This window comes from Diadema antillarum, unplaced genomic scaffold (assembly GCF_040938485.1).
Source record: "Diadema antillarum isolate AM-2024a unplaced genomic scaffold, OU_Dant_1.0 seq00000069_RagTag, whole genome shotgun sequence".
Lineage (NCBI taxonomy): Eukaryota > Metazoa > Echinodermata > Echinoidea > Diadematoida > Diadematidae > Diadema > Diadema antillarum.
The window spans coordinates 1,969,851-2,041,939 of record NW_027271168.1 but is presented as its reverse complement, the minus strand read 5'-3'; the positions used below and the strand labels follow the sequence as shown (position 1 = coordinate 2,041,939).

General features: G+C 36.5%; 1 protein-coding gene and 1 long non-coding RNA gene across 3 annotated transcripts; both read right to left on the bottom strand.

The window, feature by feature from the left end:
- Positions 1-16,839: 16,839 nt before the first annotated feature.
- On the bottom strand, positions 16,840-26,086 carry LOC139725989 (uncharacterized). 2 transcript variants are annotated; one of them, XR_011710578.1, is made up of 6 exons: positions 25,966-26,086; positions 24,565-24,670; positions 23,445-23,519; positions 21,957-22,000; positions 19,026-19,935; positions 16,840-17,985 (listed from the first exon to the last, which is right to left on the bottom strand). It is a non-coding gene; the product is annotated as an uncharacterized lncRNA (long non-coding RNA). The 2 variants fall into 2 exon arrangements; XR_011710577.1 differs by having other exon boundaries at positions 16,840-19,935.
- A 23,423-nt stretch (positions 26,087-49,509) lies between these two features.
- Positions 49,510-64,462, bottom strand: LOC139725974 (uncharacterized). Its single transcript, XM_071637057.1, has 7 exons — positions 64,435-64,462; positions 61,487-61,810; positions 54,939-55,130; positions 52,837-53,172; positions 52,052-52,333; positions 50,676-50,975; positions 49,510-49,643 (listed from the first exon to the last, which is right to left on the bottom strand). The coding sequence occupies exons 1-7, from the start codon at positions 64,460-64,462 to the stop codon at positions 49,510-49,512; spliced, it is 1,596 nt and encodes a 531-aa protein (XP_071493158.1).
- Between the last annotated feature and the right edge of the window lie 7,627 nt (positions 64,463-72,089).

Below are 72,089 nucleotides of genomic sequence, written 5' to 3'. Positions count from 1 at the left end.
AACTACTTGATCGGACACCATCTTGGGTATGTAAAATAGGGTCAAAGGTCATAAATGTTTCATCTTGTGTCTTGGGGAATACATGTCCTATCTTTCCCATATTTTGCACACGCAAAGACCATATTGTGAGAATCATTTCACAAATTAACCACTTTTTCCTCAGATGCCATCTTGGGAGTGTAAAAGTGGGTCAAAGGTCATATGTATTTGTTGCTGTATCTTCGCTATCTAGTGTATACAGAATTAGTACCAAAGATGGCAGACATGACTCCCTTTTCTAAATGAGAATCCAAACATGACACGGCCAATGTCTCCAAACACAGATGAAACCTGTATGGTCTTGCCTATTGCGATCATGATTCGAATCATTGATTAAAAAAAAATCGGATCACCTTAATTTGTCAGTAATGACAAATTACAATCTCTAGTTAGGTGATCCGAGTATCCTCTCGGATCACCTTCTGTATCTGTACTGATTCTTTGTTTTCCTTCTTCTTCTTCTTCTTCTTTATTTCTGGACAAAATTTGTGTATCAGTTAGCTCAGAAAGTCCTCTTCCTATCAATGTCAAAATTATACCATATATGTATCATGTCCCAAAGACGACGGGTCAAGTAAAATCGTAGTGATCAGTCGACCATGACGTCACTATGACGTCATTATATGAAAACACATTTTCAATCATATCTCATTAATGGAATGGAATTTTTCAATGAAATTTACGTCACGTAAATTTCAATTCAAGGGAATTCTACTCATGTTTTCAAAATTCATCGCATTGTTAAAACGTGCGCGTACGCGCGCGTTGAAATATTTGTATGCTCCAATCGAACTCCAAATTATTTTGCATACGTTTCAGACCATTTGGAACATTTTTTGAAAAATTAAAAAAATTGGACGGACGCGTACGCGCGCGCACATATACGCACGCACAGCTCATATGCAATAGAAATTTCCCGTTTTTTTACACTTATCGGATGCCTGAAATGTCAACGAATATTTCTACCAAGTTTCAAGTCAATCCGACTCAATATGACGTCATACGGGCCCGTCAAAGTTGAAATTCCGCGCGCGCGTCAATCGCGAAATACAGTGCAACAATGCCAAAAAACCGCCAATTTTAAATCCGATATTACTCGTCAGGATGGACGGTGACCCTCCATTTTCTTTTTATATTCTGAAAGCTGATGAGTTGTACATATCATTTCATGGGTTGGCGATGCTGAAAAAATGATGAAAAGATATCAAATTTCTTAATAAAGTAAAAAAAGTAAATTTTCAAAATGACGTCATCAAGTTTCAAGTTCACTCGAGCGTATCGCACTAATCCTTTGCCAATTTTCACCCAGATTTCAGTATGATGTAGCTTAATAAATACTCTTTCATTAATGTAATAACAACATTTTGACTGGATGACGGCATCACCTCGTAAAATGGATTAAATGTAATTTTGTCAAATTTGACCAGTTTACGTGTAATCTCTATGGGAGTGCAGTTTTTCTGGAAATGAAAATTGACATGACTATCTTTATCGAGCACTAGCTCCCTTATGCTTCGGTGAATTTCTCCCAGATTTTAATATGTTGTAGCTGAGACTTTGGGCTATCGGTAATGTGCCCTCCATTTTTTCATTTGATGTCGGGATCACGTCCAAAAACTTGGTTGAAATTAAAGCTTATCTTCGATGTATTGAGATATTCCTTTCTTTTTCCAACTTTCTTTGCAATAACTCAAGAAAAACACGCTCTATCAGCATAATAGTTTGCACATGTTTAGTCCATGTCACGTACATTATTTCATAAGATAACAACTACTTGATCAGACACCATCTTGGGTATGTAAATTGGGGTCAAAGGTCATAAATGTTTTATCTTGTATCTTGGTGAATACATGTCCTATCTTTCCCATATTTTGCACACGCAAAGACCATGTTACAAGAATCATTTAACAAAATAACCACTTTTTGCTCAGATGCCATCTTGTCTGTGCAAAGTGGGGTCAAAGGTCATATGTACTTTTTTTCTCTATCTTCGTTATGACGTGTTATCTCTATGGGAGGGAATTTTTCCAGATGTGAAAATTGACATGGTTGTCTTTATCGAAAACTAGCTCACTTACCCTTCGGTGAATTTCTCCCAAATTTTAATATGTTGTAGCTGAGACTTTGGGCTATCGTAATGTGCAATTAGTTTCTTCATACAATGTCGGCATCATGTCAAAAAACTTGGTTGAAATTAAAGCTTATCTTCGATGTTTTATGATATTTTTTCTGAAACTTTCTTTGCAATAACTCAAGAAAAACAGCCTTTATCACCCCCATATTTTGCACATGTTTAGTTCATGTCACGTACATTATTTCATAAAATAACAACTATTTGATCGGCCACCATCTTGGGTAGGTAAATTAGGGTCAAAGGTCACAAATTGTTCATCCTGTATCTTCACCATGTCCTGTCTTTCCCATATTTTGCACACGCAAAGGGCATGTTACAATAATCACTTCACTAAATAACCACTTTTTGCTCAGATGCCATCCTGGGTGTGCAAAGTGGGGTCAAAGGTTAATACTTCATTCTGTATCTTCGTTAGTGGATACGGAATTCGGTACCAAAGATGGCAAGTCTGACTTCCTTTTCTAAATGAGAATCCAAACATCACACGGTTAATTTTTCCAGATGTGAAAATTGACATGGTTGTCTTTATCGAAAACTAGCTCACTTACCCTTCAGTGAATTTCTCCCAGATTTTAATATGTTGTAGCTGAGACTTTGGGCTATCGTAATGTGCAATTTGTTTCTTCATACAATGTCGGCATCATGTCAAAAAACTTGGTTGAAATTAAAGCTTATCTTCGATGTTTTATGGTATTTTTTCTGAAACTTTCTTTGCAATAACTCAAGAAAAACAGCTTTTATCACCCCCATATTTTGCACATGTTTAGTTCATGTCACGTACATTATTTCATAAAATAACAACTACTTGATCGGACACCATCTTGGGTAGGTAAATTAGGGTCAAAGGTCACAAATTGTTTATCCTGTATCTTTGTGAATACATGTCCTATCTTTCCCATATTTTGCATACGCAAAGACCATGTTACAAGAATCATTTCACAAAATAACCACCTTTTTGCTCAGATGCCATCTTGGGTGTGCAAAGTAAGGTCAAAGGTCAAATACACTTCATTCTGTATCTTCGTTAGTGTATATGGAATTCAGTGCTAAAGATGGAATATCTGACACCCTTTTCTAAATGAGAATCCAAACATCAAAAGCCCAATGTCCCCTCAACTGAACCCTTTAACATTAGTAACAACTTCATTCGTAGATTTTTTTTTTACCCAGTATATTTCATTCAGAAGCAAGTCTACTTTTGTAATTTGGTCTTAATTAAAATCATGTTTAGCTGTGGATGGTACATGGAACACACACACACGCACACACACACACAAACTGTTTGAAAAACATAAACAGCTTTATCCAGAAGTATAAAACCCTTCATACTGGTGGATTTTTTTCATTGTTCATCGTCTCATCATCAAGTGTTGACATTGGTAAAGTGAGTTGATGTGTGCAGCATATCAATGTCAGAATGCATTCTATTCACTGCACACAGAACCTCAATTATGATCAGAGACTGCTTCTTACTCCTACTCATTTGGTGTCACCAAAGAAAGCAAAATGTCTGTACATGTATAGCAATGTGTTCCATTTGTGTGTCATTTTGAGTATATTTTGTATAAACAAAAGTTCACCACTTTGTGTAGCCAACATTTGATAATCATTAGATATCGTACATGTACTTGCTGTCACAAAAATGAGGCAAAAGCAGTCATTTGCTTTAGGTCACTGGTTACATAGAATTTATTCCTCTTTGTTTAGATACATACAAATTTGAAGACCTCTGGTCTAAGGGTGCACACTAACAGCAGGGGCAAATCCAGGAATTCCATAATTTCGAAAACAAAATGGGGAATGTTAACTTTTTTTTGGTTTTATCAACAAGTAATAACCTTCCCTTGAGAATGGCGAGAACATGCTTGTCAAAACGTCGAGATTGGGTAGGCCCTTTTCAGGGCCACACACTTACCCTGGAAAGAATACCTAGCGGACTGCGAAACCTTCTACCACCCAACGTTCTACCACCATGGAAGCCTTCAAAGATTTCATCAAATAATAAAGAGGGATCTTTCATCAAATAATAAAGAGGGATCACATGCCTGATGCACTTGTTGGAAGGTAGGCATCGTGACGTGTTATATGTGACAAGATGCTTCTATCGTTATGTAATTGGATTGCGCACCACACTGTCATCACATACATTGTACAGCATATTCCAATTTCCTGAGCTATGACTCCACTTGATTTTACTAATAACAGTCGTTGACAACTGAATATTACGTTCAATTATGAATATGCACTTTTTATTGTTGTGTACATTATGTATTTTAATACACGCAGGTGCTAATTATGGGGTGCTTTCAACACAATTATTGATTAATCAGTGAGTTGACTATACAACTCTCAATGAGAATATAACAGCATCACCTGTATCTGCTCAAACAAAGGTTTTAAGCTTGAGGGGACATAATAGTGAAGGTGCGGCAATTACAAATAGGTGTACAAGGTACGAGCCATTGCGACAGTCCGAGTAGAATCCCAGGTCGCTTTGGTGAAATACATTGGCCACGTCACTCTCCAAAGAGGTCTCGATCGTAATCGTGAACTGCGGTTAATGATGGGAAAAAGGGACTATGTAGCAAGTATTATGGGGTAAGCCTACGTGTACCTTTTTACTTCACCGTGGTCAAAGAACTGGTCAGCAAAAATTACCTCTTTTGTTTCTTTTTGCCATCGGGGGAGCATCCAGTGTACACATCTTACTACCTGCCAAAAAACAATATCAATGCATGTACATAATTGAGTATGCAGGTTGTAAAAAGCAAATAAAACTGATTGTAAAGTACACTTCAGGTTGATCTGACTGAACTGTGTGTTGGTTCAACGGCTTCAAGCAAAAACCATGCATTATATAGCATAAACTTGATATAACACAGCAAATAAACATCTGTAATGAAAGGTACAAACAAAGCATATCTGCAAAGTATGACACAAAAATTGCATGTCTTGTTGCTTATGTGGTTCTGCGATGGCAGCCTCTAAGCGTTATACATATTGCATAAAGCATATAGTCATATTCCATAGAAATATGGGCACTTTACTTATCTGGTTGCTGTGAATACCTTCATGGTAAGTTTTTTTCTACAGAGGTAACATCATGACAATGCAAAAGAAATTAAGATTATAACAAATTATCACACACACACACACACACAAAAACTGTACTAGCCAAGGCATATACATGATAACAATACATTCTGAATACCTATGACATTCATATAGTACATACATTAATTAACTTGTCGTTGTCTTGAAATCTACATCAAAGCCTTGACATTGTCAAGAGTAATGAAGACGCCATGTAACTTAATGTTTTCTGAAATAACGATATTGTACCACATAACGCGCTGGCCATCTGAAGTGGCACGTCAATCTAGATTGTCGGACTAGTGGATCCAACTTTGCAGCGGGCGGATTAGTCGCTACTTCAAACTAACAAAGTATGTGCTCCTACACTCCCTGTACGCCCCCCCCCCCCCCTCCTCCTTCTGGACCTGTCACTGAACAGGTGTCCGACACAATCTATGGCACTTGCACAAGCACACATGTCATTTTTTTTATGATATAAGTCACTGCTAAAAACAATAGCCCTACATTTTTTTTTCATCAAAGCACAAAGAATTACAGCTCAAGGCCTCACTTGTCGCACTGAACCAACTGACTTAACTATCTCTGAGGTTCAATGAGGGCAGTCAATATCTACCATACTCTTGATATCCTCATACATTTTACATGAAATTGTAATAACAACTCCTTATTTTATATAAAACATGATATACACATGTGAGTATCTCTTATGGCTATTCAAACCTTTCTTTGCTTGATTCAGGTCACAGTATACACAGCACCTCTATTATACATACATATGTATATCAAACTACAGATGAGTACAACTCTTAGAGCAAACTAAGTCTTTCAGTTATTCAACTTACTCTGATAAAACAAGCAAAGTACCATGTATTTTGCTCTTTTATGTATGCCTTTATGATCATGAGATATTTCTTAGAACTGTGCATACACTTACTGTAAAAGTGGAAATTTTCGCGGTGTTGAGATTTTCGCGCATTTTGCGCAATCAGAAACTAGCGCGAAAATAAAAGCACGCTAATATTTTTGCTTGCCATATGTTCCCATAATTACTATCTTGATTCCGTGGAATTAGAAACATGTGAAACTCTTCTTACCGGGCCAGGCGCGAAAAATCAGTCGCGCAAAAATATCCACTTTTACAGTAGTGCGCATTCTCAGAACTTCCATATCCAAAAAGGTATGTCATGCTCAGGCAAAACAAAAAGCAAGACAAAAAACCAAAAAAGAATACAGACTCCATACACATGATAATCTTACTGCATGTTGCATGTAAACCTAGCAAATATTTGCCTGTATATATACGAGTGATAGTATGTGTAATTTAGCAAAATGAGAATCTTCACTAAAATCCACCATATAGACAAACTATTTTATTTTCTACACATCCACTATTGTCACATTTTCATTCATTATCCCTTAGAAAAATAATTCTTTGTTCTGCAATACTTCTCAGATCACAACATGGCTGTTGGCAGTAACATCTACATCACCAGTTTTTGTACCAGAATTCAATTTAGCAGTCCAAGATATGATCAATAAGCTACACACCAAATATCCAGGTCAAGAGTATTGTTTTCAGGGAAACATGTACTTGTTGTCAACCATTTCAAGTTTGTAAATGGAATATCATTGAGTGAGTGTTTTGTGTTTACGACATACAATGCATGATGACGATTACGAGCTGAGAAAAGGTTCCCTGCTTTTTAAGACGCTGCCTAGGAAGACAGCGTGCATCTTGCTATGGAAGGGTGGTATTTTTCGTGGCAGCCCTCAGTGCTCCGTGTCTTGTAGCGACTTCTCTTCTATGGTGATGGGGTGGAATGCCTACTAGCACAGGGAGCTGGTGGGTAGGGGTTGATTTCAGGCAGCCTGTGATGGTGAAGAGAGCAGAGATGAGTTGGACGTCCACTTTCTTAGTATGGCATCTATGCCCTCAGGCAGAGACACAGTATTCAGCTGAAGCGTAGACAAGGGCGAGAGCGGTGGAGCGGAGTGTGGTAAAAATCGCCTCCTGAGTTAGGCCTAATAGTCTGCTTAGAAGGCACACTCTAGCAGATGCTTTCCCAGCTACATTCAGGGCATGCTGATGGAAAGTGAGTGAGAGTGTCTTCCATGCCATGCAGTTTGATGTAGGGTTGACAGTCATCTACACAGTAGAGATAGATGTGATCCACAAATGGTCCTGTCATTTTGGGCTTTCAATAGTAGACTCCTAGTCTCGGTATCACATCAAGAGAATACTGCAAAGTTGGCATGTTCTCTCTATTGAGCAAGGCCTGGTAAAAAAGACATGAAAGACTTACTGTTACCGATGCAAGAAATTCCTCTTTCAATATCATTGAAATATTAGCATAAATATGATATCTGCTGTGTGCTGGGAGAAAAATTAACTGTGATAACTGTTAATGATATAGACTTTTAACATCAAAAGGCTTTCTTGTGTATATTTCAGACATATTGGCCCGAATTCACGAAGATGGTGCAATTGAAATCATGCTTTAAACTATGGACAATTTGTATGGAGCCCCAAGTGTCACATGGTCTACCATAAAAAGAGGAATGTTCACGTGCATCTTACTTTCACAAATATAATTTTTTTTTAATATGAATTTAACGCCACTGGCAATTAGCGAAAATTTCATGCCACAAAAAAATGCTATCAGCCCCAATTTGTGGAAATATTGTGCTGCGAATATGTCATGTTTTACAGTATTTTTTACAAATTAGGCTATATGACACTTGATGCTCCAAATTGTCTATGGTTTTAAAGGGATAGTACAGTATTGGTGGAGATGAGAATTGGGCTATTAACTTTTTGTGAGATACCAAGAAAACACTTATAATATAGTACAGAACATACCTTTTTAAGAGGAATTCAAAGTTTATTTGATGAAAATCGGGTTTGGAATGACTGAAACATACAAAAACAATGTAAAACAAAGCGATCGTAATAAAGTGTGGGTCCCACACTTTATTAGAATCGCTTTTTTTTGGATATCTCAGCCATTTCAAAACCAATTTTCATCAAATAAATGTTGAATTCCTCATAGAATTACATGTTCTTTCATATTGCATAAGAGGTTTCTCATCATCTCATCAAAAAATGTTAGAAACCTGAAATTAGGTCTCAACCGAAACTATACGATCCCTTTAAGCATGGTTTCAGTCAAGTTCGGTGAAAATTAGTCATGGTATTTTCAAAAAGATGAAAATGTAAAAAGTTTATGCATAACGTACAATGGACAATGCACGACAAATGTCAGATGAAGCGTGATCGCAATAGCTCACTTGAGCCTTTGGCTCGAGTGTGATGAAAAGGAGAGGATACTAAACTTACCTCTGCAACACTTGGATGGAAGGATGGAGATGACAGGCACAAACACCGGCCACTTCAACCTTCAACAGGCAAAAGAAAGCCATTGGATATTGATCATATGGATATAATCCAAGATTGATGTGTTATTTCACCAGTTCTTTGCTTGCTCAATGTCTGTCAAACACTAATAAATGATAGCAATCAATCAATACGAACTATTGAGGAAACAGAAGTTTGAACATTAGTTAAAATGATTTGGGTGAAAGGATTAAAAACTATACATACATGACCGAGTCAAAAATTGTGTTAAAAACATGAGTCATAGTTGTCACTCTATGTTTTATTATGAAATATTCATTGATATGAATTACAACACATGAATGTAAATTAGAATCTTGCATACATACAACTCTTACTTTGTTCGGGGTCATTTAAACATTCTAATTACCTGCTTTCCCTTGATTTTCTTTTTGTCATCAGAGGCAGACCAGAAATTCCATAATGGGGCAGGAGCCTTGTGCCCCCCTGCCTGGCTTTGCTACTGCTCTTGACACTTATCACACGATCAAAAAAACTTTTCCTTAGCATTCAACTTTCTGCATTAATATACACTACATTTCCTCAAATGATCAGTTTGCAAAATCTAGTCCCTATAGTAAACACAATAATCTTCTAGGCTATGTTATATTGCTGTTCTATGTCTGTCTCATGTCTGTACTTTGTTTTACTTCAATTCTATATCTGTTCTATTTCATTTCAAGTCTGTTCTACATTGTATTGATTGTATGCTGCAATGATCACATTTCTGAGCTCTAATGAAACTGTCATTAGCAATTACTTTGAAACACAATCGGTAAATCTCATCTCGTATCTACATCAACTGCAACTTAATATCTTATTGATAGCACTATTGCCAAAATACACTTACAGCCAAGATTAGTCTCTCACTAAGTATTTTCTGAATGATACAGTACTCATCTTTTCGTTTCACATTGTCATGGATCATAATATCTCTTTCAATGAACAAAGATCATTACTATCGTCATATGTTTTTGTCTATTCCGATGTCTTAATATTAGTCGTCTTGTACCTTTTTCTCTTGTAATGTCAGTTTTTTCTATAGTAATCTAGTCTTACTTTTGTTGAAGTTTTGTTTCATATTCATAAGCATGATCTTTTCAGTGGATCCCTCCATGCTTTGCATGTTTTCCTCATTGCATATTTTTTTTTCTTTTAACTTCAATCACTTCAGTATTAAACATAATGTATCACTACTACTGAGTCTTTTTTGTTATTGCTGTATACTCTCTCCTACATTTGTAATGATATATTCTGTTTACCTACGGTAATTCTGCATCACAAAAGGAAATATGACAAATGAAAATAAATCTTTATTGATTTGAGAATATACCACATTACTTTGCATAAACTCATGATACCACTCATCAAAACTGTATTCTAATAGCTTCATGGTAACTGTAATAAAGGGGAATAACTTCAGCATGAAGTGTATCGATACCTGTGCTATATACATGATCAATCAATGTATCGCCTTCTGTCGTAGCATCAAGCACATGTTGTTGATATCCATAAGAACACATCAGTTTATGCACACATGAATCACTTGATTTTTGTCTGAGATTTTCATTAAAGTCACCAATAACTATGCATTTTGTACTTCTTTGCTGCAATTCTATAAGTAACCTCTTTAGGTTCTTACAAAATTGTTTCTTGTCATATCGAGGAGGTCTATATATCACTGAAATGAGACATGAAGAACAAGTTACTGCAAATGTAATATATTCTAGATTATTGACATGTAAATCCAGCCTACTAATAGATTTGACTTTACTATACACTGCAACTCCACCATGTGCTTGATTTTTCAGTGCAGAAAATAAGGGACTTTCATCACAATAAGATTTTGACCGGGGCTGATTGTACATTTTAAACTGATCTAAATTCACATCAAAAATGTCATCATTAAGCCAAGTTTCAGTTAAACAAATAATATCAGAATTTTTTAATAGAAAATTTGATTGGATATCTTTGAAATGTGCTTTAAGACCTTGAATATTATGTAACATTATACTCATAGTTGCAATGGAGACATCATTGCCAATGTTTGTGTCATCAATAAATGTTGGCATGTTTTCTACACTTTCTTGAACAGCTGGATTGCAATAAATAACTTTGGGATCAAAATCTTCAATTGTTAGTCCACCTAATGATCTAACACGGCTCAGAGCTACATATGCTTGCCCGGGCAAAAATATATTTTTCAGAGAAACAACAGCTTTTTCCACTGTCATGCCTTGTACTTTATGTATTGTGCATGCATATGCTAATTTCAAGGGAAATTGTTTCCTAGTATATTTTTTTCCAATTGATTCCTGTTGCATTTCTATTGACTGAACTCCTACCTTTTCATTGTCAAATTTTACCACCACATTTGTAGGTCTTGCATTTTCATTTACTCTTACTATTTCAGTTACAGTGCCAATGCAGCCATTTGATAAGCCTTTGGTCACATTCACATTTTTGATAAGCATCACTCTAGAATTTTCAGCAATCCAAAGATACGCTAGCAAGGAAGCTTTAGTACATCTCCGTGGCTTGTCACATCTTTTGTTTTTACCCTCATTATCAAGTTCAGAATCTTCTGCATCAATACATGTGATATTCGTGCATTTCTTGTGAAGCATTATTTTATTCCAGTCATTTACTTGTTTGTTTGAAGAATATATATGCAATCCATCCTCACATTGTTCTCCAGTTTGGCATGATTGAAGAACTGCTATATCATCACTAGATAATTCATCTGTCTTTCCTTTTATTCTTAATTTGTTCAAAAGAACAGCAAACTTTGCATCATCCTTTTGTCTCATTATTTCATCCAAGTTGATTATAGAGAAGTTGTCTGTCCATAAAGAACTTTGCAGTGTATCTTTATACAAAGGAGTACCTTTTACTGGGGGTAACTGATAGAAATCTCCAACTGCAATAACTGAAACCTTTCCAAATGGAGTATTATCACGTGTCTGCTTTATTTGCCTTAAACGTCCGTGTATATACCACAGTAGCTTCTGATCAACCATGGATATTTCATCAATTATTAATATCTGTAGTTGACCCAGCTGATTACGTAAATGACTTATCTTTTCTTCTCCAAGGGGTTGGTAAGGTAGTGTAGCAGAAATGGGTATGGACAGAGCATTATGAATAGTACTACCACCAATGTTGTAAGCTGCAATTCCAGTTGGAGCTACTTTCATAATTGAAATATCATCTGGACTATGCATCATTCTGCTAAGAATTCTTGTCCCTTCATTACATATGCATTTCACTAGATGACTTTTTCCTGTTCCAGCACCACCTGTCACAAATATCTGAAATGTTGTTGGTTCTTTTCCGTTAACTCTGTCAAGACACCATTGACGTATTTTGTAGAACACCTTTTGCTGCTTGCTATTTAAAGTTCTTAATAAGACATTACTGTCTTCTCTCGAAATGCTACATGATCGAAATTCTATGCCATATGACTCTTTCTCCTGAGATTTGGACTCAAGATCTGGGATTCTAAATTCATTGTCAGCATCTTCAACTTCTTCATGGATTTTAGCTGTTTCGTGTCTTTCAATTTCTGTTTCTGGGCAGAGTAATCCCCATGCATCTTCTTGTGGACCAAATTTCTCAAGATATTCTTGTGCTTGATCAATTATATCAGCATTTTTTTCAAACTGCCTGAGATTTTCATTGACAATACTTTTGACACTTTCCAGGTTCTTATTATACATTCGTACAGATCCAGTTTGGTAAAATTCCTGATATGTCAAAAATTGGTTAGGTTTTAAGTGTTTATCAATGCGGAATGGCAAAAACAGTTGCAGCATACTCTGATAATATTTTTCTGGGGTTACGGTCGGTGAAAAACGAGGATATCTTACTACAGCATCATTGGTTCTTGATCGTTTCTGTACATAGCCCAGCTGATCTCTCAGTTTGAACACTTTCTGTTTTGGTTTCTTACCCTTTATATCAGATTCACTGAGTAGTCTATACTTTGAACAAAATGTGGCTAAACACATATTTTCAAATTCAAAATCATCAGGTCGGGCTTTATATTTATCAATTCTGTTTGGCATCCATGGACTCCTATCATCATCGTCTCGTCTGCTTTGAATAACACTCAATGGTAAACTCATTCTCACAGGGTTTGGTCCAACAGGTATAAACTCTACTTTTCTTGAGCACTCTTTCAGTCTCAGGCTACAAACACGATACACACTTTCTTGCGCTGAAACTTCACGGTTTTGCATATACACATGCCCTATTTCTTTCATACTTTTCCGAGCATCTTCATTTCCTTCTTTCATTTCACTTTCTGCATTTTTCAAGAGCAAACCCATCTCTCTTTCTGCTTTTGACATGTATGACACAACATAAACAATGCAGGCATACTCATTTGTTATATACTGCAAATCCATATTGGCATTCCAAGCTCTGAGTAAGAATGGATTGTATTGATTCACCCATATATCTTTTGGATCTCTTCTCATGACTATATCTTCTTTTGTAGCTACGACATTATAGGCATCTTCAAATTCCTTTTGACACATCCCAAGAACTTCAAAGAGCTGTCTAGCATTATCGTATGTCCGTTCCATACATGATGAATTCTTTACTATAGACAGAATATCTTGAGCTTCATCTGTAACTTCCAGATTATCATCAGGCTTCACAACAAATGTTTTCTCAGAAGGTGGTCTTGGAAAATTAAATCTACAGGTAGTTCCCTTTTTCTTGCATGATTTTGAATGTTTCTTAGAATGAAGTTGAACATTCTTCACTATCTCATATAGTTCTTCATCTTCACCCTCACATGGAATGTTGCATGAAATGTATTTATCAACAAAATCTGTGACATTTTCATCTTTGTCAATACCCAAGTTAGGTGCGTTTTCAACCCAGAATAAACAGTGTGTGTGTGGAGATCCTCTCTGTTGAAATTCAATTCTGTAGAAGTAGTCAATTATTTTGCCAATAGGTTCTGCCGGAGAAAGAATCACTTTATTCAAAAATGCATGGAAGCGTTTGTCAAACATACGAGCTACTGTCACTGGATTTGACTTTAATAAATTACACTTATCTGTCCAATCTAGATCATTTGCTTTTCTTCTATCACCTTGTTGATTTAGCAATGTATTAATAACTTCAGGCCATCTCATCTCAGCTGAAGAAAATGATGCAAACCATGTAGGCTTTCCAAGTTGTCTAACCATTGCTAATACATCTTTCTGCGTAGATTGCCAGTATGGAGGTGTTCCCCGTATTTGTTTCAGAAATTTGTATCCTTTATTCGAATCCAGTATCTCATGAAGTTTTCTTGTATCTTTTAGATCTGAACATTGCATCGATACGGGATTATCTATTTCCTCTGAGCTTTTTCTGAGAGCTATAGAAACATTAGAAAGTATTTGTTGCAGTTCATATATACACTGAGCATAAAATATATATTCTGTATTTTTTGCAAATCTGTTGTCTACATGCATCAGGCGATTATGTAAATAACGACCAAGTGTTACTTCAGTGTACCTGGTATCATGAAATGTTGGCTGGCCAGTTGGAAATAGAGCAGGAAAACATTTTGCCTCATTACTCTTATCCATCAACAGCGATACAGGACTATTCTTTTCACAAGGTGCACAACATATAATATCATCGAAAAACTGATCAAGCACTTCCTGCCTCATATCAACCTTCTGTAAACATGTGTCCAACTGAATACCTTGTAATCGTCCATCTTGATCATCCTCTATATCATCGTCATCGTCATCATCATTAGTTTCATTTGAATTCAATGGTTTAACACAAGCTGCTTGGCTATTTTTCTCTGATAAATCAGAGCTCCATTCATTATCTATAGCAATATCAGAATACCACTTATTATTTTTCCTCAAATATTTCAATGCAGCTAGCACATTCTTTTTCTTGACAAATTGATATTCATAATATCCTTTATATGACAGTTTCCTCTTCAATTTTACACGAATAAATTGATCATCAGTCTCTGGTCGAGGTAATATCTTTACAGTTTCATCTGTGCGTGAAGGTACACAAACTGTTGGGCCATGTACTCCATATTGTCCTCCTTTAGGCAGGTTCAAAATTTTCATAAATGGAATGTTTAGTGCAATCAAATGCGTTTCCAACTGATTCAGATTTCCAAGTTCTGCAGGAATAGCATGTAATTCTAAATTATTTCTGCTAGCTTCAGCAGGCATATTACCAGCTAATAATTTCCTGTGGCAAGTGTAACAAATCCATAAAGAATTTCTTGGTGACTTTACTATTTGACAGTCAACATCACAGTCATCACTGCATGTATGCAAGTACTCCTCTTTTAAGCATTTCGTATCATTATATTTTGCTTTTGTGCACTTCAATACTTGATTTTTGAATAATAATTTCAAACATACACAACATACATATTCAGGGCCATGTGAAACAATTTCCCTAAATTTTTTCAAAACATGATCACAATTTCTCATATCAATTTTCTCTTGCTTTTTTCGTTTCACGTTTCTTATTGCAACTTGCTGTCTGTACACAGAATTTGTCTTGTACTTAATCTTAGCAACTTTTCTCATAATTTTCTTATATCTTTCCCTGAATATAATATTGTTATGATAATTAGCTTTCTTAATTTTCTTTAGCCTCTCTCTGAATGAAGCACTGCTGTGATATCTAGCTTTCTTAATTTTCTTAACCCTCACTCTGAATAAAGCATTGCTGTGATATCTAGCTTTCCTTAGTTTCTTAAGCCTTTCTCTGAATGAAGCATTGCTGTGATATCAGTTTCTTAAGCCTTTCTCTGAATGAAGCATTGCTGTGATATTTAACTTTCCTCAGTTTCTTGAGCCTTTCTCTGAATGAAGCATTGTTGTGATATCTAGCTTTCCTCAGTCTCTTAAGCCACTCTCTATATAAAACATTGCTTCCATAGTTAAATTTTCTCATTTTCTTCAGCTTTTCCCTGAATGAAGCATTGTTTTGATATCTACCTTTCATGTGTGTACTCATTGCTTTCTTCACATTTTCTCTGTAAGTGGGATCCAAGGTGTACTTGTCTTTTTGTCTCTTCTTAATTTTGTTTTTCTTTTCTAACCTGTAAGGTATATCTGTTTGATATTTTACTTTTTCTGCAGCTGCTTTTTTAACTTTGCGGAATGGAAAAGACTGATCATTTGAAAAAATTTCTGTTTCTAACTGCTTTTCCTCATTTTTTTTCTTCTCTCTTTGTGCTCTCATTTGATCTCTATTTTTTTGTCTGGTAGTATTAGCACTACGTTTTTTTCTTCGTTTTTTCCTTTTCGTAGTTTGCATAGTAGTATTAACGTCTTCAGATTCTTCAGTGTGCCTACTCCGTTTAACTGCAGGTTCCATGTCATCGTCTAATACTTCATCGTTCAATACACTGAGATGGCAATCACTGACAGGTTTTGTAACTTTCCTCTTTGTTGTAAGTTTTCCCTTTCTTGTCACAGGTGTTTCCAAATCAGTAATGTTTTGTGGTCTTGACAAATTTTGGCATGAACTTGATGTTTGGAAACTTGGAAACACAGATTCTACAACATCGTAATGATTGCCATTTGTGTGTTGCAAGTAAATACCTCTTTGTGATGTAATTATTCCAAACTGAAGTTTGCTTGCACCAAATAAACTCCATTTTGAACAGTTTTCTTCATATATATAAACATCAGTATCTAGTAGATTTGATAAGGCCATTATTTCCAATTCTGTAGCCCATGTGCCATTGTTGAATACTCTTTCCTTTGAAATGTATTTTACAACATCTGTGTATCCCGATCTTAAAAGGCTTACATAATCTTGCTTATTTTGTAAAATATGCTTAACTACTGCTTTTCGAACATCACGGTGTGAATCTTCCTTGCCACATGTGACATATGATATAGCTCTGTAAAAGCAATTTCCATCACCAGTAATTCTATACATAGTCAATGGTTGTGACAGAATAGTAATATCATCGTTTTCTACCATATCCTTTTGTATATCAGTACTGCTACATTTGTCATTAACCCTTATATCTAATTTGCAACAAAACTTCTCTCTATCAGATTTATTCACTGGACTGTACTTGAGATTAATACTTTTTATTTCTCCCACTTGTTTCACCTCGGATGCATCAATGTCAGCATTTACTGTCTGTTCACATGTGTTTTGTAATGGAATTTGTGCCTCTTGCAGGTTTGCCACCATTATTTGTTTTGATGTCATTTTCCTCATTCTAACACTGCATTTCTTTAATGTTAGGGTTTTAATAATTTTAGGTGATAAATCATGACTTTCCTTCTTGTTTTCTACACTTGTATCTAAATTTACAGGAAATACAGGTAATTTCTCATCCAAAGTACTAGACAGAACAGTAGTTACACTTTCCACTACGTCAAAATGATTGCCTCCAGTGAACAGAATATATATGCCTCTCTCAGTTGTTACTTTGTTGTAGTATCCAGGTTTCCTTGCAGACAGTATTTGCCAATTTTCTGTTCGATCATCATACACATATATATCACGATCTAGCATATGTGCCATTGAACTAATATCAGTGTGACCAGCCCATGTTCCTAAATCCATCAATTTCTCTTGAAGCACAAAATCCCTGACACTCTGATATTTCATTGTGTCTATTATACTTTTAAATAAATCACCCTTTTCCAGTAAATGTGCCACATTGGATTTCCTGAGTATGAAATGGTTTCTTTCGCTGCCAGTAACCACATGAGCAATACTTCTGTAAAAGCAGTTGCCATCACCCATAACTCTCATGATATTTACAGGTTTCCCAATATACAAACTTTCATTTCTATCCTCCATTGATTCATTGGCAGTACCACTGTAACTGATATTCAATTTATTGCACAAAGACTGCTTGTCTACGTACGTAATCGGCACAAATTTGAAATTTTGATCTCTTCTTTCTGTTGTCTTCTCAACTGAAACAAATTCAACTTCATTCTCATTTCCATGTTCATCACTGTTTACAATTACTCTGTTTTTCTTTGTTTCATTTTGAGTCTTACAGCTATCACTGTTAATTCCTTTAACATGATCACAATGTTTTGAAATGTTGCTACTTTGATCATTTGTATTCCTACATGCAGTATTCACTGAGTTTGATCTCTTGGAGCCACTAGTTGTCAATGCATTTTTCTTAGAATTGGATTCTAATGCCAGACCGGTAAGTTCAAACTGAGTAGTACGTAAATCACATGCCATTGATTTTGCCAAATTCAAACAGTGTACCTGTATACCTTGCCATGATGAAATGCTAAGCAAGACACTGCATCCATCTTGTACCAAGTATCCATCATGACTTCTGGAATGAGAATCAAATACATAATAACCGTTGTCATGTGTAATGATTGCAAATGTACTCTCAGCAAAATTCATAAGACATGCATCATATCTGCACAGTTCTTGTTCTAAGGCTTGGCTCAATGACAAAGCACCAAAATTTGACAAATTGTTTTGATTTCCATCCAACACACCATATTTTGATTCAGCATAGGTTATTTGAAAGTTTTCATTTAGAATATGAAGTTCCTTGGGTAATTCATCTATCATTACAAGCTCTTCATTCAGTGGTGAATCCTTCTTTATGTAATAATACAACTCATTCCCAAGTATCAGAATCTGATCAAGATCACGAGATCTCATTTCGATTCCATTCTTTGTTTGGGTGTAGAGAACTGCCACAAGGGAATTACATGCACATTGTTTGCCAGCAGTATAACCAAATCGTTGATCACCTTGATTAAAATTTCCTTGTGCGATTGTTTTGGTCATAGGATATGATTGCCTTCTACCACATTCAGAACTTGAGAGTGAAACAGGCTTACAGACACATTCTTCAGTCTCTAAATCATTTGCAGCTGGTTCATCATCTAATTTAAGTACTGTCGATTCCTGAACATCATATGAATTATGGTGGTCAGCACTTTTTGCAGAATCATCATTCGTTACTATGCAATCAGATGAATTACTAGTTTTTTCACGTTCACGCAGGAATATTGATTCACTACAAACTTGAACACACATGTTTTGTGTACCTGAAACAGGTCTGTGACATGGAGAGTGAACATTTACATTTGTAGTAGAATTCACAGAGAACAATTCCTTCACTGATATTTGACTGTCACCTTCAACATCTTTTGTTTCACAATAACATGGGTTTAGTTCATGCACATTGTGGATTCTGTCACATTTCACTTTGGACATATCATTCGAGCCTGTGTTATCTCTACTTGTGTAATTACTGTCCTCATGGTCAGATATTTCATTCTTACACAACTTTTCATTCTTTGCTGCATGATCTCCTTCAGGAATGTCATGTTTCACCTTTTCATTAATACGCACCTGTGAGTCAGCATTTTTAACCTGTGGCACACTTTGTTTGTTGCGGATCTTCGTGAAACGACCTTTCTTTCTTGGTTGCCGTGCATTTCCACCTCCATAGAGCATGGTCACATCCCAAAGTTCTTTTTCAATGTCTGTGGAAGGGACAGAGGCGAATGATGTAGTCTGATCACCATTCAATACGCAACATTCATTAGTCATATTCGGAGTGCTTTTAGCCACATCAGCCCAACTTCTCTGTGTTTTTGCATACATTTGCTCAGTGTGTTTTGCCATAACATGGGGTGACTGAACACACTTTGAATATACATTCAACACAGATTCAGTATATGCCTGCAGACTATCATTTCGTTCTGTGTCCAAGTTTGCATTCACATTTCGCTTCACGAGTTTACCAGGTTCTTTTTGCCTTGTTTCTACTTTTGATTTCTTGCCCTTGCTGGTCTTGGCTCTTCTCTGTTTTTCAAGATAGTACCCTTTCATTGCTTTGCCAATGTAGGTCACACCAGGTTGGAGAATCACACCATTTACTGATCTCACTGAACTCTTGTTATTGGTCTTGGTCTTGGGATTGTCAGTCATTGTTTGGGATGTTGTCACTTTTCTCTTCTCATTCATTTTTGTCTTCCTTGATTTCACAGTTGTCCAACCATCAACTGCAGTTTCTAATGGTTGAAATTGCCTCCTAGTGAGATTTGTAATGAATGTCGAATCTGATTCATCTCTGTCACAATTTGCTCTTTCCTCCACACGCACATTTGTCATTTCTAGAACTCCAAGTTTGTTCTTTCTTTTCACATACCTTTTTTTCAGCCTCTTGGTTGGCTTCTTTCTCTGGATGCTCTTGCATGATGAATGTGAAACATCAACATCTAAATCTTCATCACCAAGGTCTTCGAGAAGCTCATATCTATTGAAATGACAGGGAATGCCAATTTTGTCAAAGATGCGATGTGCAATATTATTGCTTCCACATGCTGCACATATCCAAATCAACCTTGCATCACACATTCTAGCCTCATGACAAATAGTTCCTGTACACATCACATGAAACTGCTTGCCACAATCCTCACAAAGTACTCTGCTATCATTTTCATTGATCACATTGCAACATGCATCACATTCACTGACCTCTAGATTTCTCATCAAGTCACAACTATGGAGGATATCTAGGATATCACCAATAATATCTTTGAATTCACTTGCTTCCATTGTCAAACCACAGGGCTTCAAATCTTTGAAAACATATGGTACCTATATAATCAAATAAAAGTATATCAATCGACTGTTCAAACAATAGTTACATTCCTTAAATCACTATACTTATATGAATCACATCTACTCCACTAGTACTGTGATTGATAACAAAATTGTCGAATTGAACTGCTTTGAAAGTTGTAATAATGTATGTGAACAGCACTGTATTCCACTGCACAATGTGTACTTCCAGAAGGTGGACACCGATTCTTGTTTCTACCAATAGGTGGCGCTATTTGTGCGATGTATTTGTTGTTTAATTTGTTTCTACCAACAGGTGGCGCTCTTTTTCTGTTATGTGCTTCAATTCCTACTTATGGAAAAGCTATGCCAATTTCCTTTTATGATATCAGCCTACACGTATTTCAGCTATTATGACGTTATATTTGGAAAACCGCCTTTATCTTGAGATTATGCTCTTTCCAATAAAGGTTTAAAGTTAACCAATTATGCTTTTGTCTTTACTGCACAATAATTAGTCTCCCTTATGCTTTTCTCTTAGGATAGAGCTTTTTGCAACAAAAAAATCAATTTCACCAATTATTCTGTCTTCACTGACAATTATTTTAAGCCTGCAAATAAAAGAAACTGTAATGTTTCTCTCTTGAGATAATTTCTTTCACAATAAAGGTATGTCTTTTACTAATTGTGCTTTTGTTTTCACAGCCCAATAATCATAAATAACCGTTGAAGGTGCAATATTATTGTCTCTCCCTTCGTTTACTATGTAACTAGAAAGCTTTTGTCTGAAGACGGCGCTCTTCAATTATTTTTTTACCCTATTAACAATTATCTAACATTCAAGACTCAAGATATCGGATTATATTTATACTTAAAACTATGAGTATACTTCTCGCCTCATAAAATTGCTTCTCACACTTTTAACAATTCCTTCAAAATTTCAACACCTTATTATTACTCTTGTCAACTGTAGTTGAATTATTTGCTGGAACTTTCAATGCAGAATATATCAAATATGAAACAATCCTTGAAGGTGCAATATTGTCTACCCCAATAACATTTACAACGCAACTATAATGCTTTTGTCTTAAGATGGCACTCTTTAATAACCTTTCACTGTGTATTCTGGACTCTAAAACACCTTTTCTCAAATTAACTGTTTCTATTTTCAAATTCTCAGCAATCTTCTCACCTACTCTACAACAATTCTCTTTTCAGTATTTAACTATCCTTTTAAAGAATACACTCTTTCATTCAAACACTCCTTAAAACTCTGTTATTGTTTAATTTTTACTCTTTTTTTCATCAACTCTCACTCTTCCTCTCTTTAATTTTACTTTTTTTCTCTTTGACTCTTTCAAACTCTTTCTGTCTCTGATTCTGAAACTTTCTCTCCTTCTGATACTGTCTTATTCTCATGCACTCTGAAGTTTTCTGTTCTCAGCTTTCTTCAAGTTCAAGTTTAGGTATTTCACGTAAAGTTCAAGTTCAAGTGTTTCAGGTAAAGTTCAAGTTAAGGTATTTCAGGTAAAGTTCAGGTATTTCAGGTATATTTCAGATATTTCAGGGATGAGTCCGTGAATTCCAGGATGAATTTCCAGATGTAATCTCAGTGAATATTCAATGAATATTCAACGATGAAGGTGAAATGGTATGAGATGAAATGTAGGATGAAGATGATTCAACAAATGACAAACACAAACACAAACGTACTTCAACAAACACCAACAAAAACCTCCTTCCAGGGCAACCAGTACCTGCAGAAAGAAAAGAAAAGAAAAAAAATCAAATATTACAACAATACCTGCACAGTGAACACTCATTAAAATTAACACTGGTGTAATAAAGTTCACTATAACAAGGTAATTTTTTGTGGTCCTAGATTGTAGTTTTCATTTGTGTTGTATTATTTTTGTAACCATGGTATAACAAGGTTTCATTATAACAGGCACATTTTTCTGGTCCTGAGGACCTCATGTTAAGGAGAGACCACTAATAATGTAAAGTACACATATTCTGAAAATACATACCTGAGAGGAATATGAGGTACAACACCCAAATTTTTCATACAAATCTTTGTGAAATTATTTAACTGCTCCTGCAATCTAAAACAATTCTTTTAAAAAAGGAAAACCATCCTTTAAACTTATAATCTTGCTTTACAACACATTTTTCACTGTGCACACATATACAGGGAAACCCTGTTGTTATAACACAGTCAGTGGGACCATAATATTTTCCTCATTCTAACCAGCATCTTGTTATAAATGTATGCATCTGCACTACCAATACTTTAACACAACCATACAATGCTAGTGCAATTTTGCACCATGGTGATGACTGATAAAATAGAAGCACAACTAGTGCACGCTCAGCACACTAGAACACCACTTGAATGAAGTCATTCTGTGCTTTACTCCACCTCTCATCAGTTCAAAACTGCCATATTACTCAGTTAAAAATACTGGTATCTGACAATAGTCTACAAAATCACAACTCCTGCCAAAACACCTGTGCCTACTGGCAGTGCAAAATAACTTTCCCCACTAAAGAATATAATTGCCTCAGCACCATTAATTTTATTCAACACCAACAATTATTCACTTTCATTGCACAACGCCACTTACATAAGCCACCAATGTCTTTAGCACTATTTTGAATAAACCATGCGAAACCCAAGGCAGTCACACATTGTGCTGATGACTGAAGAAATAGAGCACAACAGCGGCACATACATGACTGTCTGCACCACTCAATTAATGTCACTGTTTGTTTTATTCTGTCTTTCATCAGCCCACTGCTAAACTGCAATACTATCCTTAGTGCATTACAAATGTAGAAAAACCCCACTATATGGACCCAAACACAGCGACACACCCCTAACGAGATTTTACTGGTCCCATTTTCATTTGCACATAAAATGGCAAACAGACGCAAACAAATATAACGAGACACCAGTTTCAACATAACGAAGGGAAAATTGCAATCCCATCGACCTCGTTATGACATGGTATCCCTGTACTGGTGTCCTTGCAATACACTACTCAATTCCACTCCTGTTGAAAAAAGAAAAAAGAAAAAAGAAAAAAAAAACACCATCTGCCTCTACAGCATTCAAAGCAAATGGCATTGTGCAATAAGCAATATTTAAAAGTCATCGTGCTACAGTGAATACTAGTAATTGGACACAACACACTTTACCACTTTGCTCTGGCCAAGGTCCTCCACAGATCCCAATGATGCTTTGTGCACCAGGAATTCTGGAATTCAGGAAACCTGAAGCGAAAAAGGTATCATTTTATCAAGCAACAAAATATGCAAGATTTTCTTTTTTTTTAAATAAAATATGCAAAAATTGTTGTTGTTTCTATAACATAAGAATAATCAATACATAACATTGCAGCACCATATGTTTAGAATTGACACAAACTGTTACATCACCATCGACGTTTCATAACAGACTTATGGATTAGAAATTATGAGCCATTACACAAACGCAGAGTAGCAGCACAACATTGAGCCCAAAATTTGCTGACCCCTGTCTGTGACTTCTCCCTTGTACTGACCTTCAACTCTCCAAGGGTCATATACTATCTAAGTTTTGCCACAAATGGAACACCAATCAAAACTTAACAGCCGTAAAAAAAAATGCATCAAAAAAAACATTGGCCCCTAAAATTTCATTTATCCACACATGTCACTCACAACGCACATAAAACCTTACTGCATGACATGCGTCATACCTAGAAGATATCTTCCATTCAAGCCTCTACAGCATCTTCACATTTGACCCTCTAAAAAGCACTTACAGATCCAATGATTAAGATTTTGTGAGTCTGACATCCTTTAAACTAAAGCAGGCCAACAACTTTTTTCATTCTCCATTTTGAGACCCTTAATATGAAATGATACCCTTCTGCTAAGTCTTCTATTTTCTTTTGAACAGTTTTGCACAATAGCCAGAAAAGGTTTATGCTCAACCCAATCTGTTGTCTGACACGACAAGGGAAAAATTCTAAACTCACCACCTCAACTTACCATACTCCATACTTGCCCACTTCAGTCTTCAGACTGTCCCATAATCTATATATTCCTCTTTTTATGTGCAAACAATTAATAGCACCAACAATTCAAAACTAGAAATCCATAAGCATAAACTCTAGGCCTAGATTTCTGTAACAACATGAGTGATAAACTGAAGTATGCCAATTTGGCCTAACATAGATTATATAACAGTAGAGCTTTGAGTCAAACACAATATCCATCTGTCTGGACAAGACTAGACACAGAGTTAAGAACTAATGTTACTTTCCAGCATTACCAACAAGGTAAAAGCGGAGGCAGTCTTTGCTGTATACACTTTATACTGTGGCGAAGGTGTTGGTGGCTAGCGCTGGTTCCAGTTACCACCACCAGTGATAGCAAAACTGAAAATAGAAGAGAAATAGACAACACAGTCAGAAACTTTCATGAATATTACACCAGACAGTAGTCAAAAGATGTGCAGAACTTAACAGAGACCATAGAAGGCAACACTATTCATTCATAAAAAGAGGCCAAACTCTCACAATTTCACATGCAAACAAAGGTAGCACACCATGGAGCCCCACATGGAGCCCACCAATGGTGGTCATCTTAGTAACAATAGCGCAAACTTCTTAACATACGAATCTATGGAGTTAACTGTGACTTTCATTCTGATTCATGTTCATCATTGATAGGAAGCACGCACACGCACACAGCACAGAAACCAAATTGTGCTTTAATTAGACCTCAAATTATCAGCAAAACTGCTAACCCCGTCGCAGGGCGCTGTAACGTATTTGTCCGTATGGGGTTGCTGCTGCGGTTACAAAACTGCCAAAAGCATATCGGTAATCACTTGTCAATGCGTTAAAATTTTTTTTGAAGTAGAACCCTAACATGTTAGGCCTAACGCCACTTACTCTTCAATCTGTAAAATTAGTCCTTCAAAGTTTGTTTGAGCCGACAAAACCATCCATCTCTTTCTCTCTAACACTTTTACAGTTAACAGTTCACACTCTCAGTGAAGTTAGTTAGCTCAACACAAAAAGTCAAGCTTGTGTTGTGACGTGCAATTGTGGGACTGCATATTGGAAAATAAATGATTTTTCTTCAATTACATTTCATGAATAAACAGGAATGATACTTCTGTATGACAAAACAAGGTCCTAGGGACCAAAGTACATTTCTTCCCCTGCATGCCCCCTAAAAAAGCGTAAAATGAAAGGGAGGCAGGAACCACCGTTACATAGCAATGTAAAATACGCCCTCTATTGGTCGTGGTGTTAGCTATTGGTAAATGGCATCCGCATTTCGCCCAGAAGCGAATCACGGGCCCTCTTAGTCAACGTCAACTCTAATTACGTATGTTCAATCATGATATGGCTCACACCATGCCCATTCAGGTAACACGGTCTAACGTTAGAACCTACGCAACTTCTTGATGCTCTGACATTTTACTAGTAAACGCACGGATGTACGCACTACAACAGCTTACAGAATAGAATAGACTCTAGGGCCTGAACTGTGGTGCATACGATGAGCTGAGGCCAGCGATACTACTGTACTACTGATAAGACTCTAACGTTTAACGCATAGATTTGTCACTAACAGCATAACGACAACACACATGAAATTTTGTTCTAAAAACCCAAACATCTGCGTTTAGGCATTCCTGCGTTTACAGACTAATACCTACCTGGTACTCGAACACAAACAGATCGAACTGTCAGTCTCAAACAAAGGTCTTGTCTTAAAAAGTAGTCGTATTTGTGAGCCTGTCGCTGCACTGTCACGCAATAGCTGACGTAATGCAAAATGTTCACATAATCAACATAGACGTTAGACCCACTGCGGGTGCAGAGTCGCATATCGCACCGCGACCGAAAGAGCATGGAAGCGCACGCGTGCGCTTCTATACTCTTTGGCACGTACACACACTTTAAGCAAGGAGGTACAGTGGAAACTCGATATAACGAGATGGTCGGGACCGAGTCATTTTCCTCGTTATAGCCGATATCTCGTTATATCAGTAGGCATAAAAGAAGGCATAAAATAAAGACATTAATTTGCACATATGGGACTACCCATTATATTTCAATCAATACTGATAACTTGATATTGTGTGTGAGGGAATTACTCACCTTTATGGGTAAGAAGATGTTTTTCGCCAAGGAAATCCAATATCAAGAATGTGTTTCTTATTAATTGTAGATGTTTGAATTTGTAAATTTATATAGCTTGCGATTGTATCAAGATCGTCTGTGGATTGGTATGTGGTTATCGTATGGGTGTGTGTTGTGTGGAAAACTTGAATATGGTCTGCACAATGCTGTGAGTGTATGTGACACATTCTGTATGTACATTATGACTGCGTGTGTGTGAAGACGGGGAATTCCCTAAGTAGAAGGCCAATCACAGCATCAGATTGCCTCACACCTACTAAACGTCATGATGATGTCATGTATACATATGGCCGTCCCACCACATTTTCTGCATGTATCAGTGTGCGTGCACACACACACGTCACACGTACAACATGCAGAGCTAGCTGGAGAGCACTGAAGAAAATGATTATGTGTGTACAAGACAGTTTTTGGCGCATCAAGCTTTACAATCTCGGAAGATGATAGCACAGGCGAAGTAAAGCTTTACCGAAGGCATTTTGCTTTACCTCGCTATAGCAGGTTTGATTTACTATGTTTTTCTTTGTTTGGAAGTCACAAAATTTATCTCGTTATAGCAGTTATTTCGTTATAGCCGATCTCGCTATAAGAGTAGCATTTTACATAGACTTGTGTGGAAGGAAATTTGGGACCGAGAAAATTTCCTCGTTATAACCGATATCTCGTTATAGCAGTGTTCGTTATACCGAGTTTCCCCTGTACTAGGCAAGCAACCTCCCTGCTTTAAGCACACATGCACTGTAGAAAGAGCACCGCGCGACGCGATGACGCGATACTACCATGGAAAGCCCGGGAGTTCAGGGGGGTGTTTCATAAAAGCTGCTCGTAAAGTTACCATCGACTCACGAGTGACTGGTGATCAATCAGTTCTTGTGCTGAATTATTGAAATTCTGATAAGCATAGAAATCCAGAACTGATCACCAGTGGCTCGTAAATTGTTTGTAACTTTACGAACAGCTCTATGAAACAAGTTACGCACAACTTTTTCTTCACATATCCTCAAAGCTACGGCGATGAATGGTACATTTTCTCCTTTCATAGCCGTTGACCGAAAGATCGGTCTGCATATTTCTTTCTTTCTGCAAATTTCTTTGCAGTAACGTATGAAAAAACAGCCCCTATCAGCCCAATGCGTTGCACATGTTTAGTTCATGTCACGTACATTATTTCACAAAATAACAACTACCGGTACTTGATCGGACACCATCTTCGGTATGTAAATTAGGGACAAAGGTCACAAATTTTTCATCCTGTATCTTGATGAATACATGTCCTATCTCTCCCATATTTCGCACACGCAAAGACCATTACAAGAATCATTCCACAAAATAACTGCTTTTTGCTCAAATGCCATCTTATCTGTGCAAAGTGGTGTCAAACGTACGCCATACGTACCGGGTACTTTTTTCTGAATCTTCATGACGTGTTATCTCTATGGGAAGGAATTTTTCCAGATGTGAAAACACACATGATTGTTTTTATCGAGCACTAGCTCACTTACCCTTAGGTGGAACCCAAACATCACAGGGCCAATGCCTCTAAACACAGATGAAACCTGTATGGTCATGCATATTGCAATCAGGATTCGAATCATTGATTAAAAAAAAATCGGATCACCTTAATTTGTCAGTGATGACAAATTACAATCTCTAGTTCTTCTTCTTCTTCTTCTTCTTCTTTATTTCTCCGCAAAAGTTGTGTAGAGACTAGCTCAGAAAGTGCATTGCCTATGAATGTCAAACTTATACCATATGTGTATCATGTCCCAAAGACGACATGTCAAGTAAAATCGTAGTGATCAGTCGACCGTGACGTCACTATGACGTCATTATATGAAAACACATTTTCAATCATATCTCATTAATGGAGTGGAATTTCTCAATGAAATTTACGTCACATAAATTTCAATTCAAGGGAATTTTACCCATATTTTCAGAATTCCTCGCATCGTAAAGACGTGCGCGTACGCGCGCGTTGAAATATTTGTATGCTCCAATCAAGCTCAAATTTTTTTTGCATACGTTTCAGACCATTTGGAGCATTTTTTGAAAAATTGAAAAAATTGGACGGACGCGTACGCGCGCGCACATATACGCACGTACAGCTCATATGCAACAGAAATTTCCCGATTTTTTACATTTATCGGATGTCTGAAAAGTCAAGGAATATTTCTAGCAAGTTTCAAGTCAATCCGACTCAATATGACGTCATACGGGACTGTCAAAGTTGAAATTCCGCGCGCGCGTCAATGGCGATATACAGTACAACAATGCCCCAAAACCGCCAATTTTAAATCCGATTTTACTCGTCAGGATGGACGGTGACCCCCAATTTTCTTTACATATTCTGAAAGCTGATGAGTTGTACATGTCAGTTTATGGGTTGGCGATACTGAAAAAGTGATTCAAAGATATCAAATTTCTTAATAAAGTAAAAAAAGTAAATTTTCAAAATGACGTCATCAATTTTCAAGTTTACTTGGGCGTATCTCACTTATCCTTTGCCAATTTTCACCCAGATTTCAGTATGTTGTAGCTTATTAAATGTTCTTTCATTAATGTAATTACAACATTTTGATTGGATGGCGGCATCACCTCGTAAAAATGGATTAAATGTAATCTTGTCAAATTTGACCAGTTTACGTGTTATCTCTATGGGAGAGCAGTTTTTCTGGCAGTGAAAATTGACATGACTATCTTTTTCGAGCATTAGCTCACTTATGCTTCGGTGAATTTTTCCCAGATTTTAGTATGTTGTAGCTGAGACTTTGGGCTATCGTTAATGTGCCCTCCATTTTTTCATACGAGGCCGGCATCACGTCGAAAAACTTGGTTGAAAATGGCACGTGGCTTCGATGCAGCGTCATTTTGCTTAATACACAGGGCCTATGGAGCATGAAATAGGTCATTGCATAGCGCATCCGACTCGTAATCCTAAGGTCCCTGGTTCGAGCCTCACCCTTGCCAATATTTTTTTTTTCAAACTCTTTTTTTCTTCTTTTTCTTTATTTAGTCTTAATCTCCCTTCCTATTTTTATCTTTTTCTGATTTTTTAATGCTTCTCCTTCAAATTTCTATAAAATAACATAATTTTTTCTTTATTTTTCTTTCTTTCTACTACATTCTGTGCAATAGATGAAGAACAACAATGGTTATCAATCCCATATTTTGCACATGTTTAGTTCATGTCACCTACATTATTTCATAAAATAACAACTTCTTGATCAGACACCATCTTGGGTATGTAAATTAGGGTCAAAGGTCATAAATGTTTCATCCTGTATCTTGGTGAATACATGTCCTATCTTTCCAATATTTTGCACACACAAAGATCACGTTACCAGGATCATTTCACAAAATAACCATTTCTTTCTCAGATGCCATCTTGGCTGTGCAAAGTGGGGTCAATGGTCAAATATACTTTATTCTGTATCTTCGTTATAGTGTATACGGAATATGGTACCAAAGATGGCAAACCCGACTCCCTTTTTTTTAAATGAGAATCCAAACATCACACGGCCAATGTCCATAACCACAGATGAACCTTTACGGTCATGCCTATTGGGATCAGGACTCAAATCATTGACTTTCGAAGAGATCGGATCACCTAATTTGTCAGTGTTGACAAATTCCGAGTCTAGTTAGGTGATCCGAGTATCCTCTCGGATCACCTTCTGTATCTGTACGGATTCTTTGTTTTTCTTCTTCTTCTTCTTTATTTCTCCTCAAAAGTTGTGCAGAGGTTAGCTCAGAAAGTCCGCTGCCTGTCAATTTCAAAATTATATCATGTATGCATCATGTCCCAAAGACGGCAAATCTAATGTATCATTGTGATCAGTCGACCGTGACGTCACTATGACGTCATTATATGAAAACACATTCTCAATCATATCTCATTAATGAAATTGAATTTTTCAATGAAATTTACGTCACATATATTTAAAGTTATGCGCATTCTACTCATGTTCTCAAAATTCATATTTTCTCTTAAAACGTGCGCGTACGCGCGCGTTGAAATATTTGTATGCTCCAATCGAGCTCAAAATTTTTTTGCACACGTTTCAGACCATTTGGAGCATTTTTTGAAAAATTGAAAAAATCGGACGGACGCGTACGCGCGCGCGCATATACGCACGCACAGCTCATATGCAATTGAAATTTCCAGTTTTTTCACTTTGATCGCATGTCTGAAATGTCAAGGAATATTTATACCACGTTTCAAGTCAATCCGACTCAATATGACGTCATACGGGGCCGTCAAAGTTGAAATTCCGCGCGCGCGTCAATGGCGATATACAGTGCAACTATGCCAAAAAACTGCCAATTTTAAATCCGATTTTACTCGTCAGGATGGACGGTGACCCCCCATTTTCTTTACATATATTGAAAGCTGATGAGTTGTACATGTCATTTCATGGGTAGGCAATGCTGACAAAATGATTAAAAGATATCAAATTTCTTAATAAAGTAAAAAAAGTAAATTTTCAAAATGACGTCATCAAATTACAAGTTTACTCGAGCGTATCTCACTTATCCTCTGCCAATTTTCTCCCATATTTCAGTATGTTGTAGCTTATGAAATGTTCTTTCATTAATGTAAAAACAACATTTTGATTGGATGACGTCATCGCCTCGTAAAAATGGATTGAATGTATCCTTGTAGAATTTGACCAGTTTACGTGTTATCTCTATGGGAGAGCAGTTTTTCTGGCAGTGAAAATTGACATGACTCTCTTTTTCGAGCACTAGCTCACTTTTGCTTCGGTGAATTTTTCCCAGATTTTAGTATGTTGTAGCTGAGACTTTGGGCTATCGTAAGTGTGCCCTTCATTTTTTCATACGACGTCGGCATCACGTCGAAAAACTTGGTTGAAAACGGCACGTGGCTTCGATGCAGCGTCATTTTGCTTAATACACAGGGCCTATGGAGCATGAAATAGGTCATTGCATAGCGCATCCGACTCGTAATCCTAAGGTCCCTGGTTCGAGGCTCACCCCTGCCAATATTTTTTTTTTCATTTTTTTAAACACTTTTTTTCTTCTTTTTCTTTAGTTAGTCTTAATCTCCCTTCCTAACTTTATCTTTTTCTGATTTTTTTATGCTTCTCCTTCAAATTTCTATAAAATAACATATTTTTTTCTTTATTTTTCTTTCTTTCTACTACTTTCTGTGCAATAGATGAACAACAACAATGGCTATCAATCCCATATTTTGCACATGTTTAGTTCATGTCACGTACATTATTTCATAAAATAACAACTACTTGATCAGACACCATCTTGGGTATGTAAATTAGGGTCAAAGGTCATAAATGTTTCATCCTGTATCTTGGTGAATACCGGTCCTATCTTTCCCATATTTTGCACACACAAAGACCATGTAACAAGGATCATTTCACAAAATAACCACTTTTTGCTCAGATGCCATCTTGTCTGTGCAAAGTGGGGTCAAAGGTCACATGTACTTCTTTTTCTATCTTCGCTATGACGTGTTATCTCTATGGGAGGGAATTTTTTTAGATGTGAAAATTGACATGACTCTCTTTATCGAGCACTATCTTACTTATGCTTCGGTGAATTTCTCTCAGATTTTAATATGTTGTAGCTGAGACTTTGCAGTATCAGGACTCGAATCATTGATAAAAAAAAAGATCGGATCACCTTAATTTGTCAGTGATGACAAATTACAATCTCTAGTTAGGTGATCCGAGTATCCTTCGGATCACCTATTGTATCTGTACTGATTCTTTATTTCTGGACAAAAGTTGTGCAGAGATTAACTCAGAAAGTCCTCTGCCTATCAATTTCAAAATTAAACCATATATGTAACATGTCACAAAGACGACAGATTTTGTAAAATCATTGTGATCGATGGACCGTGACGTCACTATGACGTCATTATATGAAAACACATTTTCATTAATATCTCATTAATGGAAAGGAATTTTTCAATGAAATTTACGTCACATATAGTTCAAATCAAGCGTATTCTACACATTCTCTCACATTTCAGTTTACACTCAAACCGTGCGCGTACGCGCACGTTAAAATGTTGACATGCTCTAATCGAGCTCAAATTTTTTTTGCATACGTTTCAGATCATTTGGAGCATTTTTTGAAAAATTGAAAAAATTGGACGGACGCGTACGCGCGCGCACATATACGCACGCACAGCTCATATGCAATAGAAATTTCCCGTTTTTTCACTCTTATCGGCTGCCTGAAATGTCAAGGAATATTTCTACGAAGTTTCAAGTCAATCCGACTCAATATGACGTCATACGGGCCCGTCAAAGTTGAAATTCCGCGCGCGCGTCAATGGCGATATACAGTGCAACTATGCCAAAAAACCGCCAATTTTAAATCCGATTTTACTCGTCAGGATGGACGGTGACCCCCCATTTTCTGTACATATTTTGAAAGCTGATGAGTTGTACATGTCATTTCATGGGGTGACAATGCTGACAAAACGATTAAAAGATATCAAATTTCTTAATAAAGTAAAAAAAGTAAATTTTCAAAATGACGTCATCAAATTTCAAGTTCATTCGAGCGTATCTCACTAGTCCTTTGTCAATTTTCACCCAGATTTCAGTATGATGTAGCTTATTTAATATTCTTTCAAACATAAAATTATTAAATTTTGATTGGATAACGGTATCACCTCGTAAAAATGGATTGAAAGTAATCTTGTCCAATTTGACCAGTTTACGTGTTATCTCTGTGGGAGTGCAGTTTTTCTGGAAATGAAAATTGACATGACTATCTTTATCGAGCACTAGCTCACTTAAGCTTCGGTAAATTTCTCCCAGATTTTAATATGTTGTAGCTGAGACTTTACGCTACCGTAAGTGTGCCCTTTGTTTTTTCATACGATGTCAGAATCACGTCAAAAAATTGGGTTGAAATTCAGGCTTATCTTCGATGTATTGAGATATTTCTTTCTTTCTGCAACTTTCTGTGCAATAACTCAAGAAAAACGGACTCTATCACTTCCATATTTTGCACCTGTTTAGTTCATGTCACGTGGATTATTTCATAAAATAACAACTACTTGATCGGACACCATCTTGGGTATGTAAATTAGGGTCAAAGGTCATAAGTGTTTCACCCTGTATCTTAGTGAATACATGTCCTATCTTTCCCATATTTTGCACACGCAAAGACTATGTTACAAGGATCATTTCACAAAATAACTACTTTTTACTCAGATGCCATCTTGGGTGTGCAAATTGAGGTCAAAGGTCATATGTACTTCTTTTTGTATCTTCGTTATGACGTGTTATCTCTAAGGGAGGGATTTTTTTTTAATGTGAAAATTGACATGATTGTCTTTATCGAGCACTAGCTCACTTACCCTTCGGTGAATTTCTCCCAGATTTTAATATGTTGTAGCTGAGACTTTGCGCTATCGTTTTGTTACCTTCGTTTTTTCATACAATGTCGGGATTACGATAAAAAACTTGGTTGAAATTAAAGCTTATCTTCTATGTATTGAGATATTTCTTTTATTCTGCAACTTTCTTTGCAATAACTCAAGAAAAACACGCTCTATCACCCCCATATTTTGCACATGTTTAGTTCATGTCTCGTACATTATTTCATAAAATAACAACTACTAGATCGGACAACATCTTGGGTATGTAAATTAGGGTCAAAGGTCATAAATGTTTCATCTTGTATCTTAGTGAATACCTGTCCTATCTTTCCCATATTTTTCACACGTATAGACGATGTCGCGAGAATCATTTCACAAAATAACCACTATTTCATCAGATGCAATCTTGGGAGTGCAAAGGTGGGTCAAAGGTCATATGTACTTGTTGCTGTTTTTTCGTTATAGTGTATACAGAATTTTGTACCTAACATGGCAGATATAACTCCCTTTGCTAAATGAGAATGCAAACATCACACGGCCAATGTCTCTAAACAGAGATGAAACTTGTATGGTCATGCCTATTGCGATCAGGACTCGAATCATAGATAAAAAAAAATCGGATCACCTTAATTTGTCAGTGATGACAAATTACAATCTCTAGTTCTTTGTTCTTCTTCTTCTTCTTCTTCTTCTTCTTTATTTCTCCGCAAAAGTTGTGTAGAGACTAGCTCAGAAAATGCATTGCCTATGAATGTCAAACTTATACCATATGTGTATCATGTCCCAAAGACGACATGTCAAGTAAAATCGTAGTGATCAGTCGACCGTGACGTCACTATGACGTCATTATATGAAAACACATTTTCAATCATATCTCATTAATGGAGTGGAATTTCTCAATGAAATTTACGTCACATAAATTTCAATTCAAGGGAATTCTACCCATATTTTCAGAATTCCTCGCATCGTAAAGACGTGCGCGTACGCGCGCGTTGAAATATTTGTATGCTCCAATCAAGCTCAAATTTTTTTTGCATACGTTTCAGACCATTTGGAGCATTTTTTGAAAAATTGAAAAAATTGGACGGACGCGTACGCGCGCGCACATATACGCACGTACAGCTCATATGCAACAGAAATTTCCCGATTTTTTACATTTATCGGATGTCTGAAAAGTCAAGGAATATTTCTAGCAAGTTTCAAGTCAATCCGACTCAATATGACGTCATACGGGACTGTCAAAGTTGAAATTCCGCGCGCGCGTCAATGGCGATATACAGTACAACAATGCCCCAAAACCGCCAATTTTAAATCCGATTTTACTCGTCAGGATGGACGGTGACCCCCAATTTTCTTTACATATTCTGAAAGCTGATGAGTTGTACATGTCAGTTTATGGGTTGGCGATACTGAAAAAGTGATTCAAAGATATCAAATTTCTTAATAAAGTAAAAAAAGTAAATTTTCAAAATGACGTCATCAATTTTCAAGTTTACTTGGGCGTATCTCACTTATCCTTTGCCAATTTTCACCCAGATTTCAGTATGTTGTAGCTTATTAAATGTTCTTTCATTAATGTAATTACAACATTTTGATTGGATGGCGGCATCACCTCGTAAAAATGGATTAAATGTAATCTTGTCAAATTTCACCAGTTCACGTGTTATCTCTATGGGAGAGCAGTTTTTCTGGCAGTGAAAATTGACATGACTATCTTTTTCGAGCATTAGCTCACTTATGCTTCGGTGAATTTTTCCCAGATTTTAGTATGTTGTAGCTGAGACTTTGGGCTATCGTTAATGTGCCCTCCATTTTTTCATACGAGGCCGGCATCACGTCGAAAAACTTGGTTGAAAATGGCACGTGGCTTCGATGCAGCGTCATTTTGCTTAATACACAGGGCCTATGGAGCATGAAATAGGTCATTGCATAGCGCATCCGACTCGTAATCCTAAGGTCCCTGGTTCGAGCCTCACCCTTGCCAATATTTTTTTTTTCAAACTCTTTTTTTCTTCTTTTTCTTTATTTAGTCTTAATCTCCCTTCCTATTTTTATCTTTTTCTGATTTTTTAATGCTTCTCCTTCAAATTTCTATAAAATAACATAATTTTTTCTTTATTTTTCTTTCTTTCTACTACATTCTGTGCAATAGATGAAGAACAACAATGGTTATCAATCCCATATTTTGCACATGTTTAGTTCATGTCACCTACATTATTTCATAAAATAACAACTTCTTGATCAGACACCATCTTGGGTATGTAAATTAGGGTCAAATTTCATAAATGTTTCATCCTGTATCTTGGTGAATACATGTCCTATCTTTCCAATATTTTGCACACACAAAGATCACGTTACCAGGATCATTTCACAAAATAACCATTTCTTTCTCAGATGCCATCTTGGCTGTGCAAAGTGGGGTCAATGGTCAAATATACTTTATTCTGTATCTTCGTTATAGTGTATACGGAATATGGTACCAAAGATGGCAAACCCGACTCCCTTTTTTTTAAATGAGAATCCAAACATCACACGGCCAATGTCCATAACCACAGATGAACCTTTACGGTCATGCCTATTGGGATCAGGACTCAAATCATTGACTTTCGAAGAGATCGGATCACCTAATTTGTCAGTGTTGACAAATTCCGAGTCTAGTTTTTTTTTTGAAATCATATAAACTGAGCAGAATTTCAGATTTTATACCACATACTTACTGAAAGCGAGTTATCATCAATTACAGTTTCCACGGATGGGGCCTACAAATCTCAAGACGCATTCAATGCATTCTCGGTTCACATCTTGAAATCTACAAAAGTGTGATTCTGCAATATTCATATTCTGAATTACGTAAAATTGGAAACAAGATATGATTTAGACTTTTGACTCATATTCGTATCAACAAGACTACCGAAATGTTACAGTGACATCAAAATGAAAATATTGATAAATGTGGTTTCACATTTGAAGTTCACTTTTTTTAATGGCATTGTAATGGACGGCACTATCAAGGTAAACACGATGCAATGGGACTAGAATGATTTGGATTGAACATTTTTGAAAAACGGAAAGTTCATGGGTTTGGAAGGTTTTAATGCAATGACATGTGATGCGATGAAATCTGCTGTCAAAACTTGGGCCCAGGTCGGGGTCCAGGCGCATACGAAATTATCAGAGTTGATTGAAGAGAATTAAGCTTCACACATCTGGCAAAGAAAATCCTGAAGCTGAAGAATGTGAGATGTTGAAATCATAACTCTATTGAACTGCGCTTTTATTTCAGAACTCATCATTGCCTCATTTAAGTAAAGAAAAAAATATCAATATCTTACCTTTTCAGCTTGTAATACCTTGTGCTCGCTTTGTACCGTGATTTGGTGAAATAAATGGAGTATCTATAGAAATGCAAACACGCTATCAGAACTTGCACGGACTGAGAAACGCGTTAAGATCCAACCATTCACTCGTGTGTTTAGTTCGGGTTATACAGATCGTATCCATTATAATTTTTCGCTGATACTCACCGTTTCTACCATCGCACGGCCGCGAGCAGTGACTTCCTCGGAATACGTAGTTATATAATTAAGTTTGCCGCTGAGCGACTTTTGCCATCTGCAAAGTCACTGTTTTTTATTCCTTGTTCTTTTATCCATTTCTGTTCAAAATATTCTGGCAATAAGATCACATATCCACCTAAGGATTTTCAGCTTTATATTCTAAGCAATGATATATCACATTATAACCTCGCTTTAATTTTGCAACTTCTCTCTGCATCATTATGAGGAACTATTGTACATAGGAACATATTGACGGAATATATCCACTTCCGTCGTTGATATCTAAAAAACAGACAAAATTACATATTTAATGAACAAAAAAGTCAGAGGTAAACAATTTTACAATTCACTAGACTCTCACAGGTCCATGCTGTTGAGGAAATGGGTCTGAAATGTAATGATCTATGTCATTCATGAATTATTATCATTAGAATCCTAAAAAGTTCATCACTATAAACTGAAGTGATTCCCGGTGTGTGTCAATTTCGTCCTGTAAATTCACAGTGATTATAATGAAAAGTCATCGGCAACATTGCGTTCATTCAGAAAATGGACAATAATACCCTGATATTCTTTTCAGTGCGACATAATAAGCAGGGCTGGGATTTTGAATTGAGACATGACTTACACGTAAACCTATGGGGTCATAGGGCAGGAAAAAGCTCCTCATTTGAATAGATTTACTCTGTTACATAATTCGTATCAGTCTTTATCCGATTTGAAAGGTGATAATTAAAAAATACATATTATCATCTTTCAGTCACACTTCTTTTAAAACCTGAAAGTCTAAAAAGACAAGATTTAACGGGGCCGCTAGGTAGCTTTAGAGAGTACGCTGATACGGAAATAATATCTTCTTTTGGCTGCGTGTAGGATGGCTGATGATATTTGTCCTCGGTTGACATGATTTTCGTAACAGAATTTTATGTTTTATTATTTGCTCAAACACGTTAGTATTTTATTTCATACCACTATCTGTGATAGAATAGTAGTTTTCTATTCCTTCCTTTCACAGAGTGAGATATTAGAAAAGAAATGGTTAGGAACCCCTCCAATATCACTGGAAACAATTCAGACGTACTGCATAAAACTTTACCAGTAAAAAGAGACAAAAATGTGAGATATTTCATTGTTTCCAGCTTCTCACAAAGTGTATTTGTAATCAACCACCCTCGACAGGGATACTTTCACCAATTCGCCTAAAGTTTTTTTTACTTTCTGAGCAGCTGCTGTCTATTTTGCTTTACCACACTAACGAAAACACTCCCGATATTCGTATGTAAATTACGGACAGCATCTGGTAACGTTTAAGCATGACGAAAAACTTTGAGTTCTTAACGGTGGTCAAGTTCAGTTTATTTCTCACACAAACATCCTGTCTCGACGATTGTAATTTTCCTGTTTTCTTAATGTCTCGTTTATGTGATATCATGATTGGAAGGCGATCATGACAACAACAAGAATTCCTTCGTTCCATTCTAGGAACCCGTAGGTAGGCCGATGTTCTTGAAAGCTGTTCAGTCTTCTAACTCTCGATTAAACCTTGGTCGCATGTCGTGTAAAATGTGAAGATTTCACAGCAATTATCCATGATTTCAAACTCAAAACTCTACAAAAGTTGTCTTCTCAATATCTCGTACTCTCTGCCGAACCCTGGGATAAATTGCGTGTTCGTTGCATGAATAGGAGACACATTATGTCACCTTCCACTGGCATGAAGTCAAAGTTCATTTCCGTTTCATTTTGTTCCTCCGTCAAAAATTGTCTAATTAATGAAGAGCAAGTTGCTTGAGCGTGTCTGGTTTGTAGGGCACTAATTAGTGGTAGCGCCTCTGATCAGACGCATTGGACATTGTACCTAGCAACATTCATTTCCATTGTATGGGGATTGCGTTCTGAAACTAGATGGGAAAATGTGACGATATATCTCGCGTTGGCATAAAACATCTCTTAACTGTGGCAGATACGCGTATGTTGCGAGGAATGGTCTTGTGCAATAATGGACACATAGAGACCACATTAATTGGTGGAAGAAAAATCAGTCATCAGTTTACAGGAAGAGATTGCATTTTTAGATATTTAAGGTTTTTATTTCAGGTGAACATTATGATTTATGTAAGGTTCGTTGCAGTAGAAAACTAGGTGGAAAAATGTAGTCAAGTTTATATATATTTTTAAATTAACATCGTCCCCTCTAGTGTCCGTAGACATTACGATGTGGGAACGGCAAATTTCTGCCTTCGAAGCCTTTCCTCAAATCGAGGAAGAGAGCTTTGGATTTTCGTGTTTTCTGGTTTAACGACAGAAGCTTTTGCTCCAATATTTAAGCATTATCTTGTTAGGGATATCTCAGACAGTTTTCACGCATTTGTCGAACAGCATTGCTCTATCACGGTACCGTTAATTGGAGTTGAAAAAGTGTGGTGATGTATCTGGGTGAGAGTTCACTTCCGTCACACATAACTATGTATCGTGATGACCTAATGTTTGGAATCGGAAAAGGAGCGGATATTCCATAGTTATGAATCATTACGTTCGGTTCGGGTATCCCAGATATTATCTGGGGATTGGATTGAGGGATGAAGTTTTTCGTTTATTGAATACATTTATTTGGCTCAACGTGCAGAATTATAAAAGGGTTTTCTCGGGTTTTTTTCTGCAGGATGATTTGCGTCTCCTTTACTGTTAAAGTCCTTGATGTAACGAATGTTATTACAAAAGAGAAATATTAACATCAAACGTTTTAAGGGCTTATTACCGCGACAGATATTCATATAAGATTCACAAAAATGGTCACCATGATGGTTAACGAAGATAAATTTTAATTCTTCCCGGGAATGTAAATTATTTTGGTTCGTAGTCATATCTGAGTGTGTATTATTTCTATTTCTTTTCGCAAATTTAGCTAAATTGAAGTACACTTAATCTGGAACCAGTTCTGAAATCATATCAAACAGGCACCCTTAACACAGGCTTTGGCTAATCTCTACTGAAGAAGATATCAAAACATGTTACTATATAAAAATGAGCAAATTTCCTACACTCAGTTGGTAAGCTTATTCTATACCAGATTGTCCACTATATGATCTTGATTCCCCTTCCTTCTTTCATGTGCGCTTACAACTTGGCAGTGATTTGCACTTTTATTATTGGAGTTATTTATGCATCTTTTTTTTGTCCCCGCAATACTCAACAATGTGGACATGATGTAAGTTTACCATAAATGTATTATGTATTATGTTATTTTCTTTCTTTTTTTACTCCATGTGTTTGCAATTTGTGTATTTTGTGATGTATGTGTAGGGCCTCTGAGAAAAACAGTGTTTGTAGTCACTAACAGAGCTACCCTACCGAAACAAAACAAATAGATAAATACATTAAATAAATAAATATTACCTAAACAGAATATCAATCTTTGGTAATTTAATGTGCCACCCGCACTACCCCTTAAGTTTGTAAAGCATCCTGTAGTTAATTATAAGACGATGTCATCTAAAGTCCAGCTTATTTTTACTGAAGTTTTTGTGAAAAATTCTTAGTTCTTTGATATTGACAAGTTCAACTTTTTTACGATATATTCTTTCGATATCAGTCATGTAATATACTTTGTAATTCCATCTCTCTGGGTAAAAGGTCGTTTGTAGTGCAAAGAGTGGATCAATCATTTTAGTTGTTATTACTTTGTACAATATATATATATTGAATTTTATAAATGAAAACGTCATGATTAAATTAAGCTTTTGCGTTTCATTGATAGATTTACTATGGTTTACTATCATTGTATGTACATGATTTTGAATGTGTGTGTGTGTGTGTGTGTGTGTCTTGTGTGTTTATATGTAGAGGTGAGGTGTAGTTGTTTTTGTTTTTGTTTTTGTTTTTTCATTGAGGGTCGTCAACAGAATGAAAGAAATTGCTCAGGTAAAGGCCTCAATACAATAATCAACGCCAAACCTAATTGAAATGAAAAAAAAAACAACTATTATGTCAAACAATAGATTAAATAGTTGAGAATTAGTTATTACCACATAAAGATAATATGATAATAATATAATAAGATTTAAAGAATAACGGAGGGAGCCAATAACCAAAACAAGTTAATGATTGCAGTAAAGTGGTATTTTGGCTAATATTGAAAAAAAGAAAGTTAGAATTTGACCAATATCCCCTTCCAAGAAATCAACATTGATTCAGGTTAACTCGTGTCATTGATCTTGCTGTTCTCATGTAAATATTGCGTTAAATTTCTGCAATGCAAAAAGGGAAACATATTCGGTTTTATTTCATCCAGCTTGAATAGCCTTGTGAAGGAAATCCAACTCGTCATCCCCTCTGACGTCACAGGTTTGAAGGACGATGCGACATTTTAGGCGAGGTGCCAGGAAATGGAAGGCGCGAAGATTGGCAGAAAATGTTACCAAAATCCATTCAGTTTTTCAAGAATATTGTGAAAATGGCAAAAACTCTGGTAACAATTTTAAGAATCTAAGATTATGCTTATCAAAATCAATCTGTCGTAACACTTTAAGATATTCAGAATCCACATTCAAATTTTCTTTCAGACCCTCTAGAGAAAGGTAGTAGTCGATCATGCTATTCACATTAGTGCTTGTTTGTACGCCATCAGTAATCGCTACGCCATTTAAGTACCAGATCACGTGTTCTGAGCCAAAGACTTTATCTGCTGTACATTCGGCTGTAACTTCCTCGTTTGGTGTCAGCGGGCTTGGTACATCGAGAGTCACGCTGGTTCCACCTACACAAACCAATAAAGATATGACAGAAACAGAATAATGAGACTTAATGGACATAAAACAATATTCGCCCTCCTCTTGAAATCATCACGCCAGTTTATTTTCTCGGGAGCTAGCTTCCAGAAAAGTATAAGCAGCAAGCACTCGCTCGTCTCTTTGTTAGCTTCTCAGATACAATGTCTTGTCTTTATCTTTTTTGTGTAGTTTAAGAAGGATATTAAAAAACAACAACATTAGATATGAAGCCTGCTAATAAAAACCAAACCAACAACTAACTCCCCTGTAATACATACACTTTCTGTATCTTACCAATACAACGGATGGTGATAGAAACTATCCCAAGGAGGACTAATACTCGTCTTCCAGTCATCATTCCTTGACGCCGGTAGATCCTGGAAATGGAAGATAAAAGGCAGGAAAGAGAAAAAGTATGAATATTCATCCACTGAAATAACAGTTTAAAGGGTTTTATCAACAAAACTGAGCACAAAATGTATAAGCTATAGAGATAAAGTCTGTAAAACACCTAAAGAAATTAACCCAGAAAATTCGCTTTGGTTGCATTTGCTTAAGTAATCAAGAATAAACACTATGTAAGGCATAGGGAAAACCAAATCAGGTTTACTTTCAACCTGTGAAAAATGTCAAATCGATTTATATAACGACTGTGAAAGAGAACGAAAATGTTTACGCTGTTAAACAATGTAAAAGCTTCGGCAAGTTTGATGGTCTAATGTCTGCTCTCTCTGTCGACCTTTATTAGAATGTGTGTGCTGACTATTCGACCATCACACGCTATTCTTTCATAAGATTCTTCCGCGTTTGCTACTGTTGTCATATTTGCCCCAACACACACTACACATAAGGTTATATACCAAATTGTAAAAGATTATCGTCCTTTCCAGTATAGATGCAATTTCCGTGGCTTTCAGTTTGAATATGTGTGGAGCTATCTTACCTCTTTGCGCCACGATGAAATCATATTCATGTACAATGGTATTTTAACGTATGCCATTTTGATACATGAACCCGTTGTTCCTGCGTACTTGTAACAATGACCAAACTGATGTGTCGTTGTTACATCAATACATCCTGGTTTCAAGATCCAACACGACGTGTATGATTTCTTGCTACACTGTCAACATGATTATAGTCGACCATTAAAGAGTCATGGTGTGTGAAAGCAATGACGTGTGAATAGACTACTTCTCCCAAGAGCTGACTAATTTAAGACATGAATTAAGTGTCACTATCTAAGAAAGACCATAAGGTATCAGTACACCTGACTAATGTGATATTCTGTAACACTGCCTCTGAAATTTGGTTCAGAAACACATTATACGGTCCATATCGTCTATCCGATTCGTCTTAAGTGCACACTCACACACTTTACTAAAATATTATCAATTTTACAGATTACTCAGTCCTCGTGATGAACAACAAATTTGTCTATGTTCATGTATGCTTATTGCAAGGAAATGTAATCTATATGGCAACTATATGATACAAATGCACTATAAAAAGGACACAATATTACCTGCTATTTCTTTAATTATTGGTCTAGGTGCTTAATAGACCGCTTACACTTAAACCCTGAAAATTCCTTCCTTTATACCATCGCCAGTACCCAAATATCTGGTATGTTCTGTGAGGGTTTTCTTTTCTTTGTCATGCAAAGTTTATTTGGAAGTAAAACCTCAAAGAAATTGAATTTTTATTCAGCTGCAAAATATGGGAACCAGATTAGAAAGATAGAATTTGGGATCAGTTGCATTAATTTTATCGATAATGATTCTGAAGAGGGAGGAGTTAGTGCAGTTAACAAAATTTACGAGAAGAATATTTTTCATAATTATGGTGTTCCTCAGGGTTCCATTCTGGGACCATTACTGTTTGTATTATATACATGGTGATAACAGATGACGTTAGTGATATTCACCTTTGCACTGACGACACAGATCCCAATCCATACACAGTTCAAATGGTGTTACAAAAATAATTTTGATAGGAATCTTACTTTGTTCCGTAACAAAAGATAAAGTTTGAATTGTGATAGAACAGTTAGCATATTAATTGCAAAATAGAAAATTACTGAATAAATGAAATACTTCAGATTTGATTGTAAAAGCAAGAAAACTTGATGAAGTTCATGAAGTGAGATATTTAAATAATACAGCTGATGACGAGTTGAATTGGAATATGCATGTTGATAATGTTTGAAAGAAAGTAAGTAAAATTATTATATATATATATATATATATTTTTTTTTTGCAAAGGATCAGAAATACAAATGAACAAAACATAAGATTGATGCGTACAAGTCTTTCATAAAACTGCAATAAGATTATACAGATATAGTATAGGACTCTGGTGAAAAAAAACAACAACAACCAAAACCAAAAAACGTTATAGATAGGATTCCAAATATTCAAACAGAGCAGAGAGAATTATCTTGAAGATTAATCCATATTCTCATGAATAAACCACGATATACATTGTACATTTTAAGTGGGATACTATTGTTTCGAGACACACCCAACATTCTTTGCTTCAATCATGTTTCACTCTTAAAGAAAATAATATGCTTATTGCGATCTGAAGATAATTAAAGTAACCCAAGACAAAACAGTAATTATTGTAAGAAAATGGTGTCATATAGGGGCAGTAGGACTTTTAATTCTCTAAAATTTTCTCTGATAATAAAAACGCATCCACTTGTAATGCCTACAAGGGAGTCATGAAAGAGTATATTTCTTCATACACGTAGACCAGAAAATGTGACTGATAGCCAAGGGGGGAAAAAAAGAAGGTGGAAAACTGGGCGCAATATATGATTTATAGGAGTAATGTATAAAGTGTATAGTTTAACATGTGTGTGTGTGTGTGTGTGTGTGTGTATTTATTGTCAGTTTGTTTGCTTGATTGCTTCTTTTGTTTTTACGCATCTGTCATATGTATCAAGTCAATGCACTCACAATGTAAACTGAACCCTCTTGCAAAACAACGGTGTCATGATGGCTATTCGTTGAGTGAGGCATCCATCTCTATTTGCCATGTATCATAAATTGGTGTATTTGCACGATTGTTTTTATTTCATTTATTTTGACGGAAATAAATACCAACCAATAAATCCATGTATATATTGATACGATATCTTTTCAAATGTGAATATTTTGTACAAACCTATGGGAGAGTGCTATTAAAGGATATACCATCTTATACGCAATATGAAATCTGCATGTGTGATGTCGAGGATAGACATAATCAGAAGAAATTTGAATCATATGACATTTCGAATATTTCCTACGTCATTACTATGCTGTCTCTGAATTTTCTCTAATCATTTTTTTGAGATTTAAAAAAAAAAGTTTGACCAGTAACGTGTAAAATGTGTTCACCATTTATTTTTCAACCTGACTGAGATTTCTATTCTAAAAAAAAAGGCAATAAATATTTTGCTCCTGTGGTTTTTTTTTATACCACAGGGACAGCAGCTAGAAAAAAAAAATCGCTGGTGTCAAATGTTATTTGCGATTTGAAATCCAGTTTCTTCACCTATGATTTACTTAATTTTTTCAAAGAATGTATCGTTCTGGAAGCATACACCACATACATATGAGCAACCTTCCTCTTTTAATCGGCAAGAATATGAAGCCATGATCGGATATCACAGACCACATACAGCCATTGATTTCCGTGATATCATGATAATCATGTCATGGATTGTTGTTCTTTCTTATTGCTTAACAAAACACAGGAAATGGCTGGTATTGACTTTGTCAGCAGACACGTTGTAAGAGAACAAAGAACCATAATATGACAAGACATGGACGGACCCCTTCTTCTTTCCCCAAAGTTTCGAAATGCATTTCAACGAACCGCATATCACATTAGCCAGGCGTGCCAGGAGTGCATACATATTACTCCACATGCTTAAAGTGCGTTCTACAGACGAAATCAGTCGTAAAATGTCATAGCGATAAACCTTTAGTTATTCATGATCAACAGATGAACTTTTTCCTGAGTAATTAATGGATATCGACGTTCCCTCAAAAAAGAAGAAATGAATCTTTATAGATGATAATGATGATGATAATAATGATGATGGTAATAAAAATATAAAAGTATTATTATTATTATTATGATTATTATTATTGTTATTATTATTGTCATTATTATTAACATTATTATCATTAATCATCATCATCATCATCATCTTTATCTACGGTAGCCTCTTCAGTGTTAAGTGTAATCCTTTATCTCAAGCAGTTTTCATCCCTCCCTGCCATTTGTATGTCCCATACATTTTTATTTTAATATACATAGATCTTCAATTATTTGAATGAGATTGGCCCAGGCTATATACTTTGATCAAGAGAAGCCGAGGATACAATTCTGATCCATGAACAGGCTCTGACCTACACCATCGCTCCGGAAAATAAAAGTAAAAGTAAAGTAAGAAGTAAGTAAAGTGTTACCACTGCTCTACCAGAGGACTCTTTTTTTGATAATGACAATGCTGTATTGGTTCCTCTTTCCTTTTTGTCAAATTCATATTAATTTCCAAAAGATGCATAGCATATGTCTTATCAAGGCACACAAAAAAGGTCTTACCTTTCTGCGCCAGGAGTGCCACTGTGTGACAGACATGGCGCATTAAAAGACACCATTAAGAGGTATGATTGCAGTCGTTTCTTCTTCCCCCTGATACGTATATGGCCCTGCACACACAAACACACACACGCGCGCGCGCAGTCACATGAACATCAAATCACTTTGGGGGTTTTCTAGAAGTATGAAAGATATCCCTTTAGTTTGTGTCTCCGAAAGATCTCTTTTCTGTGTAAGAGTGTCTCCCGAATGCGAAAAAATTACCAACGTCAAGTAATTTCATCGGTTATACCATACTAGATATCTAGATAGACACCATACAGCTTATATGACACGCACACGCGTACATGCACACACACCCGTACTCGCATGAACATAGGCTTCATGATAATTCTTAGTACCTTTGGGGTTTCTGGAAATACGAAAGATAAACGAATATTTTGTGTCTCCAAAAGTTCCCCTTGTTTGCGTCTTGTGTGTCTTCTAATGCGCCAACATTAACGACGCTCTTTAATTTTATTGTAAATACCTGGTCCTTATACTACACGCACACAATACACATAACTCTATGACACAAGCCCACACACCAGCAATCACATGCACATAAACATTACTTTTTGGATTTTCCCGACGTATGACAATTATAGTAATATTTTGTGTCTCCAAAAGGTCTCCCTGATGTCGTTCACAGAATAACAAAACGCAAAGGAAGCAAAAATTAACTGACGACGATGTATCTTTATTCAAAAATATACGACCGATTTCTAAACAAAAAAAAAAAAAAATTGCGTGGTGTTGCGATGAAGTTACACAGGTTTCCAGCTTTTTCCTAGTACGAATTGCGCTTCGGAATTAACATAATGCGAAGTTTTCCTCTGATTTAAACATCCTTTTTATTGAAAATATGTCGGGAAGGATGAAAACATCATAGACTGAAAAAATAGAAGAAAAGAAATTGCTGATTTACATAAAATACTTCGTGGAAAATAAATGGGCCTCAGTCGCATCATTATGAAATAACTAGTCTGAAGAGTAGTTTACATTATACATAACCTCTTTAGTAATGTCACGTCAAATCACATCGTGTATTAAAGTAATACTAGCCTACAGTGTTCCGTTCAATTTACTTCAGTTCACGTCGCGTCGGTTCAGTTTTACTTCTGCATTCCATTGTCTATACCATTTAATAACATTTAAGAAATTGTCAGCATAATCGTATAAATTCTATGCATCCATAAACATTATATACATTACAATAAAAGGAAAACTGAAGAAGGGATGTACAATGTAAAGTAATATGATTTTAAAGGTACACTAGCGGGGGACACTCTTCGAATGAAAATAATTGGAAATGCAGGGGACCGTCTTCATAAGCAGAACTTGAATAGAAAGATGGAAAGATGGGCCCAGGTAATGTTGCAACATAAGATAAACTGTCATAAAGGAAAGTATAGCTCTTGCCACTCACTGAGTGTATGAAAAGCAAGGAAATAGCAATTGTTTGCAAGTCCGCGGGAGATCATAAATGTTTTATATCATAATTATCAGGGAGATTGTACATGAAATCACTAAAAGGTATACGGTTTATTGATAATTACATTTGTAAGATCAAAGAATATTGTTAATACATTCTTTCCCGGACTACTTCTGCTTTCAAAGCCTGCTAGTCATTTCGTTTTAAGTCTCTTCCAATGACGTAAAGATCGTTGGTAGGCAATAAATCTATTTCGGAAACTGTTGATAAATGATTTCCCAACTAGGTAAGACACAAAGTATAGAAATTATGATTCTTCAATCGGAGGAAAAATACTTGTTGCCATGAGATACGTCCAAAACTTTCCCTCGTGTTGACCTTCGCAGTGTTGCGTATCTGCAGAAAGAATATCCAGAAAGGATTCTTGTCATCGTTGCCAAAGAAACTTAAACAGGACGTTCTGAGTGATGCTCAACCTGATCTTTTCAGAGTAACAGATCCAGATCTAGATCCAGGACAAGATATCAATGGGAAAACAAACAAACAGACGGACAAGCATGGACAAGAGCACCGCGTGTTCTACAGAAAACCAATATTTATTTTTTTCTGTGAGAAAGAATGTGGTACCAAAATCGTCAAAGAATAATAGAGGAACTCCTGCCATAGTAAAGTGTAGCACAAGGAAGGCAGAGAATACACAGTGGGAATGGGAAATCATAATGAATCAGAAAAGGAGGGATATAGTGTATTCATCAGCTTCTCATGCATGAATGAGCGATGGAATCAACGATGAAATGTATCGGTAGCAGCATGTGAACCTCGGCGTGTTCATCAAATAATTGTCTCAGTATGTTTTCCAAGTTTACGTAGAATACAGCATGTGAAACCAGGAGTGTACTTTTTCCGACGAAAATTGTTATTCTAATTTGTTTTAATAAACGATATCATTTTGGAGTATCAGGCCTTCTTACCAAGTACTACCACAATTATATGGTAATAGTGATAATGGTAATAATTATAATAGTAGGCCCTATTGATTGTAATGACAATAATGATGCAGAACAGTGCTTCTAAAGTGCATAAAACATTGAAAAAAAAAGAAGAGAAAAAAAGTGAAAAAAGATACAATATACAATACACAAGTTCATGTTTCATATTTACTGAATATGGTAATATGGTAACAAGTAGAGATTAAAATGCTATTACATGCCACTTCTTGGTTGCTCTGTCAAAACAGCAATACTGTAAATAATTCATCATGTGAATGATTATACTCACCTCAATCAGTAGACAATCTTTCTCTTCATGAGGACAGTGAGACAGGTGATGATGGAGAGGATGAAAATGACGATGAGAAGAACGTACGTGGTCGACGATTTCTGAAGGAACCCTTGAAAAGGGCTGGCTATGGGACCCTCTGTCAATAAAGCACCAATGGACAACGGTAATGTTTGTTACTTCCTGGTTTATTTTCTCTTCATTCTCATAGTAGTGTCTGTTTTACAGCTTGCCTTTTTTCTTCTTTTACTGTTTTCTTTTCCGGAACCAGATACTACTAACTCAAATTCTGTCTAGTTGTAATTCGTTACGAAGAGAGCAATTATGACAAATTCTTTGCTGATACATAGCATATTTTTCGATTTAAGTCTTTCCTACTACCTCAATGAAAACACTCTATATACCTTCAGGCAAAACCTTGCAGACTATATACCTGTAGAAATGCGAAATAAATCGCATGCCGTTGTACTGTTCAAAGTAACTATCAAGTGTGTTGTTCCAATTTCGTTGAAACCTCGAACACAGGCAAAGTGTCCCTAATGGCGAACATCCGACAAACAGTGGATAACAAGTACATCACCTGTTTGTAGATTTCAATCAAAACTTTCGGTTACCCTCTGGTGTCGCTGGGCTCTTGCATTATTATCTTCTCATTCGGTACTTTGTGAAGTGACTGGGACATTTCTTATCCCCACCATACACACAAATTTGCAAGTGAGATTGTAATTGTAATTTTCGTTACTTATATGGTGAAGGGATCATATTGTATGCTTTGCTTCTTCAAGAATGATAGCTTTTGTTACTTACTGACTTTCAAGGACCTATACAATGTCAATACAAGCCATGCTGACTTGTATTGATTTATGATGCCTTGATCATCACTTATTTGGCCTATATACTATCTAATTATGTGCCATAAATATATTCACTATAATTTTTTTCGGTTACTTTTCACCAGATTACTTTGATCCATCCACATAAAAACCCCACAACAAAACTTCCCAACCAAGGTTCTGCCAATGACATCATCTACTGCTAGATGCAGTCTAAATTATCTCCTGCTGATATGATACCAAAAGACATTGGAATGCACTTTCCCTTAACTGAGCATAACATTTCCATACAATGTTTTTTTTTTTTTTCAATCGTATTTGTAATTTCTTCAACCTACCAGAAAAAGTTTCTGTTCGGCAATGTTTCATCCATGACGACGTATCTGCAACTCCGTTGGTGGCAGAACACGTGACATTGATGCAGTCATCGGGGAGTGGAGACAGGATCGCTGAGGCACAGCTGGAGGAGGACAAGATGACATTATCAGCTGTAATGTTGTATGTGTGGAGATGTGGGTAAGGCTGGTCAGAGAGGTCAACATGACAGGTGATGATTAGAGTTACCAGGTTTCCTTTACGTCTGATTTCCGTCGTCTGGATCCTAAGGATGTTGCTACCAGGTTGTTGGGGGCCGAGTTCTACAATGAGATCGAATAGTAACAAAATGGGAGGATAAAACATGAATAGCCTGAATGTTCAATTTCATAAAGCCAACAACGATACTGAAAGTGACATGAAACGTGAGTATAGGGTCTGACTGATCAGTCGCCGGGACTCGTGCCAATCTAAAGACCATGAAATGGCATGCACGCTCGCCAAGAAGGCGAAGAAGGCGACTACAAGAAATGTCCGAGACGTCTCTAAAACAAGATGAAAACTTTTCGTCTGAAAGTTCGCAGGCATCACAGTGACGTCATCGTGACGTTTCCGGTTGGTGGGTCTAGGCAAGGTCGCGGAGACGTCTCGGAGACCTCGTGGACAAAATAAATATCCGTGACTAGGCCGCGACTAAGGTGTCGCCGATAAGTAGCAGAGACGTCCCCGAGACCAGCTGAAGACTGTAAAAGTCTCAAAAAAAAACAAACACCGGAACATGTTTAATTCTCTCGCTACTCAGGGTAGTTTCCAAGAGACGTCTCAGAGACGTCGCGGAGTTGTCTCCGCGACCAGCGAGACTCGAGTCGCCAACAGGGTCGCCACCCAGCCTACAAGCAAATGAAATACCCACATCTATGCGCAGTTTTGACTTTGATTATCGGAAAGCTTTAGTTCCTTTCATTTCTTAGACACTCATAAACGAAAAAGGGGACATTGTAAACAATTCATGTTGTCGTTTTCTGTACTCTTTGTAAAGTGTGATTAGTCGCTGTAAATTGGCGTCATCCCATGACCTAGACACCCACGAGTCATGGAGCTCACGAGTCATAAAGTCAGCGAGCTAGATACCATGTAACATAGGCCAATGAGCAAGACACTACGCAAAATTTCCCTAGTGTCTAGCTCGTGGACCAAGTTGCTTGTTGACTTGTTTATTTTTCTTGTCGAGCCCAAGGGCCTTGTTCACGAAAGCGTCTACCTCCTGGCTGCATGACTCATGAGCTGTAGAACTCTTGGGCTGTATGACTCGTGTACATTATGACTTCGTTGGCAGTATGAATCGTGAGTTGCATTACTCGTGGGCGTCTACTTTGTGACGTGCACCCGTGACATTTACCTGGTTGTGAAGGACAGTAGGTCTTGGTCGCTTCAGTCTCCCCGTATTCATTTATACCAGTACACACGACATCGATGCATGTGTTGGGTTGAGGGTCAATCGTCACCATAGGAGAAGCTGAATCGGAAATGACGCTATTGTCGACTGCAATGAAAAACGTGTTGATTGGTGGAAAGGGTTGGTCTCCTGGATCCACGCGGCAAGTAATGTTAAGGCTTGGTTCGTTATCATCATCCTCTTGAGTCTCAAACTCTACGCTGATGATTCCTTCTGCTGGCTTATCTGTTCGATAGGATTATTTGTTATCAGTGTCCAAATCGGCAGTTGGTTACCAATGAGAAATAATGATAGATACGAGGTAGCTAAGTTAAAATGTGATCGCCTTAGATGGACAAAAAAGGGGGCAGATATTGTTTTAACAAGATGCTTAAAATTCGTAGGAGGTTAACCTTGACTTCCAGGCATTTAGTAAGCAAGTGTTATATAAACAAAGACTAGCCGTTTTATATAGTGACATTTAAGATGACTTTGTTGATGGCTTCCATAAGCATAATAGGTCCGCATGGTTGGAAAAAAGGTATCAACAAGAATGCTTTAATGAGCATGATAGATTTGTGATTTAACACGCTGCGTAACATTGATGAGAGCGTGAATGAAAACGTATACACTTAACACTTAAAGAGGTTGTTCGACTACGACGAAATCATAAAAGCAAATACCTATGTTTAAATCAAAATATCCCAACGAGTTTTGCCTCATTGGCATAGCTAACATACTTATTGTACCTTGAGGACAGTGTGTGAACGTGGCTGAGGTCGTTCCTATCCCGTTCGTCGCGGAGCACGTGAGTTCGATGCAGGCGTTGGGGCGTGGCGAGAGGATGGCTGAGGCGCTGCTTGATGACGATAGAGTTGTGTTCTCAGTCACGATGGTGTAGGTGTGGAGGTACGGGGACGGCTGATCAGTGAAGTTCACGTGACAGGAGATGACCAAATTAACCAGGTTATCGTCGCCTTTAATCTCTACAGCATCAATGGATAAGATGTTCTCTCCTGGGGGTGTACCGGGACTTGGAGTGATACATGGAGTGATGGACCGGGCGGGGGACGGGGTTACACCACCTGCCAAAGTGTAATCGCACATTATCCAGTCAGTGTTAAGACTTAAAAGATAAACCCGACAACCCTATTTCAAGTGTAATCGTGGATCATATAAGAGCACAAGTCTAACCGTAAGAGGGAAATCATATTTGATGATGGAGTCTAAGACGATAAATGATAAATACAGCTCTTGAAACGCTCATGTCAAATGCGTTACGAATCAATAATGTTTAGGGTTCGCTTCGAGTCCTTAGACTCTAATCCATGAAGATATTTGCTTCTTATTTTATTTAGCAATATCACATGGAAGACATACAAGTGTATATGGGTGTAAGTAAATTTTAGTCGAGTAAATCGTATGAGAATGAATGTTTCGACACTGATTTTTGTTCATGAATATATGTTCCTTGTTACAAAGAAACGATAATTGGACATTACTACAAAATGTGGAATTTATATCATTATTGATACTTCTCGGTCATTTGGTCTTATGGAGAGTTTATTTGGTTTTCCAGATCCACACGATCAAAGTAACATAAGTATGATAGAACGAGTGATGACATGATGTTCATTATTCCAAAGTTTCTTTAATCATGTTAATACTATAATGAGTTAAAGTTCGTTATTTCAACACGTCTTACAAGGACTTTAATAAACATGTTATAGCTTCTAATGATATAAGAGCATTAGGCCCTACATATATTTACATATGACATTTGCCTAGGGATCGTTTTCAATAGGCCTACTTTTGTGATTATGATTCCGCCACTATCATGATATTTGGTATCGTGTATTTTTTATGCAAACTTTGTAAACCTGGTCATTATTTAACGTGGAAATCTGAAATGAAATGAAATGACATGACATGAAGTGAATTACTGGAAATCAAGAAAAGCGCCATAAAAGCGTGATAATGTTCTCATAATAGGTGAAAATGCTAATTCTATATGGGATAATTTACGTATTCAAAGGAGGGAATTAACCAAAACACATTTCTTCCGTGTACTAAATTCATGGACGGACTCAGCCGTAAAAACTATTTTCTCTTGGGAAGAAATCAAAGTCCGGCTAATTAATATTATCGAAATGACACGTACATCGCATTTTTTTTTGAATTCCCTTGACACTAAAGTTGACTCTAAGCTTATTCAAGTTGTGAACAAAGGTAAAAAACGAAGGCTATATTTAAAGAGTTTGTTTGCAAAAACCGATAAGTCCATATTTGCCAAATGGAGATATTTGCGATTAAAGGGTCAAGAAAAATAAAGAGAATAATAAGAAAAATTTTGCTTCTTTTGACCATAACTTCAAAAATATATCTTTAGATGTAGTGACCAATATATCATTTAAAAGGTATTATTTTGTACTTTATGACAGAGATCGTACTTCAAAATCTTCAAAAATGGACTTATCGGTTTTTGCAAACAAACCCTATTTGGTTTCTTTTTCTCAAGTTTATTTCCTGTGGAATTTTATACCAATACAAGTTTTTATTTTAAAAAAAAAACCATGCTTTTTTAGCTTCATGTGGTACCTCATAAACACGTTTCATCACCATCAAGTTTCAGGGTGTTTGGATTATGGCTGTGATATTATGAATACACATTTTGTCTCGTACATATCATATTATTTAGACTTTTTTTTCGAAAAATGCGTTGGACGTCATTAAAATTAATTTCGTATCTGAATATGAATTCATCAATACCTATAAATAAGTATGTACAATGTATGATTATGCAGTAACGCAATTGGATAATGTGTACGGATATCATATTTGATAAATTTACCTGCAACCTCCAGAGTTGAAGAGCGCACGACACCGTACACATGACACTGAAGTATACTACCGTTGTTAGCTGTGGTTGGGGTGAATGTCAGTTGACTGGTGATGTCATAGTAAGTCAAGAGATCAGCTCCGTAACCCAGACCTGCATTCAAGTCTCCGTTCCTGAATATTGCCTCCGCAGCTTCCGGATCTCCTGAAATACAATTCAAAACTATATATTGAGTCCCTCACCACATCAGTACATCAAAGCACTACGACCATTATCACTCCTTGACATCTGATGAATTAGAGACAGCAGTAAAACTAAATTGTCAGAAAGAGGGGGGTGGTCATACCTCATGCATCTCTTTATGTCTCATAATATACTAAGCCTTTTGAACCGATCTGCCGTATGGCAAGCCTTTTTTTTTACATTTAAAGTTAATTTCTGATATCAAGAATTCCATTTTGTGATATCAAAAAATCAAATTTCTGATATCAATGATTCAATTTGTGATATCAAGAATGAAATTTGTGATATCATAAATTCCCGTAAGTGTAGCACATGAACTTTATTTGTGATATCAAGAAATCGAATATGTGATATCATAAAAATCCATTCTTCATATCACAAATTCAATTTGTGATATCACATATTTAAATTCGTGATATCAAAAATTCAATTTGTGATATCACTGAATGAATTTGTGATATCAGAAATTCGAATTCTTGATATCAAAAATAGGTTTTACGTGAAAAACCAATGGTAATTCTTGCTGTCACAAAATCAATTTCTGATAAGACAAATTCGAATTTGTGATATCACGAAATAGACTTGTGATATCACTAATTTGAATTTGTGATATCAAGAATTCTTATTTGTGATATCAAAAATGCGAAATTGTGATATGACAAATTCCATTTTGTGATATCACAAATTGAATAATTGATATCAGTAATTCCCAGGGAATTCGAGCGTTAGTTTTGCGCTGGAATTCAACTGTGAATTAGAGCGTTAGTTGAGCGCAGAAATACACATGGAATTCGAGCGTCAGTTGAGTGCAGAAAATCGCTGTGAATTCGAGCATTAGTTTAGCGCAGAAATACAAGAGAGTTACTTTTGCGCTAAAATACACAGGGAATTGGAACATCAGTTTTGAGCTGATAATATTATTCAGATGGAATGTACACCTCTGCTAACTTTTATAGAACAATGTTCAAAATACAAATAACTATATAAGAGACTTCCATCATTCCCTAAATGATCATCGAGGTATAACATTTGATGAATTATTGATACAAATCAATTGCTTTGCAACATATAATGAATTCGATGATACTATCACTTAGGACCTACATTTAATTCATCGTTCTGGACCTCAAATTGTCGTCTATTCCTATGTCATTGTTAATTAGTAATTAAGTAAGACTTACACCGATTCGATGATAATGTGTGGTTGTATGTGTATATGTTTTATAAAAGCATACCACGTGTTTGTAATGCGGAGGACAGCTGGAGGACCGAACGCAACGTGTTTCTCCTAAAGACATTTCTCACTCCTCAAAAATCACTCCTCCAGAACAAAGGGGTGTATCCATTGAAATCAATAGTGTTGGGTATACAGTTTGCCTGCTCCAATATGTTTATGATTTTGTAAAATAATTTAATGTGTAATCTGTTATAGGCAAGTGTATTCAGATCAGAGCAAGAAGAGTGAAGATATCCAGATCTTCTGAGGAGTTTGGTGCAACAATATGCATGACAAACAAAAAGTTAGAATTTTTATAGTGAGAAGAAAGTAGTGGTACAAAGGACTTCAATTTTGTTTATCTGCGCAATAGGAAATTTCTGTTCTTAACTTGGAGGAGTTACAGGGGGAGGTCGGGAGAGAGTATCTTTCATAGAGTTAAGAGAAACGCAAACAAAAGTTGTAAGTCAACCAGTCTCTGCCAAATCAGTGGCGAGAAATGAGAGGGGAAAAATATATGTAACTCTGAAGTAATTGACAACACATCACTAACGGAATTTGAGATATGTTGCTAAACGATTTGTTTTCATCGATTCTTCTAAAACTAATTCCAATCACTTTCAATGAAAAACGGGTTGCCAAAACTCTTCATTTAGTTTTTTCTTCAACTATCTTTATATTGTTGCGGGAAAAATGGGTGTTGTTGCACTGACTACTGGGGGTGGCAGGATGTTTACCGAGCGGGAATGGTACCCCCAATAGAAAGGCACATTTTCCGCAATGGAAGAGAGTTAATTAGTAAGATATAAGGTGCATCAGGTACATTCACACAATCCATTCACCGCGATGAGAGGGCTGCAACATAGTTCAATCGGGAGAGCGTATGTTCCGGGCAAAAACTGTTATTTTATTGGCAGATATACTTCTCGTTGACAAACGTACATGATCAAAATGAGTTATGACAGGACTTGTGTAATTACTCTAACAGCATGACATGACGACTTTCGGTAAAGTCCTTAGATTCAAGAAGTCGCTCCTCTTCAGAAGTAAAGTTCTCTCTATTCACGAAGTCCCAAAAAGTGAAGTCCCTTGCCTAGACAGATCAATCGATATTTATACCTCTATGCTCAGTGTATTTCTTTAAACTTACAAAAGTATTCGAGCAATTCAAATTATGTGGAAACTATGAGAAATATAGAATATTTGGGGCGTATACCTTTTTATAAAATGGGTTCAAGAATGTAGCCAATAGGAAGCGCTGAAATGAGACACACCTCCTTCCTTTACTTCAGTACAATTGCACTGCCTGTAATCCTATGGTACTAGTAGATTGCCGATCGTCTGTGCGCGCGGCGGCTCCTTTGATGAATTGCATGCATACGCGCTGTCAATCCTGTAAACAACTTCTAGCTCGGGCTGCCGGCCGGCCGGCCTGTCTTCCCTTGTGCATAACATGTGTGGCGTACGTACGTATACTCTACTATACGTACACTTTGTACAGTACAGTAGACCAAGCGTTATGGGACCGGACGCGTACATGGAGTCACTTTGAAGAGCAAATCCAACGATTTAGCAGGTTAATTCTCACGCCGTTTTCAGAGTATGTTGTCTAGTAGGCCTATATGAGGAGTCTATATCAAGTCTTTAAGGTAAAGGGTGCATATTCTATGTAAAATAAGTAAGTTTTCATGCGGGAACTTAAAGGGCCAGTTTACCTTTGGGAGCAGTGATTTCAAAAATGTCCAAGATATCATATTTGATGCATATGTGTAGGTCTGTTGTATCATAAAACATCCTACTGTATGAAATATTTGCAATAAAACCTAAAATATAAGGAGATATTAGGGTTTTTCTCAATAAACCGTAACTGTATACGGTTTAGTCTGGAAACATTTTTATTATAACTATTGTTCACATTTTGTGTATTTAACAACTTTTAACATTGATTATACGGATTCAAATTTTGACAGTGGTTGTTTCTATCCCTAACTCACATTTTAGAACTATTTTAAAGCACTAATGCTGGGTTTTTGTTTCATCTGCAAATGGTAAATTAGGCCTTTAAGTGTCCGGAAACCCAACCCCCCATTATACTTATACTGTACCAATATGTGCGGGACTTCCGCGAGTGCGACGTGCGTAAATGTTTGGGACGAACATCTTCGGACGTCTTGACCCACAAAGGTACGTGAAAAACGCTGAAAAATGATGTTAGTTTTCGAATTTTCGACCCATTTTATAAAACAAATGATGCACAGGATCACAATTGTAAATACCCGAGAGTGAGCTACGCCTACACTAACACACTCTATCCTGTGCATCATTTGTATATTATAAAATGGGTTCAAGAATGTAGCCAATTGGAAGCGCTGAAATGAGTCACGTGTGCGTGCATTATTTTCTTCAGGTAAGCACTAAGAAGAGTCTCTCTTCCACCTCCCTGGCCTGACGTACGTCACAATGTTTTACACTAGCAGTGCGCACTCGATCAGTTGTTACAAGTGCGTCACGCGCTACTATACGCGCTGTCAATCCTGTAAACAACTTCTAGTTCGGGCCGCGGGCTGCCACAACAGCCGGCGGCCTTTCTTGTGCATAACAGTACGTGGCGTACGTATACTCTTATACGTACTTACAGTACTAGGTGAGTGTGCGGGATTTCCGAGTGCGACGTGCGTAAATGTTTGGGACGAACATCTTCGGACATCTTGACTTAAATTGAGCGAGTGCTACATGTAGCTGACTGGTATTGACCCACAAAGGTACGTGAATAATGCTGTTAGTTTTCGACCCATTTTATAAAACTAATGATGCACAGGATTATTTCGTGGCGTTAGTGAAGGTGCGGCTCACTCTCGAGTATTGACAACGGTTGCAAACATGCACTCGGCTGCGCCTCGTGCATGTCGCACCATTGTCAATACTCTCGAGCGCGCCGCACCTTCACTAACACACTCTATCCTGTGCATCATTAGTATAATATTAGGTGAAACATAGAATTCTTTAGTGGACTATACACAACATAAAATCCAAACGATGTAATGCGAGGAATGGACAGAATTTACGGAATGTGCAAGGAATGTGTATTTTATCAGAGATTCAGTCTAGAACGAAAATCCACTTGTTTTGGAATGTGCCCTCCTTGGTACTTTATTAGGTAGAGTTATGCCAAATATCCTAGGAGGAGAAACCCTAGAAAGTGTCAACGTGGAGGGGTGTGCTTGGCACGTGCGGAATGTAAACATTGACCCCACGAGAATTCGCTGCGGAGGGTGAGTGGTTTTCATCTACAACAAGGCACTTATTGTTCTGCATGGTCAGTGCAGGGAGGTGGGTCCCTGGTCAGTGGTTTTCTGCTTATCCATATTCGTAACAATATTCTATGTAAAGATAACACCTGATATTCCATCTTAATTTCAGCGCTAAACTAACGCTCGAATTCACTGTGTATTTCTGCGCTTAAATAACGCTCGAATTCACAGATCAATTTCAGCGCAAAAGTATTGCTCGAATTTCTTGTGTATTTCTTCGCTCAACTAACGCTCAAATTTACAGTTCAATTTCAGCGCAAAACTAAAGCTCGAATTGCCTTTGTATTTCTGCGCTAAACTAACGCTTTAATTCACAATTGAATTCTAGCACAAAACTAACGTTCGAATTCCCTATGTATTTCTGCGCTCAACTAACGCTCGAATTCCCATTGGTTTTCTGCACTGAACTAAAGCTCGAATTCCCTGTGTATTTCTGCGCTCAACCAGGGAGGTTTGTTTCACCTCCCTGGCTCAACTAACGCTCGAAATCATAGTTGCTTTTCAGCACAAAACTAACGCTCAAATGTCCCGAGTATTTCTGCGCTCAACTAGCGCTCGAATTCACAGTGGTTTTCTGCGCAAAACTAATGCTCGAAATCAAATGATTTTTTTTTTTTTTTGCAAAAGATAGGTGCTGATATTCTATGTAAATTAATGATAATTGGAATTAGTGATATCACAAAATGTATTTCTTGATATCAAGAATGCGAATTCGTGATATCTCGAATTGAATTTGTGATATTACTAATTCGATTTCGTGATATCGAAAATTGGTTTTGCGTGATAAACCAGTGGGTATTTGTGATATCAAAAATGGAATTCGTGGTATCAGAAAATCTGTTTAGAAATTAGATTGACTTGCCATACTGCCGATAGACCAACTATTTCAACTTTTTATCACATTCAGCTGACATTACATCAAGACATAAAACGATATCATGAATACTCCGTGTGTAGTTTTCGAAACCTGATGACGTCATACACATTTCTCCAAAAGAGAAACTATTCTATTCAAACAACTTTAACCTTTTAAGGCGAACGTCCCATTTATTGCATATAGCTATAGGATAGTTCAGTCATGATAGATCTATTGTTGAACGATGATGTTGTATCATACCTACACAATTCAAGTTTGAGTAAATGTCCTCTCTCAGTTGAAATGGGAAATAGGTAATGTGTGAAAGTAACAGTACTAGGTGTTAATATCACTGGTTTTGGAAGGTTAAAAAAACAAAAACAATGATGTTTGGAATATTGATAAGTCTACCAGAATTTGTAACAATGTATTACACGAATTTACGATTTAAGATAATGTAATTAAGATTGGATATAAGATCGATGCTAAAATTACAAACTTGATGAATTACAGGTTTCAACCAATAGAATGTGGACTTGTCATCGCTGAATTATGAGTTAGGACTTTAGTTGAAACCAATATAGCAAGCGAGAAATAAGATACTTTGTGACAATACTGCAATTATGATTTAACAGTGTCATGGCAGGGTCGACAACATTGATCAGTCTAGTTTGGTTTCAACCAATAGAATGTGGACTTGTCATCGCTGAATTATGAGTTGGGACTTTAGTTGAAACCAATATAGCAAGCGAGAAATAAGATACTTTGTGACAATACTGCAATTATGATTTCACAGTGTCATAGCAGATTCGATAACATTGATCAGTCTAGTTTGTAAAAAAAAAAAAGTTTCACCATGCAAAAACCAAGAAGCCAAGAAAACAACGATACTTAAAAAAAAACCCATAATATGTGATATATGAAATCAACTCACGTTCTCCATCACATCGAACGCCTACGTCATTGTTGTGCCCACAACTGCCGTAACTGGAGCATCCCCACGGGAATCGACTGCACTCTGAAAGGGAGTTTTTATCTGACGTGGGACAGTGAATGATTTTGTCTAACCAAATAGGACCCGATCCTTCTCCGAAGTGGGCATTAGAATGGACCGAGGCAGCCCCCGAGTACCCAAGCTGTCTACACACAGCGTGAGCTGCGTTCATATCCCAACCAGTGTCACACGCCGTGCCCCAGACCCCATCACAGAATATCTCCACTCGGCCTTCATGTTCGTCAGTTCCTCCGACAAGTCTCACTGTAACATGTGGAAAACATGAAGTTGTGTTGGCTATTCTTTTTTTTTAAAATCATATAAAATGGGCAGAATTTCAGATTCTATACCACATAATTATTGAAAGCGAGTTATGATCAATTACTAGTGCACGCATTGGACCACAAAATTCAAGACGCATTCTATGCATTCTCGGTTCACATCTTGAAATCTACAATATTCATATTCTGAATTACGTAAAATGGGAAACAAGACATTGTTTTGACTCTTGACTCATATTCCTATCAACAAGACTACCGAAATGTTACAATGACATCAAAATGAAACTATCGATAAATGTGGTTTCACATTTGAAGTCTACTTTTTTAAATATGACATCGTAATTGACGGCACTATCAAGGTAAACACGATGCAATGGGACTAGAATGAATTGAATTGAAAATTTTTTAACCCCCCCCCCCCCCAGAAAGTTCAAGGGTTTGGAAGGTTTTAATGCAATGACGTGTGATGCGATGAAATCTGCTGTCAAAATTTGGGCCTAGGTCGAGGTGTAGGCGTATACGAAGTTATCAGAGTTGATTGAAGAGAATTGAGCTTCACGCATCTGACCAAGAGAAGCTTGAAGCTGAAGAATATGAGGTATTGAAATGTCTTTACTAAACTGAATTATATTTGAGATCTCATCATTGCCTTGATAAGTAAAGAAAAAAAAAACACACTTGTCAATATCTTACCCTCTTGGCTTGTAATACCTCATTCTGGCTTTGTAGCGTAAATTGGTGAAATTGATGGAGTATCAATACACATGCAAACACGCATTCAGAACTTCCATCACTGTCCATGGATTGAGGAATCTAAAAATTCATTTGCGCATTTAGTTCGGGTTATCCAGAACGTATCCATATTTTTCGCTGATACTCACCAGTTCTACCATCGCACGGCCGCGAGCAGTAACTGCCTCTGAACGCGTAGTTATATAACTAAGTTTGCCGCTGAGCGACTTTTGCCATCTGCAAAGTGACTCTTTTTTAATCCTTGTTCTTTTATCACTTTCTGTTCAAAATATCCTGGCAATAAGATCACATATTCACCTATAAATTTTCAGCTTTATATTCTAGGCAATGATATATCACATTATAACCTCGCTTTCATTTTGCAACATTTCTCTGCATCATTATGAGGAATCATCGAACATAGGAGCACATTGAGGAAATATTTTCACTTCCGTCGTCGATATTTAAAAACAGACAAAATGACCAATTTAAATGAACACGAAAGACAGAGGTAAACAATTTTACAATTTACTAAACTCTCACAGGTCCATCCTGTTGAGGGAATGGATCTGAAATGTAATGATCTATGTCATCCATAAATTATTATCATTAGAATACTAAAAAGTTCGTCATATACGACGGAAATGATTCCCGGTGTCTGTCAAATTCCACCTGTAAATTCACAGTGATATGATTGAAAGGCATCGGCAATATTGCCTTCAGTCAGAAAATGGACAAAAATATCCGGCTATGCTTGTCAGGTCCACATAATGAGCAGGGCTGGGATTTTGAATTGAGACATGACTTACACGTAAACCTATGGGGTCATAGGGCAGGAAAAAGCTCCTCATTTTGAATGAATTTACTCTGTTACATAATTCGTATCAGTCTTTATCCGATTTGAAAGGTGATAATTACAAAATACATGTTATCATCTTTCAGTTACACTTCTTTTAAAACCTGAAAGTCTAAAAAGACAAGATTTAACGGGGTCGCTAGGTAGCTTTAGAGAGTACGCTGATACGGAAACAATATCTTCTTTTGGCTGCGTGTAGGATGCGTGATGATGTTTGTCCTCGGTTGACATGATTTTCATGACAGAATTTTATTTTGTATTATTTGCTCAAACACGTTAGTATTTTATTTCATACCACTATCTGTAATAGAATGGTAGTTTTTAATTCCTTCCTTTCACAAACAAAGTGAGATATCAGAAAAAACGGTCCAATATTACTGGAAACAACTCAGACGAACTGCGTGAAACTTTACCAGTAGAAAGAGACAAAAATGTGAGATATTTTATTGTTTCCAGCTTCTCACAAAGTGTATTTGTAATCAGCCACCCTCGATAGGGACACTTTCACTAATTCGCCTAAAGTTATTTTACTTTCTGAGCAGCTGCTGTCTATTTTTCTTAACCACACGAACGAAAACACTCCCGATATTCGTATGTAAATTACGGACAGCATCTAGTAACGTTAAAAGCATGACGAAAATCTTTAGTTCTAAACGGTGATCAAGTTCACTTTATTTTTTACACAAACATCCTGTCTCGACAATTGTAGTTTTCCTGGTTTCTTAATGTCTCGTTTATGTGATATGATGATTGGGAGGCGATCATGACAGCAACAAGAATTCCTTCGTTCCATCCTAGGTACCCGTAGGTAGGCCGATGTTCTTGAAAGCTGTTCAGTCTTCTAACTCCCGATTAAACCTTGGTCGCATGTCGTGTAAAATGTGAAGATTTCACAGCAATTATCCATGATTTCAAACTCAAAACTGTACAAAAGTTGTCTTCTCAATATCTCGTACTCTCTGCCGAACCCTGGAATAAAATGCGTGTTCGTTGCATGAATAGGAGACACATTATGTCACCTTCCACTGGCATGAAGTCAAAGTTCATTTCCGTTTCATTTTGTTCCTCTGTCAAAAATTATCTAAATAATGAAGAGCAAGTTGCTTTAGCGTGTCTGGTTTGTAGTACACTAATTAGTGGTAGCGCCTCTGATCAGACGCATTGAACATGGCACCTAGCAACATTCTTTCCATTGTATGGGGATTGCGTTCTGAAACAAGATGGGAAAATGTGACGATATATCTCGCGTTGGCATAAACATCTCTTAACTGTGGCAAACACGCGTATGTTGCGAGGAATGGTCTTGTGCAATAATGGACACATAGAGACCACATTAATTGGTGGAGGAAAAATCAGTCATCAGTTTACAGGAAGAGATTGCATTTTTAGATCTTTATGGTTTTTATTTCAGGTGAACATTATGATTTATGTAAGGTTCGTTGCAGTTGAAAACTAAATGGAAAAATGTAGTCAAGTTTGTACATATTTTTAAATTAACATCGTCCCCTCTAGTGTCCGTAGAGATTACGATGTGGGGACGGCAAATTTCTGCCTTCGAAGCCTTTCATCAAATCGAGGAAGAGAGCTTTGGATTTTCGTATTTTCTGGTTTAGCGACAGAAGCCTTTGCTCCAATATTTAAGCATTATCTTGTTAGGGATATCTCAGAAAGTTTTCACGCATTTGTCGAACAGCATTGCTCTATCGCGGTACCGTTAATTGGAGTTGAAAAAGTGTAGTGATGTATCTGGGTGAGAGTTCACTTCCGTCACACATAACTATGTATCGTGATGACCCAATGTTTGGAATCGGAAAAGGAGCGGATATTCCATTGTTATGAATCATTACGTTCGGTTCGGTTATCCCAGATATTATCTGGGGATTGGATTGAGGGATGAAGTTTGTCGTTTATTGAATACATTTATTTGGCTCAACGTGCAGAATTATACAAGGATTTTCTCGGGGTTTTTCTGCAGGATGATTTGCGTCTCCTTTACTGTTAAAGTCCTTGATGTAACGAATGTTATTACAAAAGAGAAATATTAACATCAAACGTTTTAAGGGCTTATTACCGCGACAGATATTCATATAAAATTCAGAAAAATGGTCACCATGATGGTTAACGAAGATAGATTTTAACTCTTTCCGGGAATGTAAATTGTTTTGGTTCGTAGTCATATCTGAGTGTGTATTATTTCTATTTCTTTTCGCAAATTTAGCTAAACTGAAGTACACTTAATCTGGACCCAGCTCCGAAATCATATCAAACAGGCACCTCAATACAAACTTTGGCCAATCTTTTCTGAAGAAAATAGTAAAACATGTTAATATATAAAAATGAGCAAATGCTATACACTCAGTTGGTAAGCTTATTCTACACCAGATTGTCCACTATGTGATCTTGATCCCCTTCCTTCTTTAATGTTCGCTTATAACTTGTCAGTGATTTGTAATGTTGTCGAGTTATGTATGTATTTTTTTTGTCCCAGCAATACTCAACAATGTGGCCATGTTGTAAGTTTACCGTAACTGTATTATGTATTATATTATTTTTTTTTTCATGTGTCTACAATATGTGTATTTTGTGATGTATCTATATACATAAAGCCTCTGAGAGTAACAGTGTTTCCAGGCACTGACCGAGCTACCCTACTGAAACAAAAGAAATTGAAAAATACAATGAATAAATAGATATTGCCTAAACAGAATATCAATCGTTGTTAATTTAATAAATGTGCTACCCGCAATGCCCCCCTAAGTTTGTAAGGCATGCCGTACTTGTAGTTCATCATAAGACAATGTTGTCATCTAAACACCAGCTTTTTTAATTGAAATTTTGTTGAAAAATTCGTAGTTCTTATTGAAAAGTTCAACTTTTTAAAGATTTTTTTCTTTTAAATCAATAATGCAATATAAGGTCAAATTTCCATCTCTCTCTTAGTAAAAGGTCGTTTGTAGTGCAGACAGTGTATCAATCGTTTTAGTTGTTATTATTTTGTACAAGATTTCTATCGCGATATTCAACAAACCCACAGCACGGATTATAATATTTGTCAAATTATAAAAGTATGTCATTGTTGCAAACCGGTTTCACCTACAAACATCTCATGTATTGTTATTTAACTTACGAACAACACAATTTATAGTGTTTGTCAATATACAATTATAGGAAATCAACGTCCCATATTGAATTGATTTTGATTAAGAGAAATACATTTTACTGGATTTAACTTTTCATGATTTACTATGGTTGTATGTACGTGAGTTTGCATGTGTGTGTGTGTGTGTGTGTGTGTGTGTTTGTGTATGTGTGTGTTTATAATTATGTAGAGGGAGGTGTAGTTGTTTTTTTTTTTCATCGAGAGTCGTCAACAGAATGAAAGAAATTGCTTAGGTAAAGGCCTCTCCACAATAATCAGCGCCAAACTTCACTGAAATAAATAAATAAAAACTAATACAACATGTTAAACAATAGATTAAATAGTTAAGAATTAGTTTATTAGCACACATGGGCAATAAGATCAAAGAAAAGGGAGGGGAACAATATCCACTATAACTTACTGATTGCGGTATTGTAGTATTTTGGCTAATGTTGGAAGAAAGAAAGTTAGAATTTGACCAATAGCCCCTTCCAAGAAATCAACATTGATTCAGGTTTATTCGTGTGTTTGATTTGTCCTTCTCATTTACATATCGCGTTGAAATTCTCCAATACGAGAACATATTCTTTCTGATTTCATCCAGCTTGAATGTCCTTGAGAAGGAACTCCCACTCGTCATCTTACGTCACAGGTTTGAATAACGATACGACATTTTAGGCAAGGTGCCATGAAGAGGAAGGCGCGAAGACTGGCAGAAAATGATATAAAAATCTACTCGGTTTTTTAAGAATATCAGGAAAAGTCCAAAAAATTATGGCAACAATTTTATGAATCTAAGATTATGCTTATCAAAATCGATCTGTCTTAACACTTTAAGATGTCCGTAATCCACACCAAAATTTTCTTTCAGACCCTCTATATAAAGGTAGTAGGTGATCATGCTATTCACAGTACTGCTTGTTTGTACGCCATCGGTAATCTGTACGCCATTTAAGTACCAGTTCACGTGTTCTGAGCCAAAGACTTTATCGGCTGTACAGACGGCTGTAACTTCCTGGTCTGGTGTCAGCGGGCTTGGTACATTGAGAGTCACGCTGGTTCCACCTACATAAACCAATAAAGATATGACGTAAACAGAATAATCAGGCTTGATGGACGTAAAACCATATTCATTTCATCTTGAATTTATACCGCGAGTCCATTCACAGGAACTAGATGTGATCATTGTGGTTGTGAAAAAAAAGCAACAAACAAAGCAACACACAATACGACAAGCACTGTCTCGTTCTTTTGTTTATTTCTCAGATACAATGTTTTATCTTTAGCTTTGTTTTTTATGGTTTTCTGTCTTTCTAAAGCTACCAAGGCATTTTTAAAGAACCCCCTAGAAGAGGAAGAATAAGAATACATGACAACACCACTATTAAAAGAAAATGAAAAAAAAATGTGCTGTTACCTCATCTATGAAATGTATGTATATATATATATATATATATATATGCCTACATTTCACAGCTGAGTTATAATTAAAGCTTTTGAATAAATATATGTGTATGATATTCTTATACATATACGTATATTATGTATGTGTATAACTGTGTATATGAATATTATTACGTATATATGTATGTATGTATACGAACCATCTTACCAATGCAATGGATGGTGATAGAAACTATCCAAAGTAGGACTAATACTCGTCTTCCTGTCATTGTTCCTGGACACTGTTGAATCCTGGATTGTGAGATTGAAGGCAAAAAAGAGATAAAAAATATGAATATTCAGCAGCTTTGATAACAGCTTGGTGGGATACATAGAAAAGAATTAGCATAAACCATATAAGCTAGCAAACACAAGTCTGTAGAAAAAAAAAAAACCTAACGGAGTTAGGATTTTTCACTTTCGTTGCAGTGCTCAATGTAAGTGATCACGTATACACATAATCTAAAGGAAGAGCAAAAGCCAAACTACGTTAACTTTCAACCTGAAAAAATGTCGAATTGATTTATAAAATGAGAGCAAAAATGTTTACACTATTAAACGATGTAACAGCTTCGGTACGCTTGATGTCCTGATGTCCGCTCTCTCTGTCGACCTTTTATTACAATGTGTGCGCAGACTATTTGACCATTGCACACTATTCCTGAATAAGATTCTTCCGCGTTTTGCTGCTGCTGCTACATAGTTCGAAGTATTTGCCAACGCATATCACACAACATGAGGAAATATACCAAATGTAAGTATGTCAAAGATGATAAACCTTTTCAGAATAAATGTAGATTTCTGGGCTTTATGATACATCCAAATGTGAGGAACTATTTCATGTATAGTTGCGCCATGATACAATGATAATTACTAAACGATAGTACTGTAAAGTATGTCAGTTTGATACATGAACCCCTGTTTCCTGCGTGCTTGTGACAAAGACAAAACTGATGTCATAAATACATCCTGGTTTCAAAATTCCACACGTATATGATTTCTTGTTACATGGTCAACATGATAATAGTTGACCATTAAAGAGTCATGCTGTGTGAAAGTATCTACGCATGGAAAGGCCTATTCTCATTACAACCGACTAATAGATGTAGACGTATCATTACACCTTCCAAATATTCTCTGATATTTTGTAACACTATTTGGGCTAAAATACCTCCGAATCCACCTCGGTATTGATGCTTAGCTGCACAATCTCACTCTTATCAAAATGTTATTAACTACTTCACTGTACATATAGTTTTGTGTAATGATGAATTCGTCGTGTTTTGCAAGGAGACAGTTAAATGTGTATGTCAGCGGTTGGCTACAAATACAATATTTAGAGGTAGACAGTTCATGATATTTTTTAATTCAGTTACTCCTCTAGAATATGCAAAATAGACCACTTAGACTTAACTGTTGTACATCATTTCCTTTCAGCCCACCACTCATAATCATGTCTGACATGTTCTGTGAAGGAATTTCCTTTCTTTTGTCATGGGTAGTCCAATTGCAAGCAAATTTCAAAGGCAATTTTTACTTAGCTGCAAAATATAGGACCAAATTTGGAAGAGAAAATTCAGGACAGTTGCGCTAAATTCATCGATAATGATTCTGAAGGGGAGTAGTAGGTGCCGTTACCAATATAATGAAAATTGACATGATTATCGTGTAAAATAAATGTCATTTACAAACCCATACGGGAGTGGATAAGGATATTGTCATCCGTACGACGGGTGAAATCTGCGTGTGTGATATGGAGAGAAACCATAGTTAGCAGAAACATAAAACATTTATCATCTAATATTCCCACATGTAATTTCAATTGTGTCTCTAAATTTTCTGTAATTCAAATTTTAAAGAATAAAAGAATAATGGCAGTCGAGTATAAGATGTTTTTGCACATTTTCTGTTTATACCTGAGACTTCTATTTCATATAATACAAAGGCAATAAATATTTCGTTTCTGATTTTCTTATACCTCACAGGAACTGCAAGGAAAAAAACATTCACTGCAACCAAATATTGTTTACAAATCAGAATATCTAATTTTTTTTTTCACAGAATGTATCATTTTGCATACACAACATCTATATGACGTAAAGTTAGGCAAACTTCCTCTTTTGGTTGGAACATCAATTCATGATTCGATATCACAGAGCACATACATGCATTGATTTCCGTAATATCATAATGATCATGTCTTGGATGTTGTTCTTTCCTATTACCTAACAAAACACAGGAAACGGATCGTATTGACTTTGTCAGCAGACATGTTGTAAGAGAACAAAGAACATAATTTGACACCACACGAATAACTCTTCTTCCCCCAATGTTTCGAAATACATTTTACTAATCCCTTGAAATATCATGAACCAGCCATTGTTTTTACTTTAGCATGGGAAGGAGTGCTTACAATGTTCTCCATGCGCTCTGTAAGATATGATATCTTAGATATGGAAGGCAAAAAGGCAAAACATTTCCAAAAGCGCATAATTATGAGATATATTATGGAAGATACAAATCTGCACTTACATGGATACTACATCAGCTTTGGGGTTTTCCAGAAGTATTAGAAATAAACTAGTATTTTGTGCCTCCGAAAGTTATCATTATATATATATTTTTTTTTTTTTTGTATGCGTGTCTCCAATATGCGAAAGAGAAAGTTAGCAACTTGCATTAATTCCATTCTATCTGTAGTTAGTCGAATATTCAGATTTAGATACAACGTACTTTAGACGTGTATGTAAGTGTATGACACAAACATACATACACACACACACAAACACACACACACATACACACACACAATCACTTGAACATAAAATTCCCTTTTGGGGTTTCTCAAAGTATGACAAAATAACGTGATAGTTTGTGTCTCCAAATGGCCTCTTCTGTGTGTGTGCGTGTCTCCAGAACGCGAAAAATTAGCAGTGTTCGCTAATTTCATTTCTTGTGTCTTACTAGATATGCAGCATACATAATCATAACTCTTTGACACACACACTCACATACACACACTCATACGCCCGTATAATAATATGAACATACATAGTTTATTTATTATCGCCTATTAGGTTACTAGAGGCATGAAAGTTACACTGATATTTTGTGTCTTCCAACGTTCTTTCTTTCTTGCATATACGTGTCCTTACCAGATCTAGACAACATAACTCTATGACACACACGACCACACACAAACACACACACAACAAAAAACCTGCTCTTACATAAACAGACACATCACTTTGAGGGCTTTCTCGACGTTTGACAAAAATAGTACACGGTGTAATATTTTGTGTCTCCCAAAGGTTTTTTTCCCTCTCTGGTTGTAGGAATACATCACGTACGTAATCTTACAAACAATGTCATGTCAAAATACATCGCATACATTTAGTAACCTTTTTTACAGTTTATTTCAGTTCAGTTCACTTCGGTTCAGTCTTCTGTATTCCATTGTCTATACCACATACATGCAAATATAACAAAAAATAAACATGTTTTTGAATATACATTATATGAATTACAATCGCAGCGACGTGACTAAAGATTTAAAACAATGTCATACTGAAGGTACACTAACAGAGGGAACAATTCGAATAAAGTTTCGAGAAATAACTGGAAAAATAGGGCACCGTCACCTTAAGAGAGGCTTGACTAGGAAGTTGACACCAGACATAACTTACGGCATGAAATAAATTATTATATATTATGATACGATAAATCTTGCCTGTCACTGAGTGAATAACGAGCAACAGCAAAGAAAACGCAAGTTCGCGAGAGATCATATGTCTTATGTCAGATCAGTTGTTTTCATTTCATTCCATGTCATTTCATTTAATTTATTAAGCTTCCACATAAGTTATACGGTGTTGTATTTGTAACATACATCCAGAGATCAATGGAAAGTACTATATATGTAAATTTAGTATGATATAGAGACTTTAAATGATATTTCATGACACAAAATTAATTCTTATCAGTCTAGAATCTGTTAGATTCATATTGGATTAATAAGATTATGTGCGGGGGAACCCACAGAGAAGCAGTTGTTTGTGGGGGTAGATCGCCAGAAAAAAAAAAAAAAAGTTA

Coding starts and splice junctions, on each gene's coding strand:
- LOC139725974 (XM_071637057.1), bottom strand. CDS start 64,462: ATGAACTTTGACTTCATGCCAGTGGAAG. Junction 53,173..54,938: donor TTCAACTCTGGAGGTTGCAG/GTAAATTTATCA, acceptor ACACTTTGGCAG/GTGGTGTAACCCCGTCCCCC. Junction 52,334..52,836: donor GTTCACACACTGTCCTCAAG/GTACAATAAGTA, acceptor CCTATCGAACAG/ATAAGCCAGCAGAAGGAATC.